We start from the raw sequence: 72,089 nt of genomic DNA, 5'->3' as shown, positions 1-72,089 counted from the left end.
GGGCCGGGGGAATCTGAAGAATGTAAAGGTTGCATAAGCATTAAACAGAAGGCAGCTAGGTTGCCTTTGCTCTGATTGGAGCAGGTACAGCCCCCTGCTATAGAAAACCACCTCCGGTTTTTATCTTGGGGGTCGTTTATTAAGTCTCTGCTTACGAAACACAGATTGCATTATGCTGATAACAGTTTCCCTTTTTTAAAATCTTGTTGCTTGACTTTCTTGTTATAAAGAGCAGGTGATAAAGGCGTAAGGGCACTCTGAGGTGACAGTAAAATGAAGTCTCTGGCTGGTGAGAGCTGAATGTAATCGGACACAGGGATTTGCTTTAGGGAGGCGATCTGAAGGCTATAAATGTAGGATTGTGAAAAGACCTTTATTACTGATATTCCTGCAGGAAAACCAACTTTATCTGCTGAAACTCTCACAGAAACGATCACTTGTAGAACATGATTTCTTTTTTTTTGACTTTTGAAACTAGTGGGGTTTTTTTAAATTGAAGTATAGTTGACTTACAATGTTGTGTTAATTTCTGCTGTACAGCAAAGTGATTCAGTTATATATATATATATATATATATATATATACATTCTTTTTCCTATTCTTTTCCATGATGGTTTATTCCAGGATATTGAATAGAGTTCCCCGTGCTACACAGTAGGACCTTGCTGTTTATCCACTCTATATATAAAAGTTTGCATCTGCTAATCCCGAACTCCCCATCCATCCCTCCCCCACCCCACCCCCCTGACAACCACAAGTTTCTAGAACATGATTTCTGAGATTTCATATGAATGGTGTGCTCATGCTTTAGCAGAGATGGGCTCCTTGGAGCCCCTACCGGGTGCTAAGCCCATTATCTTATTTGATCTTTTCAACAGTCCCGTGAGATGGGTACCATCTCCATTCTCCAGCCAGGAAAACTGAGGTCCAGAGAGAAGTAACTTAGCTCGGGTTGCAGAGTTAGTAGCAGAGAAGGAATTTGAAGACAGGACTGTGGTCCTCCAAAGTCCTGTCTTCTGCTGCAATACCCAGACCACCTTCCTCAGTGTAAAAGCTTCCCTACATGGCTCCACCCCATAAACACCAGATGACTCGAACTAGCAGAGGTGAGAGCCTCCTGTAAACTGTGAAGTCCTCCATACAGGTCAGAACTTTTTTTTTTTTTTTTTTTGCGGTCCGCGGGCCTCTCACTGTTGTGGCCTCTCCCACTGCGGAGCACAGGCTCCGGATGCGCGGGCTCAGCGGCCATGGCTCACGGGCCCAGCCGCTCCGCGGCATGTGGGATCTTCCCGGACCGGGGCACGAACCCGCGTCCCCTGCATCGGCAGGCGGACTCTCAACCACTGCGCCACCAGGGAAGCCCCAGGTCAGAACTTTTTACATCAAAGCTCTAATTTATTACAAGTAATTTAGAGCTTGTTATTTCCTCCACCAACAAAGCCTGGCTTTTCCAGAAGGAACCACCGCAGGGTTCCTTGAATAATGAGCGTTTAAAATATTACTAAACACAACTTTCCAGGATTACAATCTGCTGAAGGGAAGTGAGGGGCAGTTCGGGCTGGGAAGGGAAATCTCTGGAACTGGAGGAATTTGCAAGAGCAAGAGGTGCTCTGTGAAGCCTCCTGATGAGAACGAACGCTTTGGGTCACCCCAACCTGTTCACAGCCCTGGAGCAAACAACTAAATTTTTTTAACCTACATTATTATGTATCATCACTATGCCTGTGGTGACTTACATTTATGGCAGGGCCTGAGAGAGTTATTATTTCCAGTGAGGTTCAAAAAAGTTTAGTAACCTTTTTTTTGAGTCCAAGGCTATATATACAAGTATCACTTAATAGTGATGTACAACCATATGGCCCAGTAAATCCACAAAAGAATTGAAAGCAGGGACTTGAACACCACTGTTCATAGCAGCATCATTCATAACACCCAAAAGGTAGAAACAACCTAAATAGCTATAGAGGGATGAATGGATAAACAAAGTGTGGCATGTACATGTATGTCATATCGTTCAGCCTTAAGACAGGGAAGAAATTCTCACACATGCTACAACTTGGATAAACCTAAGTGAAATAAGGCAGGCACTAAAAGATTCATATTGTATGATTGCACTTACTTCAGGTACCTGAAGTAGTCAAATTCATAGTGACAGAAAGTAGAATGGTTGTTGCCAGGGACAGGGGGCAGGGGGTAGGGGGTAGAAATGGGGAATTAATGTTTCATGGGTATGAACTTTCTGTTCATGATCATGAAGAAGTTCTGGAGATGGATGGTGGTGATGGTGGCACAACAAAGTAAATGCACTTAATGCCACTGAACTGTACACTTAAAAATGGTTCAAATCGGGCTTCCCCGGTGGCGCAGTGGTTGAGAGTCCGCCTGCCGATGCAGGGGACGCGGGTTCGCGCCCCGGTCCGGGAAGATCCCACATGCCGCGGAGCGGCTGGGCCCGTGAGCCATGGCCGCTGAGCCTGCGCGTCTGGAGCCTGTGCTCCGCAACGGGAGAGGCCACAACAGTGAGAGGCCCGTGTACCGCAAAAAAAAAAAAATGTTAAAATCGTAAGTTACATTTACGTTTCATGTTATGTATACTTTACCACAATTAAAAAACAAAGTCAATGTACAACCTGAATAATAATGATGGTTAACATTTTTTGAATAGCTAATAGGTACTCAGTACAACTGTATGAAGTAGTTATTATCCTTCCAATTTTATAGATGAAGAAACCGAGGTTCAGGGTAGTTCTGTGAGTGCCCCCAAAATCATAAAGCCAGAAATAAAGGTGGGATTTAAAGCCAGATCTTTCTGGCAGGTCTTTATTTCTGTGTGCTGCCTTCTATCCTATGAATGCCTTAGCGCCCTCTGCATGGCCTTAACTAAAAGGATTTTGTTGGGACAAATTACAAGTCCTAAACTCTAAAACAAAAACAAAACAAAAAAAAAACTATTGGGACTTCCCTGGTGGCACAGTGGTTAAGAATCCGCCTGCCAATGCAGGGGACACGGGCTCGAGCCCTGGTCTGGGAAGATCCCACATGCCACGGAGCAACTAAGCCCATGCGCCACAACTACTGAGCCTGGGCTCTGGAGCCCGCCAGCCACAACTACTGAGCCTGCGCTCCACAACTACTGAAGCCCGCGTGCCTAGAGCCCATGCTCCGCAACAAGAGAAGCCACCGCGATGAGAAGCCCGCATACAGCAACGAAGACCCAACGTAGCCAAAACTAAATAAATAAATAAAATGGTTAAATTTATAAAAAAATAAAAGGCAGAGAAAGCTATCAGCAAAAGGCATTTAGCCTTGGATCATTAGTTAGGAGCTGCCTCTGACCTGGGGTTAGTTCCTCCTCATTCTGTACCTCAGCTTCCCCATCAGACAATCTGGTGGTGGGCTTCCAAGGGCACATCCAAGTCCCACATTCCAATACTCTCCACCCCGAATAGACCCTCAAAGAGAACAGTCTAAAAAGAAGCTAAATTCATAGGCTGACCATAAGTCCCATTTTGCCCCAAACCGTCCCAGTTTCTGCCTTTTGCCCCATGTAATGACAGTTGCACCCCTTAAACTTTTTTAATTTTTTAAAAGTTTTTGGCCACATGGCATGTGGGATCTTAGTTCCCTGACCAGGGCTCGAACCCACGCATTGGAAGCATGGAGTCTTAACCACTGGACCACCAGGGATGTCCCATACCCCTTAAACTTTCAAAAGTGTCCTGGGTTGGGTGATAGCTCATCCTACAAACGCACTAACCAGGTTTTGTTTTGACAACAGTTGACTTCAGACCTCACAGTCAGAGCTGCCTCTTGTAAATTCTTGTTACTGTTTGGTTTGAAACCTACAAGGTAAAATCATCCGAAGATTGTCAGGATTGATAAGGCAGGCTTTGTTCTGAAGTCACTCAATGCCGACAGTTATAAGCATCTTTGCTTAAAATTTGCAAGCCAAGATACCTAATGATTTGTTTGTTTCTGTTTCAAAGCTTTAAAAAGCCCTTTTATCTATTGTCTGATAGGGATTATTCTGTGATTTTAAAAAAACCAACAATTCAGTTCAGTAATTAAAAAAAAAAAATTCTAAGTATAGGACCAAATGCAAAATGGCTGACCCGGCAGGATGGGTAAAAGGAGTAATTATTATGGGGTATTTATGAGTTGATCCTTAGAAGAACCACACTTTTACCCAAGCAGAGTAAGTTAAAAATTGTCTTGTTCTACTCTTTGGTAATTTATTGTCACTCTGAAAAAGCTTAGGTTTTTAAAAAATTTCATTGAAAACTAATAGATTAGTTTTAACAAATGTTAAACAAAACTAATACATTCTAGAAAATGTAAAAAATATAAAACAATACAAAAAGACAATAATTCCATTCCCAACAGACCTACTGCTAAAATTTGATATATACTTCTAGTTATTTTGTATTCATGTATATGTTATTTACCCCAAAAGAGTAGTCATGCTATATTTTCTTCTATAACACTTTTTGTCCATTTATAGGCCAAAGCTTTTATCTGTTTCATCAAATACAGTCTATAAAACCACTTTCATAGCTATATGGTAGTCCTTCATATGAATGTGTAAAAATGTACTTAACTGTGCCCCTACTGTGGGATGTTTCTTTCCAATTTTTTGCTTTACGAAATCAAAAAGGATTGAGATAATCATTCCTTTGGCCAAAACTTGGTGCATATCAAAATTATTTTTGGAGACGAAATTTCTGGAAATGCATTTGTTCGGTTAAAGGATATACAGTTTTAAGGCTCTCGATACATACTCTGATCACAGTTGCTGTGAAAATCCTAAACCTTCCAGAATAAACACAAAGCAAGAGAAATTGAAGGGACAATCTTACAGTTCTCGATTTCTTCCCCATGATCCACTTCCTCTGTGTCTCACGGTGATGGGTTCCAGAAGAACACAGGCCAAGCCTGTTTGAATTATCTGCAGTGAGACCATTAAACTGTAGCGGGGAAGGACACAGGACTGGGAGATCGGATTTAAGGCTTCTAATCCTGATTCAGCCCTCACCCATTTTGTCCATAAACAAGACATCTGACCTCTGGACCTAAATCCCTCCATTCGTGAAACTGGGGGGGGGGGGGGGGGGTCAGCCAGATAATTATGAAAGGCCCTTCCTGTTCTTACATAGGAAATGAAAGAAAGCAGATGGAAATGCAGGTAAAATATTAACAAGTTTCTTCTAACTACTTGTAGCTCTCAGTGCCTTTCTTCCCCCTCATTTCCACTTCCCTGGGCTTGGCTGTGTTTCATCTTTCTTTCACTAAAAAACTCACTCTTGAACAGGCTTCAGCTGGGTGGTCAGCGATGACCAAGCCTTTCTTCGGTCTTTAGGAATTAGAAGTAATCTCTCGCTGATGTGCTCTTTTGCAGTTTATCTGGAGCCTTTGAAATGCAAATCACTCCAACCTACAGCCAGGGAAACTGGATTCTATAGGGCCTCCAACTGACCCCCACAGCCTGCTGCAAGCTAGGAGCAGGCGGGAGTCTGTGGCCTGCTTCCGAAGATCAAAGGACCATTGTTCACCTAGAGTCACCACGAGAAAACCCAGATTAGCGGGTACTTCCACCACCATCGGTCTTAATATCAAACCTCTACTAACACGGACAGGACGCAGAGGCTTTGGCCACTGGGCTTCAAGCTGCTCAAGGGGAGAAGCTACTGGGACATCTCAACAGAGGGATAGGTATCAGGTAAAGTTGCTTCTCTGATCTCTCTTGGTCTAGAGCAAATCAAAGGGGTCTAGAGCAGGGGCTCTGGAGTCAGCTGGCCTGGACTTACATGAAGGAGCTGCCAATGCAGGCGTTTGGAATAAACTGAATGAATCTCTACAGCTATGTCTAGGTGACGTATGATCCAGCTGTTTCAGTGGTACATTTGAGGTCCCTACCTTGCTTCTCCTGGAACGAGTCCTGACTGGTCCATGGAGGTCGGCAAGCCCTGGCGAGCGGGGAGTGGATTCTGATCTGCCCAGTCACCACTGGTTTCCACAGTCTGCTGTTTGATTGCCTGAACCCGTGCCTTCTCTTTCGAGTGAATGCCCCATGGACACACACGTTATCTCCACTCCCTCCTGGAATCCCACTAAAATGATAGTAAAGGAATGCAAAAGGCATGAGCCACAAGGACAAAGGGGAGAGGGGAGGAGACGGCAGCAGAGTTAGCCACAAAATTCAGAAGCTGGAAAACAGATGGATTTGTGGTAACTAACTTGGCAGAGAGAAGAATCATCTAACTTTCTTCAGTAGGTTGAGTAAACTAGAGAGGAGACAGTAGCAAACAAGAGCTGTCGACGGAGTTCTAAAAGCACAAAAACAGATGGATTAATGGCATCTGACTGAAAAGGGAGAGGAGAAGGGAATCTAACTTTTTTCAGTAGACCCGACTAGAAATAAGCGGATATGAGCCCTAGAACTATGGAAAAGCCCCATCTGGGGAGCCCCAGATTTCTCTGGAGGTGAGGATTCAGAATAGGGCTAAAAAGTGGAGAATTAGCTAAAAGTCTTCATAAGGAGCAGTTAAACCTCCAGATGCCCTCCCATACCCCATGCACCCACTTTGGTAGAATGCGGGAAGTTTACTCCCTAAACCAGTTAAACTGCAGAGGATATCATCTCAGAGACACTGGGCACAGCTGAGGACAGGATGATGTTTGGTCTTGAAAGCAAGAGGACAAAGTAAAAGTAAGCACAAATGCGGAGTGGCACCATCCCTGCTCCTGGCTCCTTTCTCTGCCTACCCTCCAAATGGTGACATTCAGCTTAACAATCACCCCAGGCACATTTTGGCAAGAAAATGGAGACATTCTCACTGCAGACATCGATTGTCCAAAACAAGAAAAAAAAAATCTGTGAATACTGACGTTTCAAAGTTCACCCAGAGAGCCAGTCAGGTCCCCACCTGAACATATTATAACAAAGCCTACCAGTCAGCAACCTCCACACGCGCACACAAAGCCATTAAGGGCCTTGTTTTAAAATATGGTTATACAGCCAAAGGGCACCCAATTTTTAAAAAAAGCCTTTAGTATGGGCCTTCCCTGGTGGAGCAGTGGTTAAGAGTCCGCCTGCCGATGCAGGGGACACGGGTTCGTGCCCCGGTCCGGGAAGATCCCACATGCCGCAGAGCAGCTGGGCCCGTGAGCCATGGCCGCTGAGCCTGCGCGTCCGGAGCCTGTGCTCCGCAACGGGAGAGGCCACAACAGTGAGAGGCCCGCGTACCGCAAAAAAAAAAAAAAAAGCCTCTAGTATGATGGAAAAGTCAAAACAATTTCTAAAAGGGAACCCAAACCAATCAGAAGACCCTTATCTCAATTTTAGAAAATCCAAAGTAAAGTTTCAGAGAAACTACACAGGAAAATTTCCCGGAGCTAAGGGACATGTTTATTGTTTTTGTTTTTTTTAATAGAAAGTATCCTCCAAGCATAAAAAAAAAAGTAATGAAATTTAATAATAGTAGGTATAAAAAGGATATTCTAAAAGTTTTTGGGAAAAAAACCAACCAGAAAACCAGAAAATAAAAACACATGAAAGCAGGGTCTTAAAAATTCTGAGGGAAAATATTTTCCAAATATAAAACATTATACTCATCCAAAATATCAATCAAATGTAAGTTGAGACTTAACAATTCAGACTTGAAAGATCTCAAAAACTTATCTCCCACAAATCCTTCCTTGGGAAATTACTGCAAAATATACTCCACCAAAATGAGAGAATTAAGAAAGTAAAAGATGTGGAACATGGCAAAGATGGAGTCATGGGGACCGCCTGAAACAAGTAAAGAACTAGACAAAATATATGAAACAATGGCTCTCAAGACATTGGACACCAGGGAACAAAGGCCAGTAAGCTCTTAGGGATGGGAGATAAAGTGAGCCCTGTAGTGTAGGGAAGGTCAATAAGACAGAACCCAGAGGTTTCCTTAAGGAGATGGAGTGGGATGTCTGGGGAAACCAGGGCAGCTGGCATCTATAGGATGGAATACTTGAGTAAAGAGAGCTACACAGAAAAAGAACCTCAGAGATCTGAAAAGGATTGATGCCTCAAGTATTCAACTGAGTACCTATCAGTTCACATGGGTGAGAAAAGTACCCACAGAGAAAGAACCATTAAAATGATTAGAGGAAACACTGCTGGGACTACTGCCTGTTCCCAACAGTCAAGCTGCAAAATCTCATAATTCAAGAAGCACCAGCTAAATATGAAAAAGGGTTTTGTCTCAGATTTGGGGGGAAAATTAGCCTTAGACTAACCATTGCTTTGTTCCAGGCCACCAAAGATTAAAAACAAAACCCAAAAAGATTATTTCCATGTAATTTTACCTCAACCCAGAACAAAATTCAAGGATATTTTTAGGAATGGAAAACTATCCAGCACCTAACATAAATAAAATTCATGGATAAATATACAGACTATTATAATTATTATCATGGAAATTTCTTTAAATAATAAAACCAATTACAGTAAAAATATTAACAATGTGTTGTGAAGTTGATAACATATATAGAAGTAAAATGCATGAGAATAATATCACAAAGGCTTAGAGGGAAGACATAGACATATATTGTTCTAAGATTCTTATACATGGAGTAGTATATCACTTGGAGGTAGCCATAGAAAGTTAAAGATGTATACATAGACTATAAAGCAACTGCTAAAATAACACAACAAAGAATTATACCTAATGAACCAACAAAGGGTTTAAAATGGAATCATAAAAAAATACCTCATGAATTCAGAAGAATGTGGAAAAGGGGCAAATGTAGCACAAAGAACACATGGCAGAAATAGAAAGTAAATAGTAAGATGATAGATTTGAATCCAAACACATCATAACCACATTAAATATAAATGGCCTAAATACCTTGAGACGTTTAGACAATCTCCAAGATGGCCACCATTGAGACATACTTTCTGGTACTCATATCATCATAAGCCTTTCCCACTGAATGGGCTGGGCTTAGTGACTTACTAAAGACAAGGTAAGGCTTATATCTTGGTGTATGATTGGAGACTAGTGTATAAAAGGCTGGCTGGTATTGCATTCTCTCTCTCTCTCTCTCTCTCCAGGAGCAGTTGCTATGAGGAAAGCCATGATGTGAGCAGTCCTGTGGTTGAGCCCACATGCTGACGAACTGCAGCCTCCTGCAATCAGCCTCCTGAGTGAGCTTGAAAGTGGAGTCTTTAGTCTCAATCTTCAGAGATGGAAGCCTTGACTGCTGCCTCCTGAGAGATGCTAAGCCAGAACCACTGCAGGATTTCCGACCCTCAGAAACTCGTGAGATAGAAAATGTTTGGTACTTTAAACTGTTGAGTTTGGGGATAATTTGTTACACAGTGGTAGATAACTAATATAGATTTTAATTAAAAAACAGATTTTGTCAGGTTGGATAAAAAAGCAAGAGCCACCAGTTCACACCCATTAGGATGACTAATATTTTAAAAACAACAACAATAGCAAACAGAAAATAACAAGTGTTGGCAAAGATAGAGAGACATTGGAACTCTAGTGCATTGCTGGTGGGAATATAAAATGGTATAGCTTCTGTGAAAACAGTACGGTGCTTCCTCAAAAAGATAAAAGTAGAATTACTGTGTGATCCAGTAATCCCATTCCTAGGTGTATACCTGAGAGAACTGAGAGCAGGGACTCAGATTCTTACACACCAATGTTCATAGCAGCGTTATTCACAATAGCCAAAAGATGGAAACAACCCAAATATTCACTGATGGATGAATGGATTAACAAAATTCGGTATATACACACAGTGAAATATTATTCAGCCTTAAAAAGGAATGAAATTCTGATACATGCTGCAGCATGGATAAACCTTGAGGATATGCTAAATAAAATAAGTTAGACACAAAAGGACAAAAACTGTGTGATCCCACTTATATGAGTTACCTCAAGTACACAGATTCATACAAACAGAAAGTAGAATAGAGGTTACCAGGGGCTGGGGATGGGAGGTATTGTTTAAACAGGTACAGAATTTCTGTTTAGAATCATGAAAATGTTCCGGAAATGGACAGCAGTGATGATTGCACAACATTGTAAATGTACTTGATGCCCTGAACTGTACACTTTAAAATGGCTAAAATGATAAGATAAGCAACAAGGATTTACTGTATAGCACAGGAAACTATATTCAATATCTTACAATAAACTATAATGGAAAGGAATATAGATATATACATATATATGTAAAACTGAATCAGTTTGCTGTACACCTGAAGCTAACACAACATTGTAAATCAACTAAACTTCAACAAAAAAAGAAAGAAAAGAAAGAAAGAAAAAACTACTTATATAATGGAAAAAATGGCTAAAATGATAAATTTTATCCTATGTATATTTCGCCACAATTAAAAAAGTGGGAAAAAAAGCAAGACCAAATGATATGCTGTCTACAAGAAACCTACCCTAAATATATAGATACAAACAGGTTAAAAGCAAAAAGAGGGAAATAGATATGCTATGCTAATATAATCAAAAGAAAGCTAGAATGGCTATATTAATATCAGACTATGTCTATTTCAGGCAAAGAACATTACCAGGGATAAAGCAAATCAATGCATAAAAAAAAAACCACAACATCTTAAACATCATATGCTTAATGACTGAGCTTTAAAATAAATGAAGCAAATATTAATGAAACTGCAAGGAGAAACAGACAAAACCACAATTATAGTCTGAGATTTCAACAACCCTCTCTCAATAACTATAAAACAAGAAAACATAACACTAATAAGGATACAGAAGACTTGAAAAACACTATCAACCCACTTAACTTAATAGACATTTATAGAACACTGCCAACAGCAGAATATACATTCTTCTCAAGGACACACAAAACATTTACCAAGATAGACTATAGCTTAGGCCATAAGACAAGGAAGTCTTTATAAATTTAAAAAGATTCAAGTCTTACAAAGTATGTTCTTTGACCACAGTGAAATGAAGTTAGAAATCAATAGTAGAAAGAGATCTAGAAAGTCCAAAATATTTGGATCCTAAATAACACAAGTCTGAATAATCTGTGGTTCAAAGAAAAAGTCTCAAGGTAAGCCTAAAAATACTTTCCACTAAAAGGAAATGAAAACACAACATATCATCCAAGATAGTACTTGGAAATCTACAGTGCTAAAAGATTATATTAGATAACAGAGGAAATGTCTCAAGGACATTACCTTAAGAAGCTAAAAAGAAAAGAGAAAATAAAGCAAAGAAAGTAGAAGAAAGGGAGATAAAAGAGTAAATAAATAAAAGAGAAAAATACATAAATAATAGGGAAAAATCAGTGAAATCAATTGCTGTCTCTTTGAGAAGATCAATTAAATTGATAAATTTCAAGTCAGACTGATCAGAAAAAAATAGATAAAACAGAAACAGCCAATTTCAGCAATGAGTGAGGTAGTGAGAGAATCATTTCGATTCTCTAGCTATGAGAGGGACAATGAATATTATGAACAACCCTAGACAATAAATTTGACAAATTGATGAATGGACAAATTCCTAGAAAGACAAACTACCAGAGTTTCTTTGAGAAGAAATAGATAACCTGAATAACCCTATGTCTTTTAAATAAATGACAAACTTTCCCACAAAGGAAATTCCAGGCCCAGATGGCTTTAATGATGAATTCGAATACACATTTAAGGAAGAAACTATTCTGATTCTATGCTGAAGAGGAAATAGTATTTCTCAACAGATTCTATGAGACTAGTATTATACTGATATCTAAACCAAAGGTGTTACAAGAAAACTAGACCCATATCCCTCATTAGCATAAATGCAACAATTGTTAGTAAAATTTTGGCAAATTGAATTCAACAATGTATAAAAAAGAATAATATATCAAGACTCAGTGTAGTTTATCCCAGAAATGCAAAGTTGGTTTTACATTGGAAAATCAAGTAACATAATTTACCATATTAACAGACTAAATCCAAAATCAGACCAAAAAAGGGATATGATCATCTCTAATAAATGGCAAAAAAAAAAAAGCATTTGACAAAACCCAACGTCTATTCCTGAAAAGAACTCTCAGCAAACTAGCAATAGAGGGGAACTTCTTCAATCAGATAAGGGGCATTTACAAACTCCTAAAATTAACATCATACAACGCCTGAATGTTTCCTTCCTAAGATCAGGTTCAAAGCAACGATGCAGTCTCTCACCATTTCTATGCAGCATTGCACTGGAGGTGGTAGCTACTTCATAAAGGCAAGAAAAAGAATTAAAGGGCATCTGGATTGAAAGGAAGAAGTAAAACTGTCTCCAGTTATGGATGACATGAAAATTCTTTCTACATAGAAAATTCTTTTGAATACACAAAAAAGTTACTACAACTATTAAATGAGACTAGCAAAGTTGCAGGACACAAGATTAATATACAAAAATCAATTGTATTTCTATAGACTAGCAATAAAGAATCAGAAATTTAAATTTAAATTATAATTTACAGGGACTTCCCTGGAAGTCCAGTGGTTAAGACTCCATGCTCCCACTGCAAGGGGCACAGGTCTGATCCCTGGTTGGGGAACTAAGATTCCCCACAAGCCATGCAGCATGGCCAAAAAAATAAAATTAATTAAATAAATATATGTGTGTGTGTGTGCATATATATATATAAAATTCACAGTAGCGTCAGAAATATTAACTACTTAGGGACAAATCTGACAAAAGGTGTACAAGACATTTAAACTGAAAATATAAAACATTGCTGAGAAAAATTAAAAACCTAAATGTGTGGAGAGATACATAGGTTCGTGGATCCAATGACTCTATATTCCTAAGAGACCTCTTAAGACTCTCCACTAAATTTACCACTAAACCTCACTAAACCTCTCCAGACTCAACACACTTCCAATAAAAATCCCAGCGAGGTTTTTGTGTAAAAATTGACATGCAGATTCTAAAATTGGTATGTAAATGAAAAGGATCAAAACCCAGATCTACAAAAAGAAAGAGTATTATCAAAGAAGTAATAAGTGAAGGTGAAATAAAAATGTTATTTTTCTTATTATTAATTGATTTAGCAGATAACAGTTTATTCATAATAATAATAGCAACAATGTATTTGATTATGTTTGCTTATGTATATACGTACGCTTATGCGTGCTTATATATAAATGGAATGAGTGACAGCAATGATACAAGGACTGGAGAGAAGAATTAAGATTATTTGGTTATTATAAAATAATAACACTACCTATGAAGTAGTCTAGTGTTATTTGAAAGGAGACTTGGATTACTTGTAAATGTGTATTGAAAATTCTAGGGCAATGACAAAAAAGTAAAAAGAAGTATAACAGGTATCCTATAAAAGGAGAGAAAATGCAATCATATAAAATGCTTGGTTAAAGCTACAAAAGACAGAAAAATAGTGGAAGACAGAAAAAAAAAAAGAAACAAAGAAGGTGGGTAACAAATAGAAAATAGTAGCAAATATGGCTCCAGCTGTATTATAGCTTATATATCCAAGACATTAATCCAACTATATCAATAATCACTTTGAACAGCAATGGTCTAAATGTACCAATTAAAGACAGAGATTGTCAGAGTGAATTAAAAAAAACAAAAAGACCCACTTATAGGTTGTCTACAAGAAATTAAAACCACAATGAGATACCAGTAAACATCCAATAGAATGTCTACAATTAAAAAGACTGATTCTACCAGGCATTGGCCAGAATGTGGAGCAATTAGAACTCTCATACACAGCTGATGGGAAGGTAATGTGATACCAACATTTTAGAAAATAGTTTGGCAACAATAACAGCAACAAACACACCTCTCTTATGACCCAGTCATTCCTCTCCTAGCTATTTACCCAAGAGAAAAGAGAGCTCATGTCCATACAGTGATTTGTACATGAATGTTCACAGGAGTTTTATTTTTAATAACAGAAGAACAAAAACACCCCATATGTCCTCGACAGGAGAATGGATGAGCAATCTGGGGACATCTATATAATGGAATACTACTCAGCAAAAAAAAAAGAAAAAAGTAATGAACTATTGATACAGATAACAGCAGAGATAAATCTCAAAATAATTATGCTGAGCAAATGAAGCCAGATAAAAACAAGTACATACTAGATGAATCCAACTATATAAAATTCTAGAAAATGCCAACCACTCTGTAGTGACAGAAAGCAGGTCAGTGGTTGCCTGTGGATGGGGTAGGGACAGAAGAGAAGGATTACCAAGAGACACAGGGACATTTTAGAGGGTGATGGATATGTGATATGTTCATTATCTTGATTGTGGTGATGGTTTCGTAAATGCATACGTATGAAAAAATGTATCAGATTGTACATTTTAACATGTGAAGTTTACTGTTTGTTAATTACACCTCATAAAGCTGTTAAAAATTTTTTTTAAAAAAGACATATAGGACTTAGGGATCCAACACAAGAGATAGGGGATGGGAATGACCATGAATTTGTTAAGAGAAGGCCTAGGACACAGTTGAACATGAAAGAACTATCAATCCAGATGGGAACAGGAAGAAGGAATGCTCCAGAAAGGATGTTTCCAAGGAACGAAAATGAAAGACATAGCTTACTTTGTGCGTTTGAATGCATCAATTAAAATACTAAGGAAATACAGTTCTACTAGAGAGTTTGGAATGTGCTAGAGATAGATACATAGAAAGCTAAGTAAACAAAATTAGGCAATTATGAATTCCAAAGAATGGGAAAAAGTCATACAAGACAGGAAATGTATTGACAGTACACAAAAATATCTGTGTCCCAAACATATTTACAGTGGCATAAACGTGGAAGTAAAGATTATTTCTTTAGCTAAATTCATATACTATATTGGGAAAAGTGGAGGGAGACGGGTAAGAATTGGTGTATAGCTGAGTGGTGGTGGAGAGAGCAGGAGGGCTAGAATCCCAACTCCCATACCAAGAAGTCAAGAGACAAAAAATCTAAAAGCATCAACAGAGAATGTAACTCAGTGAGATGATGAAGGTGCCTATCTAGCCTTATTGTGGTAAATCATTTGCAGTACATACGTGATCAAATCATCACATTGTACACCTTAAACTTACACAGCGTTATATGTGAACTATACCTCAGTAAAGCTGGAAAGAAAAGAAATAGTAATATAAGCAGATTATGTAGACAGATGGGGGTAGATAACAGAGACCTAGCTGGGGAAAATAAAAATAATTGCCTCTAGGGAATGGGAATCGGGGTAGGGAAGGGGACTGAGGCAGTAGACTGCTGGTTGTTACCAAAACCCAACATTCTCTATCTTTTTAAACTATATATAAATATCTCTGTGACCAAATAAAATTCAAGAGAATGTATGGAAAGATTGCTGGGAGAACATCAATAACAGTGAACACAGTGGGTTTGACTCTTTGTGTCTGCCTGCTTATTTGTACTTGCCCAGAGTTTTTCCAAGTCTATTTATTACTGTCATGAAAGAAGAAAACAAATGAGTCAATAAATGCAAGTGAACAAAAAGCCCATCCTGTTTACAATGCTCAATAAGGTAAAGGAAAAGACTTTGAAAAGAAAGTAGAAACCGAGATGGAAAATCCCAGAATCAGAGCAGCTGGCAGTACTCCTGATTGGCAGTGCCCAGGAGCAGCCTTCCCGGGGAAATCACCATGGGATCATTCCAGGATGCAAGCCAGGCTTCCTGAGAGCCGATGCTCACACACTGCACCACGCACACACACACACCACCACCAGCACATACACACACACTACCACACATACACACCACCACCAACACATACACACATACCCCCCACACACACACACACCACACACACACACACACGCACCATCAAAGGTTGATGTAAGATTCCTGCCATCGCTAATGGGCTGCCTTCCCATACCTGCAACTTAACTTCAACAACATCTCCCATTTGGAACTTCAATGTCCAGACCTCTCTCCTTTAGAAGGGAGCTGAGAGGTTAGAGTGGGACGTGAGTGAGAAAGGAAGTGAGAAGCAGTTGACTGCTATTCTAAAGAGAACTTCCTAAAGTTTCCAGGGGAAAAAGCTACAAAAATGGGTCCTTTGCACAAATGATCTCACTGAATTCCAAAAAATAATTCATATCCCCTTTTGACAGGAAAGGAATCAAAAGCCGAGAGAGGTCAAAGAATCTTTCCAAGTTCACCAAAGTCTGAATTTGAATGCTGACGCCTCCATGCTTTCTTGCCCCATTTCTCCCTTCCATCCTTCCTTCATCATTTTTTTTTTTCCATCCAAAAATATTTATACAGCACCCAGGCATGACACTACACACGGGTCTGGGTCTTCATGGAACTTACACTCTAGTGGGAGATCTGGAATAAATAAATGAAAGGAGCAATTTCAGATACTTGTTAGGGCTGTGACACAAATAAAACATGGTGAAGTAATAGTAACTGGGTGAGGGCAGGTGTGGGTGCATCAAAGTGGTCAGGGAAGGCCTCTGAGGAAGCAGTGTTTGGGCCGAGCCCTGAATAACAGGCTGTGGAAAGACCTAGGAGCAGAGTGTTTCAGGTTCAGAGAAAAGGAAGGGCAAAGACCATGAGATGAGAGTGAAAAAAAGTCATCAACTCCAAATACCACGGCAAACCCCACTAGCGGGGATCTGAACACTCCTTATTTATTTATTTATTAATAAGTTTATTTATTTATTTTTGGCTGCATTGGGTCTTTGCTGCTGTGCGCGGGCTTTCTCTAGTTGCAGCGAGCAGGGCCTACTCTTCGTTGCAGTGTGTGGGCTTCTCTTGTTGCAGAGCACAGGCTCTAGGCACGCAGGCTTCAGTAGTTGCAGCACATGGGCTCAGTAGTTGTGGCTCACGGGCTCTAGAGCACAGGCAGTAGTTGTGGCACACAGGCTTAGTTGCTCCGCAGCATGTGTGATCTTCCCGGACCAGGGCTCGAACCCGTGTCCCCTGCAATTCGCAGGCGGATTCTTAACCACTGTGCCACCAGGGAAGTCCCTATTTATTTTTTTTTAACATCTTTATTGGAGTATAATTGCTTTACAATGGTGTGTTAGTTTCTGCTGTATAACAGAGTGAATCAGCTATACATATACATATATCCCCATATCTCCTCCCTCTTGCGTCTCTCTCCCACCCTCCCTATCCCACCCCTCTAGGTGGTCACAAAGCACCAAGCTGATCTCCCTGTGCTATGCGGCTGCTTCCCACTGGCTATCTATTTTACTTTTGGTAGTGTATATATAAGTCCATGCCACTCTCACTTCATCCCAGCTTACCCTTCCCCCTCCCCGTGTCCTCAAGTCCATCTTCTACGTCTGCATCTTTATTCCTGCCCTGCTCCTAGTGAATACTCCTTATTGATATGCCCTGTCTGGTGTGGGCTTTCCTGGGAAGCTGACTCTGAAAGTGAGATTAAAGTCCAGGAAGATGATTGGGGAAGACTCTTGAGAATTACTCGTGTGAAATGTGAAAGCAGAGGGACTGGGCAGAGGGAGGAATTAAACTGTGTTGCAGCCTCAAGGCACTCTGCACAGTCTGACCTTGGCGTAGCGGAGCGCTAGGGTTGAGAATTCAACCATCTCTGGAGCTCCACCACTCTGCTAATTAAGTTCCAGAACTAACGCTCAGCCTCTTCTGCCTGCAGGTTGCAGGTTGTCTCTTCATATGCCACCAGAAAGGTTCTCTGGCTTTCATACTTGACCTTATTGATCAATCACCCTCAGCTTTTCCAATGTCCTTGTCAAATGCATCAGTAGTTCTCAGTAACAGCCACCCTACTCCATTGTTCTACCCTCCTGCCAGCCTCTCAAATATCTGAGATACATTCTCCCCCCAGTGCATTCCTCTCCATGGATATTCCATCCAAGTTCATAATAGAACTCTTAACAAAGTTCACAGCATGCCTGAGGCAATCAGCGCTCCACTGCAAGTGATGGAGTCCTCATGGCCAACTGGCCGGTGAGAGATCAAACTCCAAAATCCCAAGGAGAATCGGCTTCCTCAAACCATTCCTGGTACCAGCATCTCTGAGCAAGAGACTTGTGTGCAGTAAGTATGTTGGTGGCTGCTCTCTGAATCAACCCCAGTGGGGCAGTGAGGGAAATACAATGAACAAGAAGGAGTTGAACTCCAGTGTCTTGGCCACAAAGCTCAGCCAATCTCACAGGGAGATCTGGAGCTGGGGTGACTCTTCAGAGTTGTCCCAGATTGAAGCAGGGGGCTGGCCTCTTGTACCTTCCCATCAGCCAATCTGACTGAGCTGCCTCATGGGAGGGGGCCATAACTTTGTGAGTGGCAATGGCCTTCAGCCAAGGGTAGCGTCCAGGAGGGACTCAGCTGGGAGCCATCAGTAGAGACAACACTGCCGGTAGCTGGGGGGATGAGGGCTTGGGTTCTGGGGAGTATGTGGGGACAGCCACACCAGCCCAGTTTGGGCACATCTAATGCAAAGAACAATTAGCTTCCTTTCCTGAGGCCTCCGTGGAATCAGCATCTGGAGGCTGAGAGTCTGAGGCCCCTTACAAGTAGCAAAAGAATTTGGACAGGATGCATTTAATCTTGAGCTAATGGTGCAATGCTCCGCCAAGATAAACTTCTCAACCTCAACAGATTTTATTTTGAAAAAAAATGTTATTGTCAGGTACAAGGGAAATTCCTCCTCACTTAGGCTGCCGGGCCAGATGACATAATCCCTGGCTGGGGCCACTTGTGTGGTGTGTTATCTTTTTCATCTGAGCAGATCTCTTCCCGACAGACCCACCTCCCCAAAAGCTGGCCACGGTTCCTAAGTAATTCTAGCCTCTGACAGCTGCAGGAAAGAAAGAAATGTGACTTGCAAACAGACATTTTTTGGATGTCACGTTTCTAAACACTAGATACGTTGGATTTCTCCCCACCCCCTGGCTCTGGGTGGAGTTCAGATGGGAATTGAAGGGAGTATTTGGGAGTCTCTTTTTCATTCCTTACATTTTTATTGAGTGTCTGCTGTGTGGCCAGTGGGGTGGTAGCTATGAACGGTAATGACCGTCTTTCACTGCCTATTAGGGGCCAGGCACTGTGCAGACATTATACACTTGTTATGTCTGCAGGGGGTAGAAGGATGCTCAGGTCATCCCGGTTGTCTAGACAGAGAGATGGAGGCTCAACTAGATTAAGCCACTTTCCCAAGTCAGAGGTGGAACCAAGCCAGAGGTATGGGCCTTCAATTTTCACGTTCAAGGGCTTTCCATCTATCATGGAGTCTAGGAAAGCAAAGAAACTTGACACACGCATGTGGAAGAAATGACTGAGTCACTAGGAGAACAACAGGGTGGAGTGGAGTCAGCCGTTCTACAGTGTGACACCCAGATCAGCTTCTCAGGCAGGTCCTGGCACTCTCCGAGAACTCTAGAACTCTCTAGAGCTGCCACAGCAGTCCAGACGCAGGCAGGACCTCTACAGGCAGGACAGGCAGTTCAAGCCCAGAAAGGGGCTGCCTCTTGGCGCTGAGCCTTCTGTTCTCCGCTCCAGGGAAGCTGTGTGCGGCTGGCGCGGTTTCCCATTCTCTCAGAAGCAGCCCTGAGTTCCTCCAGCCCTGCCTCAGGGGATTTCCTATAGGGCTGGAAGGAAGCCAAGGATAGGATAGGATGGGGGCAGAAGGGAGGGTCCTAGAGCCACCTGCATCACAGGATCTCAAAACATACAAAGAAGTGCAGGGAATAAACACCATCTTTATTTTGGGCATAGTTTGATGTCAGATCCTGGATGTATTCGCTTAGTCTTCAAAGATTTTCAGAGGCATTTTTCCTCCCAGTGAAGCTGGCAGGGCTGGGATCACCAGTCCCATCTTAGATAAAACAAGTGAGACTCAGAAAAGCTACCTGACTTGCCCAGGATCACCCTCAAGCACCAAAGTGAAGGTTTCCTTCAAGTTCATTGCTCTTTTTGTCCCCCATCCCCATGGCGTCGTCGGAGCCAGAAATCTTGGAGGGGGCAGTGTATTCTTGTAGGAAGAAGACAAACGTTGGAGTCAGAAGATCTGAGTTTGAATCCTGGGCCACTAACTGGGTGATCTTGGGGGGAGTTACTTAGCTCCTCCTGGCCTCGGTTTTCCCATCTGTAAAATGGAGCGAGTAATCCTTGCATCAGAGAGATTGTTCTGAGGATTAAAGTCTATCACAGCTCTAAAGAAGCTGGCCCTTGCTGCTGAAATAAATCTTACATCTCTTTTCCCCTTCTCGAAGATGTACAATTATTCCTACACGGATGTGTGATGATTATTATACATTTATATTTACCTGTCTTATTCAAAGAATAATTTGAGGCAGCTATTGCAACGGTAAGCCCAAAGCAGAAGGATTTTGTCCCCTTTAATCTTGATCTCCAAGTGTCAGCGGAGGTGGGTATGTCATCCCGAAGATGCAGGAAATAGAAGTACGAGGCGTTCCTTTAACAGGCGCCACCGTCCCAGGCTGAGGATAAAGCCGTGCCTGGCCTACAGCAGCCCTGCTTTTCTCTCCAGGACCCTTTCTCACTCTTTCCCTCCTTTTCCCTCCAACTTTGTCTTGACTGTGCAGTCCTATCTCTGAGCATTTTCAATGCTCTTCCCTCTGCCAGGACCGCTCTCCATCTGGCTGACTCACCTGGAATGTCACTTCGTTCAGTCATTCATTCATTCAGTGCTGACTGAGTGCTCACTACACCCTAAACAGTGTGCTGTGACATTCCAGTGGGGAGACAGTGAAGAAACAAGCACATGTATACAGAATTGCTGTTACTGAAAACTGCTAAGAAGAACAGGAGAGAGCAGGGCAAAGAATTGAGAGCGGCCATGGGCTGTTTCAGATATGATGCTACAGGATTACATGCCTTCCTTGGAGCAGAGTCCGGACAGAAGTGTGAGATGGGAGTGCGGGGCATCAGGTTGGGAGGAACTCAAGTGCAAAACTCTAGTGGGAGTAAACTTGGCATGTGTGCAGAGAGAAGGGAAAAGGGGTCCAGGTGCCCCCACCCCTTGCTGGGCCTGGAATCTGGGTTGCCAGTGAGGGGGTGAACTTGATTGCCTTTATGAACTTCCTCAGGCTCTGACCTTCTAGGAATCAAAGATCCCTGAGCCCGTAGCCAGCTGGACAGAGAGGGGAGGCGTGAGGACACAGATGCTGCAGTCAGCTCAGAGGAGCCTGTGCCCCACTCCCCAGTGCAGGCCACCTGTCCAGAACTAGATGGACACGCTGTGGGACTCTGGGTGAGATCAGGCGAACCCATCACTGCCAGCCTGGCTCAGAGACGGAAGGAAGGGCAGCTAGTCCACTCTGAGGGAGGCCCCGGGGACCATCGGTCGCGCTCCTGTGCACACCCACGGCACAGTTCCTTCTGTCTGAGTTTCCTAGGCTGCCATCACAAAGCACCACAAAGCAGGTGGCTTTAAACAACAGCAATGGATAGTTTCGCCGTTCTGGAGTCTAAAGTCTGAAATCACGCTGCTGGCAGGGCTCCCCGTGAGAGCGGTAGGGGAGAAGGCTTCTTGCCTCTTCTAGCTTCTGGTGCTTTTCTGGCAACTTTGGGGATCCCTTGGCTTGCAGCCACGTAATTCCAACCTTTGCCTTTGACGTCACATGACATTCTCATGTGACTCTGTCTTCACGTGGCTGTCTTCTTAGAAGGGCACCAGTCCTATTGGATTGGGGCCCAGCTACTCCAGCATAACCTCGTCTTAACTCGTGACATCTGCAACGACCCCAACTCTAAATAAGGTCGCACTCTGGGGGTTAGAACTTCAACATACCCTCTTTTTTGGGGGGGAGGGGGCAAATTCAGCCTATAACACCTTCCATGCCATCCTAACAAAGGGCCTTTCAGCCTCTGATGGTCACTCCCACCGACGGAGGTGCACGGCCCTCAACGCAGTAAGCTCTCTTGCTGGAAATTTCCCTCTCTCCCACAAATATTTATCAAGGGATTCCTACAGTCCAGGAGCATTGCCAAGTCCTGAGTGCCCAGCAGTAAACAAAACAGATGGTGGGAAGGCTGACATGACATCATCTTTGCCCATGGGTCCCAGGTTCCCCCTGGGGCTACAAACAGCACCCTGGCCCACCCCGAAGGTGGCCCTTCAGAGAGCTGAGGACAGCGGTGGGTTCCCCCAAGTCTCCCTCAGATTGAACACCTGTGGTTTCTTTACTTATTCCTCGAATAGAGTGAATATAGATTTTATGGACCAAACTAGTATGGTTCTGGGGGTGAGAGTGGGTGCCAGTAATAATGACACAGAGATGACGGGCTTAACCAGGCGTGTCCCAGGCCGACTGCTCTGTACAGTCACCGCACGGAGCACAGGTTTCCAGATCCTTCCTCACCCCGGCTACTCTCTTCTGGACGTTTTGTAGTCTGTCTCCTTTTAAATCATTGCTCCCAGAATTAACTATCATGAGTGTCTGGCATAGTGGAAAAAGCCAAATAGGCAAGGAGATCATTTTAATAAATGTGCCAAACTACTTAATAGAGATGAAAGGGAGGTATTATGGCAACCCCAAGGAAGAAACAATGAACTCTTTCTGAGAAAGTTGGGGATGGCTGCAGAGAGGAGCTGATACCTGCAGTGGATCTTCCAGGGAGTAGAAATTGCCCATCAGGAAAGTGAAGGGCATCTTGCGAAAGGGCATCTTTGGCATGCCGTGAGGGAGGAGCGAGCGGGGTTCCCAGCTCACCTGCTGCTGATGGAGACCCATGCCATTTTCCCCTAGAGCCTGTGAGGTCTCATCTCACGCTAGCTTTACTTTGGGTTAAATTATGGGATATTATGGGAAGGACACACTTGTCCTAGATGTCTGTGGTTCTATCTGAACCTACTTCTGACCAGCCCTACTTCTGATCTTCAGATTTGTTCTAAGGATGAACCACCAAAATACAGGCAGAATTTGGCAAATGAGGCATCAAGCAGCTTAATCCAGGATCCTTCGCACTTCCAGGCCCCAGTGGGAGTGAGTCGTTTACAAGCACTTGCTGAGACGAGCTTCACTGATGGGTCCGTGCTGGTCTCTGGGGAGGCGAAGATCACTCAGGGTCACTGCTCTCAAAGAGGTGTAGCTACTGAGTGAGACACACACGTGCAAAGAACTTCAAGTCGTGCCAAAGCACCTAAGGACTGTCACACCCCTTTATAAGTTTGCCATATGTTTTGGGAACACAGGGACTAGCTCCCACTGGAGGAATAAAACTGACTTTCACTGCAGAACTTCCAGGGCTTTGATGGCCAAGCGAAGCATCAGAGCTAGAGAAAGAGTGCGCGAAAAGTGTGGAAGCATGAGAAATGCCTGGCGTAGGAATAGCCTCTGGGGCTGGCCTGTGGGGGGCAGGGCAGGTCAGGGAGGTGACCTCAGAATGCAGCAACAAGGCATTGCTGGCATAGCAGGTCACCATCATGCCTGGCCAACCACCTGCATCCCTGCGTTCCCTCTGCAAGGTCTGAATGCCGGTGGGAGACTGCCTGAGGGGAGGCGAGAGCAGGAAGGAGTGAAGTGGATGACTCGGCCCCTCAGCCAAACACGCGTTACTGCCTCTGGCTCCGCGGGTCAGCGGGCTGCATCCTCTGCTCCCCTCCCCCTTGGGGACGGGCCCTTCATCAGCTGTGTGCAATCGTCCTCTGAGGTGGGTGGTGGTGGTTCTCTAGGGTGATGACTCGTCACAGAGCTGGACTCTATCCAGACCCAAACACTGTCTACAACCCCGGCCCATAAGGCACCAGCACATCCTCACCAGCCCTTTAAAAGTTCGGTCAGACTCATCTTGGACAGACGCTGGGACTGCGGGTGTGGGCCCTGGCAGAGGCTGGGAGAGAAGCTCAAGCCCCCAGATGGTCCCCGGTTCTGTGCCCTCCCGTCTGAGCTGAGAGAGAAATTCTGCGGGGATGCCTGGAGCTCAAGTATCACATCTGTCCCGACTCACTTGGGTAGAGGAGACCTCCCTCTTCTCAGAGCGCTTGGTCCCATGCAGGACCATCTCCCGGCACAGCATCCCAGCTGGTGGTCTCTGTATCTTCATCGCCTCCGGACTGTGGACAACCCAAGGGCAGGCAGTGCGGCTTCCTCATTTCCAGATGCTCACGGTACCCAGTAGGTGGTCTGCGAATGAGGAGGAAAAGAGGAAGACAGTGGATGAAGGAAGGTCCGCGGAAATACCATCATGGGCTCCTGGAGATAAGAGAGGGATGAGGAAAAGGGGAATGGGGCTGCATTCTGGGTTTGCTTTTGTTCTTGGAGGCCTCATGCATTACAAATACTGCAAAATTAAACTTTGTGACTGTGTGGTTAGAAATGTAAATCCAGGCACGATTCTTTATTAGTTAGTCATTGTGATAATATTCACTTTTGTCTTCTGATTTTAAAAGAAATTTAACTTAAGCCTTTTTTGGGGCCCCAAGGCACAGCATTTACTGTGCACTAACCAATAAGCTGGACATGGGCTGTGAACAGGGTAGTCAAATAGTAATGAATGGTTCCACTCAGGCACCAGCCAATCCAAACCAGAGCAAGGGGCTTCCTTGGTGGTACAGTGGTTAAGAATTTGCCTGCTAATACAGGGAACACGGGTTCAAGCCCTGGCCCGGGAAGATCCCACATGCCACAGAGCAACTAAGCCCGTGTGCCACAGCTACTGAGCCTGCGCTCCAGAGCCCACGAGCCACAACTAGTGAGCCCACGTGCCACAGCTACTGAAGCCCGCGTGCCTAGAGCCCGTGCTCCTCAACAAGAGAAGCCACCGTGATGAGAAGCCCGCGCACATCAACGAAGAGTAGCCCCTGCTCTCTGCAACTAGAGAAAACCTGCACGCAGCAGCACAGACCTAACGCAGCCAAAAAAATAAAGGAAAACAAAGAAAAAAAACCAGAGCAAGTTCCTGAAGGCCCCTCACTGTGCCAGACCTTACCTCTTGGTTTGCTGGATCTTGGGAAGGGTCACAGGCTCTGGAGGGAGGGGCTGAAGTGGTGAACAGAGGGGCATTTGGGGAGTGTGGCACTGTGACTCTTTACCAACTGGAATCGAAGGGTTTCAATCTTTGAAAAATGGGCATGGACATTCTGGTGCCTTCTATAAGCCCTGGATGGAGGTAGAAATAACAAAATATGGTCACTGTAAAGGAGCAAGATGACTCAGAAAGAGGAGGAGAGCCTGAATGCCAGGTTTCTGATCTGGGTAAAAGGTGGTACCATCACTGAAAGGGAATTTGGCAGGAGGTATAGCTTGAAGGGAAAGACACTGAGTTCAGTTTGGGACACGATAAATGTGAGGGATTTCTGGGAAGTGATGTCCGTAAGCATTGAATAGATGGGTATAGTTTTTTAGGAAATAAGGTGAGGATGCAAAAGGCAATCTGGAAGTTTCAATAGGCACATAGTAGGACCTCAATCAATCTGTCCAGGGCTGAATAAGAACTCCAGACACAAAGACTTCAGCCCCAGGCTCATGGACTGATTGGAAGGACCCCACGCAGACTGACTTCAAGGGGAAAACACAGAACATCCTTTGTCTGACTGTGATCGACGCAGACAACTGGAGGGCATGCTTCAGCTCCAAGTACCCAAGGTGTGGGATCTGTGAGGGCTTTACTGCTGTCAGAAGGCAGCGTGAGGGGCCGGCAAGAGCATGTCTTATTGTCTTGTACCTTGAAGATCTGGGAGGCATGAGGAAAAGAAACTGCATTTGCCAAACCCTGAAGAAATACTCATTTTCTTTTCACATCTGTTTCCTTAAGAGTCTTTTTTTCCCACTGTGTTGATAGATATTATATAATCGCATTGTTTAAATATTTGAGATGGTGATTGCACCACCATTCAGTTTTAATCGCTGCTTCTGTTAACATCGTCAGACATTCTCAAGCAAAATTAATGAGGACCAAACAATGGATTGATGGTCTTTAAAATTCAAACCTTCAGAAACTAACCAGTTTCCTAACCCAACACCATAAATGCACAGTGAATTTAGACCCTAGAACTTATCACTTCAAGGATGTTTTCCCCTAAGGCCACATGTTAGTCTTACCAACAATAAATAAAAATGTACAATGAGAATCACAAATTTTATTTTTATACAAAAATACCTTCTATCGCAAGTTTGATGCTTCACTCACCTCTCTTTGAATCCTGTGGCAGTCGACTCAGTACCTACTAAGAGAGCCCCATCCACTGTTGGCGGGTTCTAGTCCCTACCAAATTCTTTCTCCTACTGTTGAGACTGGGAACTCTACTCTCAGACAGTGCCTCCTGTCACTTGTAAAGTTCACTTGCTGGAGCAACACAGAAAAATTCCGTTTCCAATCGGAAGATTCCTTTGAGAGTTGAGTCCTCGTGAATGGGGAAACAAGCAGACTCACTAGATACCAACCTCTGCTCCCCAGTGATATATTAGGGTGAGGCTCTCGGGAGTCTGTGGTTGACTTCGTGTCCCATATGGTGGTGTCATAAGTCTACAGACTTACAGGATTTGAGAAATCTTTTTTTTTTTTTAATACCGTGCATTAAAAAAAAAGATTTTAGTTATTTTATTTTATTTATTTTTGGCTGTGTTGGGTCTTCATTGCAGTGTGCAGGCTTCTCATTGTGGTGGTTTCTCTTTGTTGCAGAGCACGGGCTTCAGGAGTTGTGGCGCATGGGCTCAGTAGTTGTGGCTCACGGGCTCTACAGTGCAGGCTCAGTAGTTGTGGTGCACAGGCTTAGTTGCTCTGGAGCATGTGGGATCTTCCCAGACCAGAGCTCGAACCCACGTCCCCTGCATTGGCCGGCAGATTCTTAACCACTGTGCCACCAGGGAAGCCCTGAGAAATCTCTGAGAAGGAGTTCTGAACGGATTCGTAAATTGCTGTGGCTTCACTTAGATGTCATTCACATAAAGGAGAGTGCGCCCTAAGATCTACCTAGGCCATTGCCATCTGGGGGAAGATGGGGGTCAGCGTTTGAAGGAGAGAGATAATATGCTATATTGACTATGTTAAAATCAGATTGTATATACAAGTATATATTGATAATAAATTTTAAAATTCTGTTTATGAGGTTTAATGCAATCTTGAAGATCGCATCAGGGAACCTGAAGAGAGGTACCTTTATAAACAAATGTGCACTTTGGTCATACTGAGTCAGATTGTGCTGGGTTAGAATTCCAGCTCTGCCACTAATTTACAGTGTGACCTTAGGCCTTAGCTTCCTAAGATGGAAAATGGGTATGAAAACAATTCACCTTGCAAGTCGAGAGTGAGGGTTAAGTGCCTGGCATTCAGCCTGGGATATAGCAGGTGCTTGATACAGGCAGTGATTAGGGCTGTAGATTCCAGTTTTACACATGAGAGAGAATGTGCATGTAACTTATTTACAAAATTAAAGAGTAAAAACAGATATAATGATCTATTAAAATATATTTCAAAGCCATGTGTTTAAAGTGTCTGCTGATGTTTAAAATTTTGTTAATTTAAAACGTAATATTAAATTTTAAAAAATTTTCATTTTTAAAAAAAAGTTTAAGTAAATAGGGCTTCCCTGGTGGTGCAGTGGTTGAGAGTCCACCTGCCAATGCAGGGGACATGGGTTCGTGCCCCAGTCCGGGAAGATCCCACATGCCACGGAGTGGCTGGGCCCGTGAGCCATGGCCGCTGAGCCTGTGCGTCCGAAGCCTGTGCTCCGCAACGGGAGAGGCCACAACAGTGAGAGGCCCGCGTACCAAAAAAAAAAAAAAAGTTTAAGTGAACAATAAACAATCATAGTTTCAAAAAATTCAAACAATAGAAAAATAAATAAAAATTTCCTCATCATCCCTCCCCTCCATCCTTAATCCCAGCCCCCAACAATTCCACTAAACAGTTTGGTGTACAACTTTCAGACGTGCATAAAGAAGCACATGTGGTGTTTTCCCTTCAGAATGAGCTCATGCTATACGTTGTTCTACAGCTTCACTTTTTCATCTAACACTATAGCTATATGTGATTCTGATGGGTTTTAAAAGAAGCTATATATTATTCTTAGCCGTATATTATTCTGATGGGGGTTTTTTGTTTTTTGTTTTTTGTTTTGCGGTACGCGGGCCTCTCGCTGTTGTGGCCTCTCCCGTTGCGGAGCACAGGCTCCGGACACGCAGGCTCAGCGGACATGGCTCACGGGCCCAGCCACTCCACAGCATATGGGATCTTCCCAGACCGGGGCACGAACCTGTGTCCCCTGCATCGGCAGGTGGACTCTCAACCACTGCGCCACCAAGGAAGCCCCCTGATGGGTTTTTAAAGAAGGGTGTTAGCAGAAATAATGCCAGTGAAATGTGATGTTTTGAGTACGTGATTCTAAAGAGTTGGATGAAAACAGAAAAACTCAGGTTAACACCTGATTATTTCATCTCTAAAATATGGCAGAAATCCAGACAACAGGTGGGGAAATAATCCAGATAAGACAATTTGGGAATTCATGAATGAGTAGGGATTAGTTTTGTAATACTGACAATCACCCCTACAGTTACATGGCACTTTATCATTTATGTCACAGTTGACTCTGACAGCAATCCTGCAAGGACAGAGGAACCAATTATCCCATTTTAAGCCTGAGAAGACTGAGGTTCAAACAGGTGTCCATGCATCTGGGAGGCCAGGTGTTGGGAGCGAGGTGGAGGAAAGGGGGTGTGTCGGGCTGCTTAATAAACCTGCTTTTCCCTGAGCTGACTCATTAAGGTCCTCGGCCAGCAGATGGACCTAAAAAGGAGCAGAGTGACCGCTTGGCATCTGACTTGATGAATTGAGCAGAACTGAGGCTACTTCCTCAGTTTTGGAGGAATGCTCTTTTGGGACCTCTGGCTTAAGCGCTGGGGTCCTCTTCATCTAAACATAGTTGTAAATGATTCACAGTGTTTGGTGAGCACCTCCGAAGTGCTTGCCCCATGTTAGAAATCAAATGCAGAACAGTGGAACTTACACTGGGTGGGCATCGGGCTTCTGTCCCAACCTGGGCATGTCCACCTCTCTCGGGATGCTGTTGCCCCAGCTGCCTGAAGAGTGGCTTGGGCTAGGGGAGCTCTTCTTGGCTTGGAACTGGGGTCCCCAGGGTCTCCGTGAGGATGGAGAAGGGGGAGGAGACCTCACTCGTTCACAGAGTGAAAATCTCCCGTATTCATCCTCATGGTTTCAAAGGTGAACCTTTAATAAAGGAATTATCTAAGGTTGAGGGTTTGGGTTTTAATGGAGCAGAATGAAGACGAAAAGGACCAGAGACCCCATCTGACACTGGATGATGACGCTTAGAAAGTTTGCCCAGCTCTGCAGCCCTGTCTTCTCCGTGGAAGTTAGGTGGGAGGCTGTTGGTAGGAAACAGGCATCCTTGGCCTCTCTGACAGCATCCATGGGGCCCCTGAAAGTCTGGCTTTCCTTGGCTCCGACTAGCAATGATGGGACTGGAAGACCCAGGTTCTCTCTGGGTCGCTCTTGACTGGTAATATTGTGGGTGGAGGTTCTTTAGTGAGCCAGAGGAGGGGGGGTGGGTGGACCAGCAAAGCCTCTTCTTCTTTCTCCCCAGCCTTCCCAAAACCTTGGCCTGTGAGAAATGAGTATCAGATAGAGAGAAAGACAATCTTCCTTGGGAGCCTAAGCAGATTTTGCAGAAAAGGTGACATCTGCCTAGGCTCCCACCTTCAGGAGGCACTGGGAACCTTGCTTAGCTAATCTGTGTCTGCAGGAGTCCCAGCCCCTGGACCTGCAGGGCGAGCCTTTTGGAGGATCTTGGAGCCAGTGGCTTCTCTCAGCCCTCCACTCTCGAGAACTGACCATCTCACACTCACATCTGAACATTTCATTCCTTCCTTGTGAAACGAAATGCACCACACCCTCAAACCCCTCGTAGGAGAATGGAGATAACTGTAGATTTCAACAGCAGCAAGAGATGAAAGCCAGAAACTTCTGCTGGTTTCCTAAGAAAGTGCTGGGGTTTCTTATTTGTGGGCTTTGATTTATCTAAGTGCTCGACTTTCAATGTGGGTTTGAAAATCCTAAAGATGCCCAGAGGTTCCTTTAGAGGGAGCCAAAAGGGGGCGGAGAAAGTGGGGCTCAGGGTTCCTTATTTCCATATCAACCAGAGCCACTCCACTTCTGTCTCATGTTTTTTAAAAAATGTGGGCTTAGTGTAAAAGTTATTTAATTATTAATTTATTAATTTATTTATTTTGGCTGCGTTTGGTCCTCATTGCTGCACGCGGGCTTTCTCTAGTTGTGGTGAGCAGGGGACACTCTTCGTTGCGGTCCGCGGGTTTCTCATTGCAGTGGCTTCTCTTATTGTGGAGCATGGGCTCTAGGCTCGCGGGTTTCAGTAGTTGCAGCACGTGGGCTCAGTAGTTGCGGCTCACGGGCTTAGTTGCTCCATAGTTAGGCACGGCATGTGGGATCTTCCCGGACCAGGGATCGAACCCGTGTCCCCTGCGTTGGCATGCGGATTCTTAACCACTGCGCCACCAGGGGAGTCTCTAATTATTGTTTTTTAAATAAAGAGTTTTGGGACTGGTGGTCTAGTGGTTAACACCTGGAGCTTCCACTGCAGGGGGCTCAATCCTGCAGTGGAATTTTGATGCTAAAACCAAAACTGAAAACCACAGGTCTGTCGCCTCACTTTTCTATGGGGTGCTGGTCCTGATATTCTACATGTATATACAGCTCAGTCTTGTTTTGGGAGAACAGAGAAATTCATTCACTCATTCCGCTAACATTTATTGAGTACTTCCTTTGTGCCAGGTACAACTATGCCCTGTGAAAAATAAAAAGGTCTAATAAATGCCCCCCTTGCCCTTGAGGAGGTTGTCCAGTGCTGAATGGTACAGGTTACAGGCCATGGCAGGTGGTTCAGAGGAGCGGAAAGCATGAGGGCTGCGAGGTAGGCCTGGGTTTCCATCCTTGAGTGATCTGATTCTTAAGAGCTGTAGCCATGGACACAGCTGTCTTCAAAACATCTATCTTTCTAGACTTACTTTTAGTATCTTCAGCTTATGAGACTTCTTTGAGGAGCGGCCATGCTTTAGTTTCTTTTTCCTAAATCACTTTGTCCAACGGAGAAAGTGATTTGTCCACTTAATCCAATCAGAGGTTTTAACAAAGGGTATAACAGCTGTGCTCTTGATTTGTTTCTTGCCTTCTTCTTTTTTTCTGTGAGGGGCTGCTTCTCTAATAAGGATGATGTAACATGTAAAGAGAGCAGAAATTAAACCTTTGTTATATTGAGCCACTGAGATTTAGGGGGTCTTTGTTGCTACAGCATAACCTCATCCATCCTGACTAATACATTTATCTACTCTTATATCATGGGAAAACTCCTGTTTCCCATCCCATAGCTTAAATGTCTCCCAGTCTGTGAAGTCATGGTCCACTCCCCCAGATGGAGGTGAAGGGTCTTTCTTCTGTGCACACAATATATTATAACATATAATAAGTTTACCTGAACTTTTTTGTGTCTTTGTCTATCATCCGCACTGGCTTGTAAATACCTGAGAGCAGAAGTTATATATATGTATTTATTGATAGACTGAATGAATGCAAGTATAGAATTTGGAAATTGCTTCTTAAAGCCTAGCGTTTTTTGCTCATTTCTTAGCTGCAAAGACACAATCTGTCACTGTATAAGTGACAAGGTGCAATTGTCAACATCTGCCCGACAACTCAGGTTAGGTATGAAAGCTTGAAATCAAGGGGATTAGAAAAGAGGGTCTGTAAGGTTTCTCCAGGCACTCTAACAGCCAGTGCCCTGTGAACAATGCCATACCAGACGGAAACCCTCCTCAGCAAGCGGCAGGGAATATAGCAGTCTTCCACACTGAAACAATTTGTTAGCATTTACAAGTTCCCATTTTCTGTATTTTAACTTCTAATTGGTTTCCTCTTTTGTGCTAAGAATGCCATCTGTCCCTTTGACAGGTTTTTGGATTTGATACCACTTACCAGGAAATATGACCATCACTGTAAGATGATTCTAAAGTGTCCATCCCAAACAGCCCAGTTTTAGTAACTTCACACAGAATCCTCACTATTCCTGTGTAGAAATTTCACCATTTTCCAAGCAGTTTCACCTCCACATTTTCTAGGAGTTCATAATATAATGCAAGGTACGTGGCCTTTTGATTCCAAATCTCTTATCTGCTCCCTTGCAGTAAAACGGATATTATTATCCCTATTTGCAGACGAGAAAACTGAGGCTCTGGAAGTGGACTTGTCTAGGATATGGAAACAACATAGTACCAGGACATTAAACTTAATTTCTGAATCTAAACCCACTTCTCTACAGATATCATTTCTACCCTGTGGAATAGCAGCAGGGATGAAATCATTATTCCCATTTAATGAACCAAGTAACTGAGGCCAAGAGCAGTTAAATGACCAGTGTAAGATGTTTCAACAATTAATCCACAGCTCTAGGCTTGGAGAACTCCAATCCTCTCCCCTGTGGTCTTGTGCTCTCACTATTACTGCCTTACCCTACTTTGACTGTGCATGACCTTCCTCCAAGGCCAAAGTTACCTGGGTTTTAGACAAGCTAAGAGGGAGGGGGAGCCACCCAGGGGAAGTTCTGGTTGGAGGAAGGATTATTAACTAGTTCCAGAAAACCAGAGGACCAACATCAGAAGGCTCAACCTGGAGCCCAGGTGCTGTAGTGTGTGGGTGTAGGATTTGCTGAGCCCCTGTAAGCGGGTTGGAGCCGGGACAAGAGAGCACTGACTCCTACTGAGCACCATTATAAAGCAGGCACTTGAGGGATGCTTCCCTACTTAATCCGCAGGGAATGCTAATTTAATTTAAAGACGATGAAGTGGGAGTGGCTGCCTGGATTGGCTCATCTGGCAGAGCTCAGCTGGGCTGTCTGTGGTGGGGAAGGCTTCTTCTACTCTGGAACTGCTTTGTTAGAAGAGCCACACCTACACGTGAACCCGATAAAGAACACAGCTGGATAACGCTAGCTGGCGGTCCACAAAGAATGGAGATTTGGATGGGAGAGTGTAGTTGGGGCGAAGAACAACAGCCTTCCTTCTTGGAGAGTCTCCAGCCGATTTTTTTTTTTCTTTTTTTTTTTTTTTTTTTTTTGCGGTATGTGGGCCTTTCACTGTTGTGGCCTCTCCCGTTGCGGAGCACAGGCTCCGGACGCGCAGGCTCAGCGGCCATGGCTCATGGGCCCAGCCGCTCCGCGGCATGTGGGATCTTCCCAGACCGGGGCACGAACCCGTGTCCCCTGCATTGCCAGGCGAACTCTCAACCACTGCGCCACCAGGGAAGCCCTCCAGCCGATTTTTGAGGACAGTATTTGAAGCAGAAAAGAAAAAGACTTTCCAGGCCAGAAGTAGCAGTGGGGCCTGTTACTCACCACTATTTAAACACAAGGAAACATCCCCCCCCCCATCACACCCCACCCTCAGGCAGATATTAGGGTGGGTCTGGGCTGTAGGGGATGACTCCAGAATTAAAGGAAATAGAGATTAGCAAGGACCAATGAATGGGCAAATCAGCCATCTGTTCTGTAACCACCAGAAGAGATCTGAAAACCTCAACTGAGGAAATCTGGACACACCCAACCAAATTAAATCAGTGAGACTGGAAAGTAGTCCCAGAAAGGGAAGATGGGATGTAGGAAGTTCTGCTCGTTCTAAGGGGCAGTGCCAAACGGACTTGAAGACCTGACCTGGAGTCAGAATTCCTTGTGGCTCTTACTGGCTCCCGCTAAGACTGGGCTCCCCTCCGTGCATACTCTCTGATGTAGATGATTCAAGTTTAAGGTCTACAAAGTGGAGGCTTCTTTGCCTCCCCCACCCCTCAGAGCCTGGTCCTGAGCAACTTGCCTGTCTCCCAGGACAGTTTTCCCATCTTGCCTTTTAGCATCAAGAAAAGCAGGTAAATGGAAATTCGAACTCGAAGGCAACAACCACCCACGGCACTCTTTGCAGTTGGCAAGAGCCATTTTTACTCAGCCCCACCTTTGTGCTTTCCCCAAGTCTCTGTAACATACTAAGCCTGAAAGAAGGTTTCCCATGGAGGGGGGTACCTGAGCTGCCTCAAAGGATGTGAAATCAGTTGAGAGGAGTACAGAGCCTGTGGGACACTTCTCATTTTCTAGATCTGTAATTAAATTACTGGCACTCAATGAGGATAATTTTTGTTTTAAACATAATTGTGGACTTCTCTGGTGGCGCAGTGGTTAAGAATCCGCCTGCCAACGCAGGAGACACGGGTTTGATCCCTGGTCCAGGAAGATCCCACATGCCGCGGAGCAACTAAGTCTATGCGCCACAACTACTGAGCCTGTGCTCTAGAGCCCGCGAGCCACAACTGCGGAGCCCATGTACCTAGATCCCGTGCTCCACAAGAGATACCACCGCAGGGAGAAGCCCACGCACCGAAATGAAAGGTAGCCCCCGCTCGCCGCAACTGGAGAAAGTCCACGGGCAGCAACGAAGACCCAATGCAGCCAAAAATAAATAAATAAAACATAATTGTGCCAGTACCAATAAAACTCCCCACCCCCAAAACTCTCAATGCTGGATCTCAAATTTTCCTCCAGCCTCAGAAGTCAAAAAAATACATGTCGTGCTTTGGGCACATCCAACATCATATACTCAAATGGTTTTGGTTGGCTTGATTCTAATCCTAATTAAACCAGTGCCATTTTGTCTCTAATAACCCACTCAGATGACTCAGTTCAGCACTAGTTTGGTTTGAAAGAATGCCAACCAGCCTGGGAGACAAAAAAGAACTTGGGGGGATGATTTTAGGCTTTGCAAAAGGATCCTTTACTGCCCCCAAATGATCCGCTTAATGATGAGCTTTCCCGGGGAGTAACAAAAATATTGTTTTGAAAAATAACCAAAACAAAAAATTAAATTTGCTCATAATTCCACTGGTTCAAAAATATTTCATCAAGAGGAAAGTTTCTCCCTTCACCTGATTCCTTTCTTCAAAGTAAACCACTAGGGCTTCCCTGGTGGCGCAGTGGTTGAGAGTCTGCCTGCCGATGCAGGGGACGCGGGTTCGTGCCCCAGTCCGGGAAGATCCCACATGCCGCGGAGCGGCTGGGCCCGTGCGTGAGCCATGGCCGCTGAGCCTGCGCGTCCGGAGTCTGTGCTCAGCAACGGGAGAGGCCACAACAGCGAGAGACACGCGTACCGCAAAAAAACAAAAAACCGAAAAAAACCCAGTAAACCACTAATGAAAAATTGTTGCATATTACACCCAATTCGTTGTTGGGTTTACGCAGACATATCTAAGTGCACATATATCCAAAATGGCAGACCACTGCCCTAGACCTTGCTTATTTCCCTTCATACTCATGGATGTTTCCAAGTCAGTACATGTACATATAACATACTGTTTTTAGAGGTTGCATGTTATTCCACTGCATGAACACCTTATAATAGATGCAACCATTTTCCTATGGATGGGCATTTAGATTATTTATAATATTTTTGTTATTGAGGACAATGCTACAATACAGGTTCTTGTTTATGTATTTTGACGTATTTATTTTATTATTTCTTGTAGGATGGAATTTGAAGACTGGGATGGCCTTTACTCTTGGGCCTGGAACGCCAGTGGTGTAGGAGAGGGTCGTGTCCCCCTGCCCCCCTCCCCCTCCCCCCCCACCCCGGGCCTTGCCAACACTTGGGCCAATCTGCTAGACCAAAAAATGCTAATCTCCTTGAGATTTAATTTGCATTTCCCTGCCTACTAGTGAAGCTGAGCATCTTTTCATATGTTTATGGACAATTTGCATTTCCTATTCAGTAAATTACCTAGTCTTATCCTGGACCCATATTTCTATCGGGTTGTTTTTCTATTCAATGTGTAGGAGCTCTTTGTGTACGTGGGATTTACTCTTTGTCTCTTAGGGATGAGGAAAGTATTTTTCTATCACACTGTTGTCTTTTGACTTTGTTTAGGATATGTTTTAAGTGTAATTAAAAATTTTTATTATTGTCAAATATGTTAAAATTTTTCTTTCATGTTTCTGGGCTCTCTGTCTTAGAAAGAATTCCACTCTCTAATTTCTTTGCTTGTATAACCTTACTTTTTGCAATTTAAAACTTCAATTTAGGTTTTTTAAATTAATTATTTAGTTGCTTAATTAATTCATTAGTAATTGGGTAAGTCAGGCAGCTAGCTTTACTTTATTCTAAATGAAGAGTCAGGAATTTTAAAAGCATTTAATCAGCAAAAATGTACACTTTGGAGGGAGGCAGGGAGGGACCCAGTAAAGTTCCTAGGAGAAACCGTGGTCCTTGAAGCTGGACCCAGAAGATCTTTAACTCACCATCTGGGAAAAGCATCTAGAGGTTTTTGATCTCCCAGGCCAGTCATGGGTTGGACCCCTCTGAATGTGTGTGTGTATGCGTGTGTGTGTGTGCGTGTGTGCACGCCTGTGTGCGTATGCGTGTGTGCGTGTGTGTGAGAGAGAGAGAGACCTGGTTTTGTTTTATAAAGAAAGGATTTGTAGACGAAAACATTGTCCTCCCTCAAAAATCTCCCCATTTATAAACCAAATTCTGTGTACAACTCTCTCCTGTCTGTTGGTCCATTTTAGGTGTGTCTCCCTCAGCCCATGATGAGCTCATTCAGGCTGTGCCTTTACTCGTCTCTGTTCTGAATCGGGACAGTGGATGCCGGCTGAACTTGTCTTCCAAGTCTTCTCAAGATGTATTTCGTGTGTGTCCGCATAGTCTAAGAGTGTTTCAACATTTTTAAGAGGAATTTGCAGGCTTCTCTACAAGCAAACAAGGAACCTGCAGTAGCAAGATTTCTCCACGGACCAAGTCTTTTATCTTTCCATTTGCAAATGAAAGTACCAATAAATACTTGTAAAATTTTATCATTCTGTTGAACTTCAAATTCAGACTTGTCAGTAATTGCTGGTTTGCATTAAGAGCATGAGATTAGAGATTGAGGTCCAGGAAGAATACAAGATTTGCTTGGAGGCACACAGAGTAACCGGGTCTCTCGTCTTCTCATTTTCTGCTCCACTTTGTCCCTTGACAAAGGACGACTGGCGTGGTGAAGGGCACAGGTCGGGTCAAAGAGGACAAGGTAGGACTTTTAAATGTAGCGACTAGGGTCATCCTGGCCTATTGTAACAGTCCCCCTGCCCTTTCGGTAAAAAGGTGGGGCAGGCAATTCTGAGAGCACTTCCTGGGGCTGCTGCTGAGGACCTGAAGGTCCTGGCGTGGCATTCATTCCTCTTTCCCTCTACTGCTGATAAACAGAAACTCTCTTCAAAGAGCTGGCTTTGCTTCAGAAGGACTCATTCAGGCCTCTCTGCCTTGAACAATATCGTTGAGTACGTAGGTACACAGGTATCTGCTTTGCTCCAAGGATGCCCCCTGGAGCAAAACAGACATAGATGGAGTGAGGAAGACAGAGCCTGTTTCCACTCGGTGTCTCGGGAGAAGCGGGCATTAAACAAACTCTCCCAGGCATATATCATTACAAATGAAACTAAGTGTTCTGAAGGAAAATCCAGGATGCTTGGGGAGAATACAGCGGGAGGACATGGTTTAGATTAGGGGGTTAGGGAAAAGCAGAAGTGGGAGTGTGAAAGGCTTTTGCAAAGGTTTAGAGCTTTACATACGGGAAGGAAATAATAATAATAAAGGTGTTTGGAAGGGCAGCTCATCCTCATTCATGGGCCACTTCCTAGGACTCTGGGAACCTGCCTCTCTCCCCCGAATTATGTAGGCATCCAGGGTAAGGCCTGGAAGAGCCTTCACAAATGCTAATAGGTGAGCGTTTTACAGGCTGCCCCCTGACCCTCTGCATCTTCATCCGTAACTAGCTTGAATGAGGAGGTGAATGGCGAGGATGACTGGCATTTCCAGTTTGGGAAAAAGGAGGTGGAGAAGCTTTCCCACCCCAGTGAGGGCGCGGGGGAGGGGGCAGGTTTCTCTACCCCAAACCATCCGAAGAGGAACGTTTTTCCCGAGGAACTCCCACTTCATCGTGTATCTGGTTGTGAAGGGGGCTGAGATTCGGGTTGTTCCCGGGGAGTTTTGGTTCTGGAATCTCTGACCCTGTCACCCCTCCGCCCCCCAACACACCTGCAGGAAAGCTTGACCAGAGTTAAGTTAGGATCTGAAAGCGGCGGTGGGATGGGAGAGGGGGTGGGGTGTTAATTTCCCCGGAAGAATCGATCAGGATCTGGTAATAACAATAGCTGACGCTCAAGCACCCTGTGCTGGGCACCGTCCCGAACGCTTTCAAAATATCTTAAAACAACCCTGTGAGGTAAGCACCGTCACTAACTCCATTTCACAATTGAAGAAACCGAGGCACATCGAGGCTGAGCAGAGATAGCAGCTTGCCCCTTTGCCTGCAACAGTCTGAAGCCAAGGTTTCTGAGCCAGGGTTTGGGCTGCAGGAGGTGTGGACCGCCGACTCCAACGAGGACCTGATCCGCCTCCCCATAATTCGGGAAATAGCTGGTTTTGAGAGGCTAACTTGGGAGTCCGTGGGAACGGCTTCGGGAGCCTCACGCCCATCCCCTTCGGAAGCCGAGGCGAGGCGGCACCCCCAGCGCGGCGGGAGGGCTGCCCGTGGCCCCGGTTGGACCCCCGAGACCAGGCCCCGCGGCTCCGCTTTCTGCGCGGCCTCCGCGAGGTGTCGCCTTCGGCCGAAGAAACCACAGCGGCGCCACCCTCGTAGCCCGCAGTTATTTATTTATTTTCAAACAAGGGGGCGCCCCTCTCCTTTCAATTTAAAACTAGAAACCTCCCGCGGTTTCGTTCTTAAATGGGCGCGTCCTCTCCCTCCCACTGTGCACCCCGGGTCCAGCTTCCCTTCCGAGATCACACACGAGCAACACCCCTCCCTCGCCCCCCGCACGGCCCGGCTGGACGTCGGCCTCGCGCTCAGCAGCACATACACGCAGTCGAGGCGGGGGCTGGGTTAGGAGACTCTGAACACCCCCGGAGCCCTCCGGAAATTTTTCTTTTTTACGCCGAGCAATTGCCAGGCCCGCAGGGTGGGTGTTACACTGCACCGCTCGGCGCGCAGCTGGTCCGCAGAGTGCACAGGGGGCAAGCCCGGGGGTCTAAAAGGGCGGGAGGAGCACGCCCCGGGCTTCCCAGCTTTGCAGCCTCCTCTCTGCAAAGAAGAAAAGCAAGTGGCTTTTGGCGCGAAAGCCTTGGCGCCTCCCCTGATTTTTATGGAAATCAAGAGGGCGGGGTAAAGCCGCTTTCCTCTGCCTTTCTCCCTCCCCCTTGTCTGTGCCGCAGCCCCCTTCTCTCCCCGCCCCCCGGGTGTGTCAGATTTTTCAGTTAATAATATCCCCCGAGCTTCAAAGCGCAGCCAGTGACAGTCATCTGTCTGGACGCGCTGGGTGGATGCGGGGGGCTCCTGGGAACTGGGTTGGAGCCGAGCTAGCGCTAGCCAGGCGCAAGCGCGCACAGACTGCAGCCACCCGAGGACCACCCCCCGCCCCTGGCCACCCGGGGACCCCGGCCCAAAATCGCCTCCGGATCCCCGGCCGTCGGCGGGAGGTAAGGAGCGGGGGGCGCAAAGCGCCCGGCGCCCCGGGAGCGGCGAACGCGGCGGGAAGGCAAGCCCTGGACGGGATCGCGGCTGGCGCACAGGGCGCCCGACTGTGCCCGGGGGGACTGTTTCTGCTTCCGAAACAAAACCCTCTCGGGGTTTTCCCTGAAAAGCCAGTTCCAGTCCCCAAGGCTCCCGGACTGGGAGAGACCCGCCCTAATCCATCTAGTGCCCTTGCCTGGGGTTGTAATGGCTTCATCGAAAAGAAATTCACCCTTCTCTAGAACATTTGTCTGCATTTGAGCTGACGGGGAGCCGGTGCGTCCCCACCCCGAAGCTGGGTTCTCCTCCAAAGGGTGCCCCCAGAGGAAGAAGAAGGGGGTTAAGCAGGGCGAGGCCGTCGCGGTGGTAATCTGGGTCACTGCCGCCCCGGCTCAGAGGAGACGTGGCTCTCCCTGCGACCCTCCCCGCGCTGGTGTTCCTGAACCATTCCCGGGGACTGGGGTACAGGCTCTCCCAGGAAGAGGATGTCGTTGGGGGCTTTGGAAGAGCGGGGTTGGGGGTAGAGAGGTTCAAAATCAGCTATTGACAGTACTTTCCCTGCAGCGGGTGAAGGCTGGGGGCGTCGGATCAAAATTTGGGGGAGGGGGTTCTGGATTTGGGTGCCTGTTGTTGGTCTCGGTCTAGAGAAAGGGTTTTTCCATTTGCAAAGTTTCCTAAACCCCCCGCTATCGCTTGCGCTCCCGAGGTTGCAATTTTACAAAGGAGGGGGGTGGTTTGAGGGCTCTCCAGAATCCTAGATCCGGTAGCTGGGTTGGAGTCCTGGGCGCTTCCTGGGAGCAGCGGGCCCTCCTTGGGTGCAACCGCGGGTGTCGGTGAGCTGGTGGGAGCTAGAATTCTGCAGCCTTGGGCAGCCCCCTCCCCCAGGCAGTGCCTTGTGTGAATGAAACGGCAGTTTACAAAGTTGCAGAGCTACGCCGCCACCCCCCGCATCTGCATGCCCCCTCCCACCCCCTGTCGTAGACAGCATGTACACAAAAGAAGGGAGGGAGAGAGCGAGAGACACAACTTCCTCCACCTTCGGGAGCCCTGGGCGGAGTGGGGGGCTTGGAGGGGTGATTGAGGAAGCGGGTGAGAGGGGGTGACCGCTGCCCGTCCCCACCCCTCGCGCCCCCCATCCGGCTCCGCTTGCCAACCCTCTCCTGGTGTGTCTGTCGGTTGCAGTGTCGGAGGTTGGCGCGGGCCCCCGCCCTCCGCGCCCCCCACGGGAAGGAAGCACCCCCCGAACTAAAAAGAGCGGAGCGGAAAGAAGCCCTCATTCGGCGGCCAGGAGGCGAGCCGATGCCGAGCTGCACCGCGTCCACCATGCCGGGGATGATCTGCAAGAACCCGGACCTCGAGTTTGACTCTCTGCAGCCCTGCTTCTACCCGGACGAAGATGACTTCTACTTCGGCGGCCCCGACTCGACCCCCCCGGGGGAGGACATCTGGAAGAAGTTTGAGCTGTTGCCCACGCCCCCGCTGTCGCCCAGCCGTGCCTTCCCGGAGCACAGCCCGGAGCCCCCGAACTGGGCCACCGAGATGCTGCTGCCCGAGGCCGACCTGTGGGGCAACCCGGCCGAGGAGGACGCGTTCGGCCTGGGGGGCCTGGGCGGCCTCACGCCCAACCCGGTCATCCTCCAGGACTGCATGTGGAGCGGCTTCTCGGCCCGCGAGAAGCTGGAGCGCGCGGTGAGCGAGAAGCTGCAGCACGGCCGGCCGCCCGCCGCGGGGCCCGCGGTCCCGGCCCCGGGCGCGGGCGCCACCGGCCCCGCGGGCCGCGGGCACAGCGCAGTGGCTGCGGGGCCGGGCCGCGCCGGGGCCGCCCTGCCCGCCGAGCTCGCCCACACGGCCGCCGAGTGCGTGGATCCCGCCGTGGTCTTCCCGTTCCCGGTGAACAAGCGCGAGCCCGCGGCGGCGCCCGCCGCCCCGGCCGGTGCCCCAGCGGCGGGGGCCGCGGTCGCCTCGGGGGCGAGCGCCGCAGCCCCGGCGGGCGCCCCGGTGGCCGCTCTTCCACGCACCGGCGGCCGCCTGGCCAGCGGCGGTGACCACAAGGCCCTCAGCACCTCCGGAGAGGACACCCTGAGCGACTCAGGTAAAGAGCGAGCCAGGGTCCGGCTGCCCTCCTGGGGTACTGGGGCTGGGGGTGGCGCCGGGTTTGTCGTTCGTGGGTTAGGGTGCTGGGGGAGAGTCGTCTGGAGGTAGTGCTGGTGGCTGAGAAGTGGTTTTTCCCGGGCCGATCTCTAGGGTACGGAGGAGAGGGTGGGTGAAAGCTGTGATCTCCAGCCTCACCTTCCCTAAAGTTCCCTCATCCCCCGTCGGGAGCCCGACTCCATCACTGGCCCCCACCCCGTACCCCGTCTCTCTCTGCAGCGCCCTCCGAGAAAGAAAATGAGAAAAAGTTGAGTGGTAAAGCCGAGTTGGGGTTCGGGGGGCCGCTGGCAGAAGCCTGTTAGCCCAGGGGTGGAAAGGGACTCTGCGGCCCGGGTCAGGGGTGGGGGAGACGGCCCGAAAAGCACAAACCTGTGCAAAGTCCTATTTAGGGTGCAGGAAGTTAGGGAGGGATTGCACAGGTGGTAAGCACCGATTGTATTTTATTTTTTCGAACCTCGGTACTTTTTTTTTTTTTCCCCTCCCTCGGTGGGTGGTGGGTTATTTGCTCCTGGTCCGTCGCCAGCAGGCGGCGATATGCTGGCCGGCAGGCGGGCGAGGATCTGAGAGGCTGGGGGTGGTAGGGCCATCCCTCCCTCCCTCCCTCCCTTCACTCAGCAGCTGGCGGCCAGTACCACAGCGGTTGTGTACATTCTCAAGGGGCCGCCTCTTTACAGTGTGCAGTGAGAACCGCCCGGTTTTATCTTCTAGCCAGAGTTCCAGGACTAATTTCAGATCCGAGCTGTGTTCTGTAACCCAGTGTCCTTCAAGGTGAGGGCGGGCACTTAGCAGGCCCTCCAGGAATGCACACACCCTGAAGCACTCATTGATTAGTTCTATTGTGTGCCTCCTGGTGAAACTGAAGAGCAGGGTTAAAACCAAGACGTTGCCTGAAGGTGAAGAACCCTACCCAAATCCTGGAATAGCCCTTGTCCTTGGAGCTGGGAGACTTGGACCTTGAAAACCACTGTTTTCAGAACGCAGATGGATAAAAAGCCGACATTTCCTTCAGGGCTGAGGACAGATTCATCTGAGGCTCCTGAAAGGAAACTTGGGGATAAGCCTTCAGTTTGAACGGGTCTCTGTCCCTTTAATGTCTGTGCCTTGACAGCTTTTGGTGAGGAAGCACTTCCTTCCAACAGCTGTCTTCTTGGCAGAAAACCAAAACATTGGCTTAAAGGGACCCACCGACTGGAACAGCCTCACATTTCGGCTTTAGCACAAATCCCACAATTGTTCAGCTTTCCGGTCCCCTTCAGATCAAGCAGAAGATGTGTTTTGATTTTCGTGCTTGCATTTTAAACAATAATTTTCTATCCGAGCATGGTAGTAAATGAGGAGAGAGTGGGAAAACGCACACATGATGCTACACGTTTTTCTGGCTGCTGCGGGCAGTGGTGACTTTGAGAAGAGGTGCCCCGAATCTGGGTTTAGAGCTCCAGTGGATTACGGCTCTGTAGTTAAGGTTTGATCTTTGTTGAGATGAAAAACTGCTTACTGTATAGAAGTCACGTTCATGGAAGATGAAGTATTTTTCTTCCTTAGTGAATTAAATTGTTCTTTAGTTTGTTTCACTTAAAATCAGACTCCACCATGTGTAAGTGGCTAACTGAGGCTCCTAAAATGAGGAGGCCTCAGTTCTTAAGTGTGGAGAGGGAAATATAAATAAGTCTATGGGGCAGACTAGCGATGATGGGAAAGGGTTACCGTTTACTGAGACTCTTGTCTACGAATTATCTGTCCAACTCAACCTATGGCATTATCCCGCATTTAATAGCTGGGGAAACTGAGGCTTAGAAAATACCTTGCCCAGGGTCGTGCAGCTAGTGTGTGTGATGGAGCCGGGATTCTGTCTAACTCCAAAGCCGAGGTTCTTTCTATTTCTGCCACCTGCTCAAGCTTGAATGGAAGATGAAATGCTAGGAGTATGGGGAGGGAAAAAGCATGTACAGCTCTCTTCAGAGACCTGTGCTGATGGATCACAGTAAGAGCAAACCACGGGCCAGGGCCTGCTCTACGAGACTGTATGTATATTTGATTCATACGTGCCTCATCATGAGAATAACCCTCACCTTGTTCTCAAAGATGATGAAGATGACGAGGAGGAAGACGAAGAGGAGGAAATCGACGTAGTGACTGTGGAGAAGCGGCGGTCCTCCTCCAACAGCAAGGCCGTCACCACCTTCACCATCACCGTGCGTCCCAAGAGCGCGGCCCTGGGACCTGGGAGGGCCCCGTCGGGTGAGCTGATCCTCAAGCGCTGCGTCCCCATCCACCAGCAACACAACTACGCCGCCCCGTCTCCCTTCGTGGAGAGCGAGGATGCGCCGCCCCAGAAGAAGATAAAGAGCGAAGCATCCCCGCGTCCCCTCAAGAGCGTCATCCCCCCAAAGGCCAAGAGCTTGAGCCCGCGCAACTCTGACTCGGAGGACAGCGAGCGCCGTCGGAACCACAACATCTTGGAGCGCCAGCGCCGCAACGACCTGCGGTCCAGCTTCCTCACGCTCAGGGACCACGTGCCAGAGCTGGTGAAGAACGAGAAGGCCGCCAAGGTGGTCATCTTGAAAAAGGCCACCGAGTACGTCCACTCCCTCCAGGCCGAGGAGCACGAGCTTTTGCTGGAGAAGGAGAAGCTGCAGGCGAGACAGCAGCAGTTGCTAAAGAAAATCGAACACGCTCGGACTTGCTAAACGTGTCTCCGAACTGGACAGTCACTGCCACTTTGCACATTTTGATTTTTTTTTTTTTTAAACAAACCTTGTGTTGACATTAAGAATGTTGGTTTACTTTCAAATCGGTCCCCCGTCGAGTTTGGATCTGGGTGGGGAGCAGGACATGAGGGGTTCTGCCAGGACCTCGGGAGAGGGCCTGCAGGATGGGATGCAGGTGGCCCTGGCGGTTTTCCTCCACGTCACCTCTGAGACGGCGGTCGAAGTCCGTGACCGTTGGGAGCCTTCTGGGGCTGTTGAAGTCACCTTGTTTGTTACAAGTTTCCAGACGACAGAAAGTCATTCCTTCTTTTTAACATGGTGCTTAAGTTCCAGCCGATGCCACGTGGGGGTTTGCCATTGATACCCCTGGGGAACATTTCTGTAAATACCATGGACACACCTGCCTTTTGTATACGTCCTGGGTAATGAGAGGTGGCTTTTGCGGCCAGTATTAGACTGGAAGTTCATACCTAAGTACTGTAATGCCTCAATGTTTGAGGAGCATGTTTTGTATACAAATACATTGTTAATCTCTGTTACGTACTTACTAATTCTTACACCGCCTGTATGATGCTGATACATAACTAAATTTGATACTTATATTTTCGTATGAAAATGAGTTGTGAAAGTTTTGAGTAGATATTACTTTATCACTTTTTGAACTAAGAAACTTTTGTAAAGAAATTTACTATATATATATGCCTTTTTCCTAGCCTGTTTCTTCCGTTAATGTATTTGTTCATGTTTGGTGCATAGAACTGGGTAAATGCAAAGTTCTGTGTTTAATTTCTTCAAAATGTATATATTTAGTGCTGCATCTTATAGCACTTTGAAATACCTCATGTTTATGAAAATAAATAGCAATTAAATGATGCAACCTTTTTTGTTTTTTGTTTTTTTTTTTTTTTTTCGTAACAGCAACGGTTAAACTCTGTCCTTTAAGCAGCAACTGTAAAGAGTGCATAACCTGGACAGGGAACTTGTTTTCCACAGACCAGTCATTTTACACCTGTACGGTCCTGACTGGGGAGGGGCCATTGTCCCCACTTGAGGTGGAGGGAACTGAGCTTAGGAAGGTTACGAGATTTCTCCCAAGTTAAACAGCATAGATATGTTATTAGTGATGGTGCATTGCTAGCAATAGCACCCCATAGTTTACAAAACACTTCCCTATGTGTTGGCCATTTAACCAGACTAAGCTGGGGCATAAGACCCTTGAGAAGGAGAATTAAAATTAAGACACTGAGTTCTGCAACTTGGCAGTGTTTGGTGTTGGTAACCTTCATCCCGTTAGCTGATGGCTTTATATTTCACCATAGAGCGCGGGGCATCTCTAAGAAGAAAGCATTCATCAAAATTTACTAGGACCTGTGCAAGGTTCTATGCTAGGCATTGTAGCTGAATAAAGATGGAGTTGGTCCCTCCCCTCAAAAAGCTAACAGTCTGATTCACCAGAGTAATTCCTGGAGTGACAGCTGTGTGGCCCAGCTCAAGCACCTTGTCCCTTCAGGAGAGGCTCTGGGGTGTTAGTGTAGCTCTGTCCGCTTGGCACTCCTGTTATTTTGGGTGCGTGGACTGTTCTGTGGAAGCCAGATTCACCTTTGCAGGTTCTGGAGGACAGCCAGGGCCAACAGGTTGGGGGAGGGGGTCCCAGCAGAGCTAGGAGGCAGTTTCAGAGTTTCCCCGATGGGAGATGATACCCTTGCTGGGGAGGCATTCAGCATCTCAGAACTGAGAGCCTACGAATACATCTCTTCGGTGAAAGGTGGTACTCAAAGCAATTTCTCTTAAGGTTTCATTCATCTCAGATTTTAGCTTTCAACTGAAAAGACCTTTGCTTTGCTCAGAAGAAAACATCCAGGGATGAGAAATGGCTTTGCTTGCCTAGGCCACCAGGGTCCCTGTCTGCATTTTCCAAAGACCAGTGGAGTTTAGAATTTGAGGTCCTCGCCTGGTTTACAGCCACATTTCCTGAGCTCTGAGGTTGGTGGTATTGCCATGGACATCACCAATGGTCAGATCATGTTGAAATTCCGATAAAATTCTCTTTACTCCTTAATCTCCCTCCTTGCCCCCATCCCCACACTAAAAAATAACCCTCTTTGAGAGTCCTTTTCGAACTGTCGTTCAGAAAGACTTCCTGTCCATTTGCATTTTACAGGCCCCAAACCTTCCCTGCAGCCTCTGCACCTTGTCCTGTGCCCATGAGCCAAAAGAAAATTGAGAGACCTCAAAGTTACTGAGATTCTTGAAACCCAACTCAATCATCCCAATTCCTTTTCTTTTGTGATCCCCATATGGGGCCTACCTAGGTGTTTCAGATGAGATAGAACTCTAGTCCTGGAGGAGGTTAAACTGTTGAGATGAACAAGGCTCTAAACTAATTCCTACCAAGCTCCATTTTTGCTCTGGCTGCTGGGAAGCTCAGAGCTAAATTCAATGCTCTCATTCCACATACTGAGTGCCCATTCTCTCTTCTAAATGTGTATGATATTTTGTTTTTCATTGTTATTTAACGACCTTTTTAAAAATGTTCTTTATGCTACTTTAAAGAGAACTTTTTGCTTTAGGTGGATCAAAAATATGTATTAAAATGTTAAAACTAAGATAAAATATCTCTTATTTGCCTTTCCTGCTCCAGTCGAGGGAAAGTGTCACTCAATTTAGATCTGCAATAATCTGTAAAGTAATTGCTATAGTCACTGAAGAATTGAACCACTCCTTTCAGTAACATGAGAGCCCTTCTCTGCATTCCAAGAGCAGTTTCATTTTTAAAAATTTTTTATTTTATTTTGTTTTGGCCATGCCGTGCAGCATGCGGGATCTTAGTTCCCTGGCCAGGGATTGAACCTGTGCCCCCTGCAGTGGAAGTGCGGAGTCTTAACCACTGGACCGCCAGGGAAGTCCCCAAGAACAGTTTTGAGACTATTTGAGAGAGAGACTGCTCTATATCAGTTAGATCAGTAAATCAAGGACTTGGAGGGAGCGTAGGGATCACCTCATTGAATTACTTCATTTTATAGAATGGGGTCATGGGATCCCAGATCGAATTAGTGGCCGAACTGGGACTAGAGTTTGCTGATGACCGGCCTGTGCTCTTTCCATGGTATTGGCTTTCCCCACCCTCACACGGTAGCCTCCCTACCTCCTGGCTCACCCATCCACCCACAGGGTGCTTCCATATTAGTCCTTCTAAATAGCCCACTCTGCATACAGACTTCTAACAGTTCCCCACCACTTACAGGATAGAGTCCAAATCCTTCAGTCCGGCCTGTGAGGCTGCTTTCACCCTGGCCCACCAGCTCCATCACCCCTGCCCCTCCACAGACACCCCTCTTTCCAGCCACGCCAGACACGCTCTCTCACCTCTACTTGTCCCGCTGTATTCCCTCCTCCTGGGTTACCCAGTTTCCATTTACTGAAATCCTTTTCAACCTGGAATGACAAACCCAATGTCATCTCTTTCAAGAAGCCTTTCTCATACCCGCGGGGGTGCCTTTTCCAGTCCCTAATCCCACATCGGCCCTGGAGAGAGAAGAGCTGTCCCCATCACCCACCTGGACCTCCTTGACCGTGGAGTCCGGCCTGGTGACTGACAGATGACAGGGCCTTGGCTGAGGCGGGCAGAAGGCTGGCAGCTGAGTAGGCAGCGGAGGAAGGAACGCGGCGAGGACCATTACATGTCTGCCTCCTGCCAACCAGCTTCCCGAGCTCTCAGGCTAATCCAACTGGGGAAACACATCCTCTGGGCATCCGCGGGCATTGGGAGCTGACGGCTGGAGGTGAAGATAAAACACACATGGAGACCTGTCTTTACGGAGCCCACTGGCGGGATGGGTTGGGGGCAGGGCGATGATTGAGCCAAAGCCTACGAGGGGTCCCGCGGCTGAATCCGGCTCCTCCGGTTTCCCGCTTCCAAGCTCACTTTTGGAGGAAGCTGGTTTACCGGTCTATCACAGGCCTAAGGAGGCTTGTACGCTTGTCTGAGGCCACAGGTCACCTGCACTGTGGTGACAGTGGTTACAATCCTCCCACCTCTGTGTGGCACCGGACAGATCACTCGGGTTTTTACACCTGACTCTCACAATCCTCCAGGAGAGCTGGCCAGTTCGTCCTATATCCATTTGGGGAACTGGGTCTTCTGGGTTTGACTTTCATTCATCCCCATGATGGCTATCTTTTGAAAATCCTAATTTGGGTTGTTTTCCGAATCAGAGGTTATTAGGTTTGGAAGAGGCCATCGAACTCACTGCCCCATTTCAAGAGGTAGAACACCAGAAAGGAGAGGAACAGGAACGTCAGCCGGTCTGCTCCCTTTTCTTTTTCCTTTCTACCTTTCTCTCCCTCTTTTCCTCCCTCCCAGCCTCCTCCCTTCCTTCCTCTCCTCTCTCTCTCATAACAAACATTAACGTCACACCTACCGTTTCAAGCTCAGTTCCAGGTGCTTGGGAGACATCAGTGAACAAAAGAGATGAAACTCCCTCAAATCCGTGCTTTAGGGAGTTTACGGTCTAGGAGAGAGTGACAAAAATAAAAGAAATACAATAAGCAACTAAATTAAATAGCATTTAATAAGGTGGTGAATGCTATGAAAGATAAGTAGGACAGGATGGAGAAACTCTGGGGTGCCACAGCAGGAGGGAGGCGGGTTGCAGTTTTGAGTAGAAAGATCTGGAAGTTTCTCTGGAGCTGAGGGGCAGGGCTGGTGGAGGGCAACCCGGGCACTATTGTGGCCTCAGTCTTCCTAGTTCAAGGCTCTTCCTCCTTTAACTCCCTTTGGACCTTGGCAAAGGTCCCCCACCAACTCATTCTTCACTCTCTCAAAGGGAAGTACAAGGATGTCACAGAGTGTGGATCTAAAGTTAGACCACCTGGTTTGAATCTGATCCCCACACCCACAAGCTCTGGGTTGTGCAGTTTCCCTACCGGTACCTCGGGGCTGGCACTACCCACTTCACCTGGGCTTCTGGGAGATTTCAGAAATTAACTAACACACGGCACGTGGAATAGTGCCTGGTGTATGATGGGTACGATTTAAGTCTGTTAAACCATCTGATTTCTTGTTGACAGAATCCTTCCTCTCTCCTTCTCCCTAGGATGTTACTAGGGCAAAGAATCTTTAAAAAACCTTTAGTGGCAGAACAAACTCACAAGCCTGCGCTTAACAAGAACTTTGCAGACTTTTGTTCCTCAAAAGAGGCCTTACAAAACCTGAAAACGGGTACCTTGGAAACAAATGAATGTGAGCTTTGAAGCCTATTTTAAGACGAAGCCTAGGAATTTGAGTGTGGCAGAACATCGACGCCTTCTACAAGGGTTTATTAGTTTTCCTTACTTGTAAAGGAAATCTCTTCATAGGCCACTGACCAGGGTTACCTGATCTCTTTTGATATGGGCATATCATGCTGCAAGACATTCATCCTGAAGCCTTTGACCAGGAGAAGTAACAGAGCCTTTTTATGGTTGAAGCAGACAAACCTATGGTACAATGCATATTGGGAGAACACACACAGCACGTACTCCTGTGATAAATACAGATGAGTTGCTGTGAGATGTGCTCTAAAGAGGCAAGGCAAAATCGACTTTCTTCTGTCTTTCAGCAGCCCTAAGAATTTCAGCAGGCTTTTGGGAAGTGGTGTGCAGGAGGTGAGTCTGTTTCTTCACAAATCTGCAGCTTGTTACCAGTTGAATTTTCCGTCTTAGGCTACCGTCCACCATTTTCCTGAAGGAGACCATAAAAGCAGTCCGTCCGGCCTACAAAATGATGTTTCTGGTTGACTGGGAGGCAGGTCTGGGAAATACAAACACTCGTCTTGGGCTTGGATCTTAGCTCAGTTATTCGCTATTTGCCTTGGCACGGGAGGTAAGCGCCTGGTGCTCAACGGACTCAACTGGAAGTGGGATGGATTGGAGATGGTGACCTCCAAGGTCCCCTTTCAATTCTAAGGCTCGAGAGTGATTGACCCTTGGGGATGGCTGGAGTCTTGAATGCTAAAATACCTGCAGTGCTTGGGAACATTCTCCAGTCTCCAGGAAGCTCTGGGTGTGACACATATCTGGGCTCTGACATTCACTAGAGTCTGTGGCTGAGGGCAAGTCACCTCCCTCTGAATCTCACTTTCTTCAGCTCTCAAACAGCAAGAGTAATCACCACCCCGCAAGGTTCTTACAGGGATAGAATGCCGTAAAGTATAAGAGGGATGGGACATCACTGTGGAAGTTGGGGAGTCTTCTATGAGGTCTTATTTTCACAGGCAGCCCTCGTTCGGCATGTGCTTCCCTGGTGTACTTCGCTGTTTGCTTTCTGATTCATCTCTAAGTGGGTTCCCCCCAGGTAGGACACACATTTAAGGTCAGTAAGCACATCTCTGATTGCTCAACGGTACCTAGAACAGGTAGCTACCCCATAACGTTAAATAATTATTGCCAGTGAGAAGACTTGACGCATTGTTCACAGCCAGCTAGAGGTTCTCAATTTGTGCAACTGGATACCCAGGTTTGTCTCATCTGAAACTAGAGAAAACAATGATACGTCCAATTCTTAATTGGATTACTCAAAGGAAAACAGAATATGATAACAGATAGCTGACACCTTGAGTTTTCGCTTGGGTTGGTGTAATCACTTTTCTTTGGCATAAAGCCAAGAAGAACAGGAAATTTATACTGAGACTAGGGATTTGAAGATGCTCAAGCTATAGTTAAGAGACATTTTTCGTTGGTGAAGAGGGCAGGGTTGAGACCAGGGTTCGCTATTGTAAATGGTATGTTTGCATCTGGGCGTGAAAGTAAATCTTTCTTATCCTAAGTTGGTCCTTTTTCTGAATTCCCTGAACTAATATTTTATAGTTTGTCTTGAGGGAAAAGCATCTTTCTACCAGAAACCCTGTTCCCCAAACATGTCATTAAAATAATGAGGTTGGAGGTTTCCTTGGTTGTCTGTAACCGTGAACTTCCAGTATGGCTGTGAACGCATTTCGTTTGACACCTCTGGGAGGTTGCTTCTCCCAGAGAGTCACCTCCCTTGAAAATTCCTCTGGGTAATATAAGTGCGCGCATCCTTCTGTCACTGCAGTCCGAGCCTCCATTACCTTTGGCTGCCCGCGTGTGAAGGCTGCTGTGTTGCGCGTGGCCTCGGGTTCTGCTGGCTGGGTAGCCCCAGGAGGACTTTTTTCTTGCCCACGGTGACGGACCACAACACGAACATGTTGGAGCCAAGAAACAGCCTTTAGCTCAAGTGCAAATGAAGCCCCAGCTTCACTGGAGGCATGGATGCTGAGGGCGGGGTAACTGGAGTAGAAACCACCATGAAATGCTTGTGATGCCCACTGCCATTCAAGTGCTCTCTCCACAGTGCTTTCATTTGAGGAGGGCAAGTCCTTTTGCAGGGATGTGGTTTCTTTTTCCCCTCTTGTCCTGTGACCGTCCCAGTTTTAAAACCGAAAGTCCTGCGTCTCTGTAAACAGTCCATCTCTGGGCACATGGGGCTGGAGCGTCCCTCATGCTTCCCTCCCGTTAGCACTGGCTTTTTCTCACTGCAGGGTGACCAGCCGGACAGGGCTACTCTGTAAGCCTAGAGGCCGAGGTTGGGACCACCACCGCACACACCTCCAAGGGCTCAACTGGCCATGTAGAGTTCAAGGGCCTGGCAAACGAGGAGGGGCTGGAAAGAACATTGCCTTGGTGTCGGAGCACCTGGATTTGAGCTCTGGAACCACTGCTAAGTGACTCGAAATGAGTCATTCTCAGGCTGTACCAGGAGGAGAAATCTCTTGTTTTCCTTCTGGGATGCCGTTGACCGTGAGTGTGAAGGTGGTGGGTTCCACGCAACGGCTGACTTGCCCACTCTACTTCTCTCAGGCTCTGGGGCTCCTTCTACTTAATGATAATAATACTACTAATAATAGTAATAATAATAGTAGTGCTTTGGAGGCGTGACCATGACGCTGGCTTCTGTCTTCTAGCCTGGGCTTTTTTTTTTTTTTAACAAATTTATTTATTTATGGCTGCGTTGGGTCTTCGCTGCGGTGCGCGGGCTTCTCATTGCGGTGGCTTTTCTTGTTGCGGAGCACGGGCTCTAGGTGCAGGGGCTTCGGTAGCTGTGGCTTGAAGGCTCTAGAGCGCAGGTTCAGTGGTTGTGGCATACAGGCTTAGTTGCTCCACGGCACGTGGGATCTTCCCAGATCAGGGCTTGAACCCGTGTCCCCTGTATCGGCAGGTGGACTCTTAACCACTGTGCCACCAAGGAAGTCCCTAGTCTGGCCTTCTTGAGTCTCCTTCATTCCTCAGGTCTTTGCAAGGAGCCAAAAGGAGCAATTTTTAACTTACCAAATAATCCCAGGCTGTGAGGGGATGGCCTTCCTGAAGCTATCGGGGGATGGGCTGGTCCCGGAGACAGCAGGGAACACATGGCATTAAATCCTCCCTGAGACTCTTCTGTGGGGAGGCGGGTTCTGCTTCATCAGAGAAGCTGCAAGTTCAGGCATCTGAAACTGGCTTTGGACCTTCGTTCCCCGGGTCGAGGACCCTGAGGTGATATTGCCGTTAACGCGACCTGTGAGATTCACAACTCCTGGTGGTGGAGTTTCCCTTTTATTGGCGGTTGTGAAAGCATTTTGGCCAAGGCCTTTAGGGCTAGAGGGATGACATCCCTCAGGATTTGAAGGTGGGTTCTTTCACAAAAGGAACTAGAGGGCAAGTCAAGTAGAACTTTTAGGGACCTTTAAAAGAGGTGTTTACATATATTTGGCTTTTGGGGGTCACCCCCAGTTAACTCCCAGGGAGCAACAGCTTCCATATTCTGAAAATCCTTATTCAAGGGGCACAAGTGCCTGGCTGAAGATCCTCCCCTGTCCCAGGCCCCCTGAAGGGGAGAGGGTCTGTCATGTTAATGACATGTGCATATTATTAAGAGAAGGGACAAAGGGCCTGCAGCTTGGGAATGAGAGTGGATCTGGGGACTCTTCAATATGCAGATGGTACCCTTATTATAAATCCCATGAGGGGAGGGCCCTGGGAGAGTCAGCCCTTAAAGCTATCCTGATGGAGAATGGCTTCCGTTTGGGGGTCCCCTCCCCGCTGATTCGGAGCTCCGAGCTCACTCTGCTCTCCACCTCTCCCACACCCCCATAAAATGGTAATGCGCTACGTGATCACAGAATGCACCCTGAAGTCTCAATGCAACTTTGTTTTGATTTCTTGGAATTATGGAATTACGGAATGCCGGGCTCCCCCAAATCTCCTGAGCCATGTGACGCTTGCCCTTCCTCTACTAGGACTCAACAGCAAAATATAACATTCAATGGCATTCCATTCAACCCTTCCCGGGGCGGGGAGTGAGTGCGGGTGAAGGAGATGGAGCGCAGGCGGGGAGAAGAGTCACGGCCGCGGAGGGCTCTGACCACCACATAGGAAGGAAGGTGAGATGTGAACACATTAATTTTCAGAGACGGGGTGGTGGGAAGTATAGGAGAGCCCTCCCACAAAGGAGATGGTGTGCAAGGTGGCCGTAATGGACGGTGATTGGCCTGGTGGGGAAAGACAGGAGGAGTACTGCAAGTTGAGGGGCAGCCTGAGTGGGGCTGCATGGAGGTATGTACGGAGTGTGTTTAGGGCACAGGTGCATCCCGGGGCTGCAGGCGAGATGGATGGGTTGGGTCTAAGGACTGCCTCCAGGCACTGGGAACCCACCACGGGGTCTGAGGAGAGGGACGTGATTGGGTCCCATGTGACTTTGGAAGAATTTGCTATTATGGGAACATATTTAACCCATACAAAGTTGTTCTCGCCAGTCTCAGTAACTAGTAACCATTATGACTGCTTCCCATGGCGGCCCCCCTAGCACTCCTGGCCTTGGTGGGGGGAGCCCAGACCTGGGCCTTTGAGAGCCTTGGTCTTGACTCAGCGAGGCCGCCACTTGGTGTTTCTTCCACCTCAAGCCTTGTTGATTCTGTGTTTTCTCTCTTTTCTCTGCTCATTACCCCACATCCAAAGCCCATGGACCAGCTTAAAGGTATCTCCTTCACAAAACCTTCACATTCTCCTCTGCAGAGCTTTCTTTCCTGCCTCTAACCTCACCCAGTGTCTTTCCCATACTCTTTTGGGCTTTGAGAAATGAAGATAACTCCCTCCCTCCCGACCATGGTCACTATGAAAAAAATTAGACAATAAAGTATAAAAAAGAAAGAAAAATATCGCTAGTGACCCACCCTTCAGAGAGAACAGCTATTAAAATGCTGGTGTACCTCTTCCTCGATTTTTCCACATACGCATAAATATGTACGAATATGCCTGTTTGTTTTGTATCTTTGTTAGGTGACACATTACTTTTCATTGTGTATTATAAGCCATTGTATTTGGGTCTTATCTCTCTTACATGGAGTAAGGGGCTGTCTTGTCTTGTGTGTTCTGTACCTTCTAGAACGGGTTTTGCACAGAGCAGGCAGGGAGCAAGTGATGAATGAATGATTGAATGGGTTTCTCTATACTGTATCTCTCTGTAAAATGAGAATTTTTGATTGTGTTATGTCTGAGGTCTTTCTTAGTTCCCATAATCTGTAGACCTCTGGTCATTCATGTTTCTGCCGTGGGTAGAAGAATCTTCCTACAAATCTGGTGACTGGGTATGTTCTTTGTAGCACTAACGTTGTTATGTCCCCAGACTAAAAGGACATCAAACAATGATTTCAGGCACTCACACTGGGTCCCTACAAAACCTAAGAATCACCTGGTTCGGTGGGGCCAGTTATGTTTTTTTGTCTTACCCAAAACGGGCCACTCTTGGGATATAAGCTGTCACTTAGATTCTGAGAAAAACAAACTGTTTTCAATGCTGTGGATTCCTCATTTCTTCTGATCTGCAGCGCTACCTTCAAATAACCTATATGACACCTTTGCATGAATTAGAGATAGGCTTCCTCTCTTCTGCAGGCAGATGTAGTCCACTGGTAGGGTTGGCTTGGTGCACAGAATGCAGTTGGAAATCAGCTCCCTCTTCCCCCAACCCCAGTAGGGCACCTCTTGGGCAGGACACACCCTGAACAATTGTACTGGCAGCCCTGGTACCTCAAAGAACTGAAAATGCCAGTTAAATGTTTGATATCTCAGTTCAACATTCTTCCCTAAACAAGTAAGAATAGGTTATAAGTAGCCTAGCGTTTGTGAGCTCACGTAACAATACAGTTCTATAGGAGGGTGCAGACACTCCCAGCCTCTGTGCTTTTCCTCCTGCTGATGCCTCTACCTGGAAGCTACCCCGTCCCCACCTTTCTCAATACTACCCATTTTTCATGGCTCCGCTCATCAGCTGTCTCTTTCGCAAAGCCTTCCGTGACCCATCTTGTTGGAATTTATTGAAGCCTCTCCCGTGCCCCCTTAGTACTACTCTACCCTCCTGCCCTGCACATCTCATGTTTCACTTTGGGTGTTTGGTGATTCGTTTACATACTGTCCAGGCACCCCCCTGAGTCTCAAGTTCATCATCATTAAAATAGAGATGGGGACTTCCCCGGTAGCCCAGTGATAAAGAATCTGCCTTCCAATGCAGGGGATGCAGGTTCGATCCCTGGTCGGGGAACTAAGATCCCACATGCCGCGGGGCAACTAAGCCCACGTGCCGCAAACTACAGAGCTCACACGCCCTGCGCCACAACTAGAGAGAAGCCCGAGCGCCACAACGAAGAGCCCACGCTGCAGTGAAAGATCCTGCGTGCCGCAACTAAGAGCTGACTCAGCCAAAAAAAAAAGAAAGAAAATAAATCAATAAAATGAATAAATATTAAAAAAAATAGAGATGATAGGCTAGATCTTCCAGGTTCCTCAATAAGTGCTATGAATGTTCCAATGACAATACATATCTTTCACTATCTGTGAAACTCCTAGAGAAGAGTCACACTCTTCTTTGATCTCTGGATTCACTAAATCCACATGATTTAGTGAATTGCTGAAGATTTATATATATATATATATATATATTTTTTTTTTTTTTTTTTTTTTTTTTTGGTTACTCCTTGCAGCTCGCGGGATGTTAGTTCCCTGACCAGGGATCAAACCTGCACCCTCGGCAGTGAAAGCGCGGAGTCCTAACCACTGGACTGCCAGGGAATTCCCAATGCTGAAGATTTTTTTTGTGTGTGTGGTACGCGGTCCTCTCCCGTTGCGGAGCAACAGGCTCCGGACGCGCAGGCTCAGCGGCCATGGCTCACGGGCACAGACGCTCCGCGGCAACTGGGATCTTCCCGGACCGGGGCACAAACCCGTGTCCCCTGCATCGGCAGGCGGACTCGCAACCACTGCGCCACGAGGGAAGCCCCCAGTGCTGAAGATTTTTAAAGGCTTCCCAGATGTTTCTAATGTCCAGCAAGGGATGAGACCACTGTAAGATAACAGAGCTCAGGCTTCATGGGCAGCAACCACCAGCCTGTTCACTACAGCAGAGTTGAGGACACAGATGTGGGTATCACATGCAGAGCAGACCAGAGCCTTAAGGCTGAACCCGTTAGAGAATCCAGGGAATGTGTGGTAGCTGACAGTGGCTTTGGCGACTGCTGAGGGCATAGTGTAGGAACCCTCTCCTTCCATTTCACATCTAGAAACACACACAGACTGAAAGTGAGGAGATGGCGAAAGGTATTCCAGGCAAATGGAAATCAGAAGAAGGCTGGAGTAGGGGAACTCCCTGGTGGTCCAGTGGTTAGGACTCAGCGCTTTCACTGCGGGGCCCAGGTTCAATCCGTGGTTGGGAACTAGGATTCTGCAAGCTGCTCGGCATGGCCAAAAAAAAAGGCTGGAATAGCAAAACTCATTTCGAACAAAATAGACTTTAAAATAAAGACTGTTACAAGAGACAGAGAAGGACACTCCATAATGATCAAGGGATCAATCCAAGAAGATACAACAATTGTAAATATATATGCACCCAACACAGGAGCGCCTCAACACATAAGGCAAATGCTAACAGATGTAAAAGGAGAAATTGAGAGAGACCTGGGCCATGCCCTTGGGAAAATGAATTGCTTCTTCCTCTCTGCTCGTGTATGTTGCAGTGCTGTCAGGGAAAGGCAGGCCACCCTGGCACGTGTGGATCTGGCCGGCCAAGAGCCCCAATGGGGGCCCCCACCTTAGTTTGCCCTTTTTTCCTTCCATCACCAGCTTCCTCCTGCATCTAGTGGGCACGGCCCCTTGGCCCCTGTGAGGAGGTGCATGACTGGGGGAGGGCTTAGTGCCCGGACCTAAAACGGGTACCAGGTGGAGGTGTTTCTGGCCAAGTGCACAGGAAGCTTGAATCAGCTCTCTGGTCTCTCACACGGAGCCCGCAGATGGCTACTGCTTCCAAGGCGTGGCTGGTCATCCCGTCCATGACCAAGTGCTCCAGGGAGGTGCCATCGCCTCTCTGTGGAGCCCCTTCTCCATCTCCATCCCCCACCCAACTCTGCTTGTCACGCCCTTTGCCCTGCACTGTGCTCACTCAGGCCCCCAACAGAGGATGTCTGTTAACATGCAGCTGTATCATTCTGTTCACACTGTCTCTTTCCCAATGGACTGTGAGCTTCTTGAGCTCAGGAAACATGCGGCAGTGATGGTTATTTGCTGGACTGAAATGAATTCTTGTTCCTTCCAAGTTTCACCCAGGTTCCCCCTGCCATGTGGCTCTGGGTGCAATGGCCTTTCCAGCTATAATTAGAGGATGTGACTGCGGCACGCCGCTCCGGCCACACGAGCGCCAGTCTAATGTCGTGGGTTGAGAGAGCGCAGGCCCTTGGGTGAGAACACCTGGGTGTGTATTCCAGAGTCCCCTCGTAGCGCTGAGCCTGGTTTTCATCTCTGCAGGCTTCAGTGTCCACACCGGGAAAATAGAAATAAAAATCGTGTCTAGCACTTCTGTGTGTCGTGAGGAGTTAATACAGTGACAAGGCCCGTAGTAAGTATTTAATGAATGTGAGGGATGATTTTTATAATTTTTCAAAGAAGGTAGTCAGCTTAGGTAAGAGACCCCTGAGCAGACATGGCCGGCGCTTCAGCATCCACTCCCGCCCCTGGTCCTCAGCTGGTCCAGGTCTGCCCGCCATCCTGGCAGAGCGTGCTGAGCGGCCCAGGGAGCACGGAGCTTGGAGCCTCTGGGGCGGGTGTATGTGTGGGGAGGGTCGGGGTGCGTGTGGCTCACTCGTCCTCTCCCCTGAGCCGTGGCTGCCTTTGAGCTCTCGGGAGCCATGACCTCATCTGTAACAGGCGGTGATCATTCTAACCTCACGAGTTGCAAGGAGGATTACATGAAATAAAGGACCACAGGGTGATGCAAACCGTAAAGCACGACACGAATAGATGGGGTTATTGTTACCCAGTGGCTCACTCGATTTACCTCTTCACCCCTGACATGGGTGGAGGTGATTCCCATTTGACATATGGAGAAACTGAGGTCAGGCCCCGTAAAGGCGCTGGCAGAGCTGGGGAGAGGACGCAGGTCTGCGGCCCCCTGGCTATCACTGAGCCCTGTTCCTCCAGGGTTTGAGGGGAAGCCTGGCCTCTGTGCTCCAGAAGCCTGGTTTGTTAGAAGCAGCCACAGGTGCTCGCCGTCTGGGGAACCTCAAGTGCGCCCCTTCCCAGGGACTCGGGGGTGGTGGGATTGGGGCCTTCTGGTCCTGGGAGCTGCGGGCAGGTCCGTTCAGTCTGTGGAGCTGAGGCAGTGGGGCTGGGCCGGTGTCGCTCTCTGCCTCGCCATGGGGGCCAGGCCCTAATCACTTTCTTTAGAGGGCTTCGTGCAGCCCGTTCTTTCATTCCGGGCCCACACAATGCAGGGGTGAGCTGAGGTCAGATTTTCAACCTTCAGCTCTGGATTTCCTGTCTTCCATGGGGTGGAGGACAGATTCTGCCACCCAGCTTCCTGTCATCTCAGCGCTGGGGGTTCTGGCTCCCTGGCGCCAACGTGCCCTGGGAGACCGGGAAAGACTCCTGGGAGGTGAAGAGGGGGTGTCTGGCCCCCAGCTCCTAGTCACGCAGACACAGGCCCTGGCTGCTGCTGGACCCCAAATATTTCTCTAGGTCTTTGGAAACGGCTTCCTGTGGGTTCAAATCCCAAGAGCATCCTCGAGGCCATTTGAAATACTGTAGGTTAAAAAAAAAAAAAATCACTCTTCCCCAGAAACAGCACTCAGTGGGTGCCAACCTCCGTTACCTTTTTCTCAGCCCAGAATAGGCAGCAAGAGAGAATGAGGGATAGGCCCCAAGTAGCAGAAAGGAGTTAAGAAATGAAGTCTTTCTGAGACACTGCTGTGCTTCAGGGGAAGAACTGGGGTTTGGAGAGGAGGTGGATGGAGGAAGTGTAACCGGTTCCTAGGACTGACACACGAAGTACCACCGGCCGGGTGGCCGAAAGCAGCAGAAACTTACTTCTCACACTTCCGGAGACCAGAAGTCTGATATCGAGGTGTCAGGACAGCCACGCTCTTTCAAAGTCTCTCTGGGAGGACTGTCCCAGGCCTCTCTCCCAGCTTCCGCTGATAGCTGGCAATCCTTAGAGGTCCTTGGCCTGTAGATGTGCCCCTGTCCTCACCTTTACTGGGTTTTCTCTTTGAATCTCTGCATCTCCACATGGCCATCTCCCCTCTGTGACTGTGTCCAAATTTCCCTCCTTTTTTTTTGGCTGCCCGGCATTTCATGCGGGATCTTAGTTCCCTGACCAGGAATTGATCCTGCACCCCCTGCAGTGGGAACGCCTAGTCCTATAACCACTGGACAACCAGGGAAGTCCCAATGTCCCTCTACTTGCAAGGATACCAGTCATATCGGATTAGGGATCCACTCTACTTTAGTTTGGCCTTATCTTAACTAATCACCTCTGCAATAATCCTATTTGCAAATAAGGTCACATTCTGAGGTACTGGTGCTTAAGAGTTCAACATACATTTTAGGGGGCACACATCGACCCCATAACAGGCGGGCTCAGGTCAGTCAACTTTTATTTGCCGTCTGCTCTGTGCTAAGCCCTGTACTTGCTCTTTGGATACAGAGATGCACAAAACAGTCTTTGCCCTCAGGGAACTTACAGCCTAGTGGGGAGAGGCAAGGGTGGCATAGCTGTTATAATACAGCATGAGCACTGCTGGTGGGAATGTAAACAGGTGCAGCCACTGTACAAATCAGTACGGAGGTTTCTTAAAAAACTAAAAATAAAACTACCATATGATCCAGCGACTCCACTCCTGGGTATATATCTGAAAAAAACCAAAACGTTAATTCGAAAAGACTCATGCAGTCCAGTGTTCACAACAACATTATTTACAATTGGCAAGGTACGGGAGCAACCTAAGTGTCTATCAACAGATGAATGGATAAAGAAGATGTGATATATATATAAACAGAATACTGCTCAGCCATAAAAGAGAGTGACATTTTGCCATTTGAAGCAATGTGGATGGTCTTGGAGGGCATTATGTTAAGTGAAATAAGTCAGACAGAGAAAGACAAGTACTGTATGATATCACTTATACGTGGAATCTAAAAAATACAACAAACTAGTGAACATACAAAAAAGAATCAGACTCACAGATAGAGAGAACAGACTAGTGGTTACCAGCGGGGGAGGAGGGGCAATAAAGGGCTGGGGGATTAAGAGGTACGAAGTATTATGTATATAATAAGCTGCAAGGATATATTGTACAACACCGGGAATATAGCCAACATGTTACAATAAATATAGAGTATAACCTTTAAAAATTGGGAATCACTATGTTTTGCACCTGTAACATATAATATTCATATTGTACAGCAACTATACTTCCATTAAGAAAATTGAAGCAATGCCAGGAATGGACTGAAAACAGGGTGATGAGGGCTCTCGTAAAGGCGCCCACTATCCTACCTGGTGAGGAGGGAAGGGAGCCTTTCTGGAGGGAGGGACACAACCTACAGAGGAAAGCCGGGGACTCAAGAGGGACAAGGGTGGCAAAGACGAGTTTTTCAGATTCCAAGAATACTGTGTGAGATCAAATCTGCCAACAGACTCAGGAAAACCTCAGAACTCCTGGGGGCGAGGGAGGTTTCTAACAGCCGATGTGGGTCAGGGAACATCTCCCTCGAACATCTCCTTTCTTTTTTTTTTTTTTTTTTGCGGTACGTGGGCCTCTCACTGCTGTGGCCTCTCCCGTTGTGGAGCGCAGGCTCCGGACGCGCAGGCTCAGCGGCCACGGCTCACGGGCCCAGCCGCTCCACGGCATGTGGGATCCTCCCGGACCGGGGCACGAACCCGTGTCCCCTGCATCGGCAGGCGGACTCTCAACCACTGCGCCACCGGGGAAGCCCTCCTTTCTCTTTTAACTGCCCCAACTGCCTGGCCTCCAGTCCAGGGCCCAGGAAGAATGGCCAATGGGCACATGAGTGGTGCTTTCCTTGCCCCTCAGTACCTGGATCTGCAGGTGAAAGAGAAAAACCAACGCTCCAGTGGCTGGATGTGATGTTTTTAACTGTTTTCATGAATCCTTTTGATTCTGTTATTGGAGTTGTGGATTATGATTCATACTGTGTGAAATGAAGTGGTATAGGTGCCTTGAAATAGAGCGTGAACTTGGAGGGGTAGTGGCGATGGGATACCCAGGGACGAGGGTGGGGCAGCCCAAGGCCTGGGAGCAGAGCAATCCACGGCTAGTGCTCTGACCTGCTCACCTTTGGCATCTTCCGACAAAGAAACCAGGCGAGTTCGGGCTTGGCTTGGCCTTTTCCAGGAGTTGTTCGATGAGGCTGCAAATCTGCCCCTGCAGAATCGGAAACACAAACCATTTTACCCAGAAACGTGTTTAACTGAAGTAGCCATCAAATGCCCCAGGGAGTGTCTTTTGGCTAAAATTCCATGTCTTCATTTTTTTTCTCCCTATTTGAACAACCCCTCTGCTTTCCCCACCTTTGCAAAGACCTTTCAAACGTGGCATGGCGTGGATTCTCACCTAGGCACTTCCTGGCTGGCAGGATGAAACTTTGTCCCCATTTTCCAGGTGAGGAAGCTGAGGTAAGTCATGTGACTTTCAGCCCAGATTCACAATGAGACTTCCACCTCCACACCTGGGGATCTTTCACCTGCGTTGCTGAAGTCTCCTCAAGGAATCAACTTCCACGTCCCACCCTCCTTTCACCTAATCTGGCCGCCCAGGGACTGATGCTCACGAACTCTGCTCTGGGTGGAGATAGCTCAGCAAGGCTTCTCTAGGTTAGAGTTAGCACGTAGCCTGGGTGGATCACAGGCGCTGGATCCAGGCGGCCTGGATGGGGCCCACTCTGCCTCTCCCTGGCTCTGTGATCACAGCCGAGTTCTCTAATCTCTCCATGTTTCTGTTTCTCCATCATCTATAAGGAGGACTAATACCACCCACCTCTAGGATTATTATGAGGATCACGTTAGTTAATCTACATAGGTTTCTTGGGGGTGATTCCTGGCACCTAGGAAGTCCCATATAATGGTTGTTAAATGTTTTAAAGTCCCGAATGTAGCGAAGAACTGAAGATCTAGCAGTGGCAAGTGTGATGACGGCCCATAACCACCCTTCTCTACCTCAGTAGGAAGCTAGCAGGTAACTAGGTTGCCCTTTGATGAGTTTTTCATTGTGAACACTTCACGGTCTTGGGTCTAGAGGCAGAAGATCTGGATTCTAAAGCCCTTATCTCGTGGTGCTAGAGCTACTGACCTTCTCACAAGACTGTTTGCCTGGCTAGAATGTGTGCTTCCCCAGGGTAGGGCCATGCTTTATTCTTTTCTGAATTTTTAGCAGCTGATCCAAGGCCTGGAAGGCAGAAGTGCCCATTCTATACTTTTTTTTTTTAATGTGTGTGTGTGTGTGTGTGTGTGTGTGTGTGTGTGTTTTATTTGGCTGTGCCTCATGGCTTGTGGAATCTTAGTTCCGCAACCAGGGATTGAACCCGGGCCCTCATCTGTGAAAGCTTGGAGTCCTAAAGACTGCACCCCCAGGGAATTCCCTATACAATTTTTTTTTAAAGCATTTTATTTCATTTCTTTGATTTACAATGTTGTGTTTAATTTCTGCTGTACAGCAAAGTGATTCCGTTATACATATACATACATTCTTTTTCATATTCTTTTCCGTTATGGTTTATCACAGGATATTGAATATATATAGTTCCCTGTGCTATACAGTAGGACCTTGTTGTTTATCCATCCTATGTATAAATAGTTTGCATCTGCTAATCCCAAACTCCCAATCCCCCCCCCCCCGCCCCCAGTTCTATACATTTTGGGTGGAAACTTCTGGATTCTAGTCCCTGTTCTGTGCCTCAATTCCCCAATCCGTCCTCTAAGTAATGAGCCTATAGCTAAGGTCAATAGCTCTGTCAGCCTACACTTCTGAGAACTTGACCTCCTTAGAAGGTGTTTCTGGAGTGGCTATTTGGAACCAGGCCCTAGAAAATTCAGCGGAGTGCTGTTAGAAACACTGTAATGTATGTAACTCTCTTGAGTCTGTCTGCTTTGGCTAATGAACCCCACGGTCAGTTTTGAGAAGAAAGGGAGCCTGGGGCTGAATCCTCACAACCGGATCAGCGTGGTCCCTGGCAGAGGGTGGGGACAGGAAAGGGCTTGGTGGATGCAGTTTGTGGGCCCTGAAACTTACGCAATGGGGGATCCTCTTTACAAAACCATAAAAACAAAATCAGATATGAAAGGAAATATTTACTCAGGATAAAAGAACTTTAAAAAATCCCATATGAAAACACTGAGCACGGTAATCATCCCAAACCCCAGAAAACCCATGACAGGTTTGTTAACGAATCACCTGGGACACTGCTTCTGGAATACTGCTTCCTATGTGTTTTGGGTTGTCTCTTCACCTGACAACAGTTTTTTAGCAGCATTCTCTATAGAGAGAATGGAAAGATAATCCAGTCTTTACTCTAGCATGGAATGGCTAATCATTCTTAAAAAATTATTTGTACTTTAGAAAAGCATCTATCTCATAATTGTTAATTTTGTTTTGTTTTCTTTTTTTTTTTTTTTTTTGCGGTACGCGGGCTTCTTACTGCTGTGGCCTCTCCCGTTGCAGAGCACTGGCTCCGGATGCGCAGGCTCAGCGGCCATGGCTCACGGGCCCAGCCGCTCCGCGGCATGTGGGATCCTCCCGGACCGGGGCACGAACCCGCGTCCCCTGCATCTGCAGGCGGACCCTCAACCACTGCGCCACCAGGGAAGCCCTCATAATTGTTAATTTTGAAAAGACCTCTATCAAGTATCTTTCACAGAAGAGCTGTAAGATTTCAAGGTAGTCCTATGCAGGGATGAATCTTAAATATTCTTTGAATTGACAAGTTTCATGAACAAGTTTCTCATCAACAACCTCGTGTGATGTTGTGTGGTAAGTTTTAGGCTATATTTGTGAAGTCGGTATTTCATACCAGTTTCCCCTTAGCTGGATGGCAAAAATGCCCGTGACGACTGCACTGCCACGAGAATCAAAGATAACCCCGGGGAAGCTGGAGTGAGAGAGACAGGGTTCTAAATCACTCACCTCTAAAAGAGCTTACTTTTGGAAGTTTTATAAAACCTGGTGAGTCCATTGCTAAGCTTCTGGAAGAAGTCAGTGGGCTGAGGGTCCTGAAGCTTCAGTTTCATTAACTTTACAGAAAATCTGCTTCTGTTTGAGGAAGAGAGGGACCAACGGCCAATCAGCGACTGCCTTTCCCACCCTTGCTGTTGCACTTTGTGGGACAAAGGAGAGGACAGAAGGCTGTCTTTCTATTCTCACTCACTAACCTTGAAGCCTTTCCCTCTCCCTTTCCCCAGCTCCTTCCTTCAGGTTTCTCCCTCATTGTTTCCACTGAGTCTTTTCAAGGTTCTCGGCCCCATTCCAGGTCCCATCCAGCTCTGCCACATCTCAGCACATCTCAGGGAACAGATGCTCTCGCCCTGAGCTCTTCTCTTTAATCTTCGTTGGACCAAGTTTAATCTAAGTTCAAGGTTTCCCTCCAACGCTGATTCCTTCAGTCCAAATGGTTATTTCTCCTGTTGGTGTCCTTTCAATAATAACTCACTTGTGTTCCTCTAACTACACTCATCTTGTGTTCCCTTCTCCACTCTGAGCTCATAGCAGGAGCGGGGGTCATCCATCAGCCATCCTCCATCCCATGACTGCCGTCCTCCCCACATACGTGTGTGGGACACGCATTGTGAGTGGCTCAAAGAACATCACTACATCATGACTTGGCCAAAATGATTTTTACTTCAAGTCCCAGGAACCAATTAGGATTTGCCAGACAAATATTTACAAGACAATTACTTTCAAGTGCATCAGCGTGGATTATAATATTACCTGTGGCTAAATAAACACAGTGAAGGGATCGGAGGCTTTTAAAACATCCACTTCAACTTAAAACTGAGATCAGAAATAATTCGAAAAGCCCTGCAACTTTAGGACAGGACACTGGAAGAGCTATGGGGAATGAGGAAGGAAACGAATAAAACCCAAGCCTGGGATGAAAGCGTACCCGAGACATCCTTCGTGACCTTTCCCTGCACAATTAGAAACTGATACAGCAGGAAAGACACGGTCACTTAGGACCTTGCAGATTCCTTTAAGCCTGTTCCTCTGATGAGCAGAGAGGAGAGGAAACACGACCCTGTGTGCTGAGGACCCCACCACAGAGGGGGCTGCAAGAGGCCTCAGGACCCGGCAGGGTCAAGGGGAAAGCAGGATTCCCTGTGCAGAGCCCTCCAGTTGCAGGAAAGACCAGACCTGGCTTCTGAATGGCCACCTTCTGTTCTCTGGGCAGAAGCCGCTCAGTTGCTGCCTTGGGCTGGGAGTCAGATCTATGGGTCTTAATCCAAATTCTGGCAGATTCACCTTCTGAGGCCAAGCAGATGATCAAACCTCTTGATCTCACTGTCCTCAGCATCCCGTGGGGGGCCTGTTCCATGGCGACCCCTGGGCCAGGAGTGGGGATGCAGACATGAGTCCAGTGGAATCCTTACCCTGAAAACCTGGGTGTCTGGACCTGGAGGAAGCAGCACTTATCTTACAGATAAGAAGGAGATCCTCAGGGAAAAACAATACTGAAGGAAGACATTCCAGAAAGCAAGAAAAGAACAAACAGAGGTTTGGAGATACTAAGCAACTCAGTTTGCTATGGAAACTGCAGGTTATATGAAGGCAGGGAAGGATGGGAAGCGGAACTAATTTGGGGTTGAGCTTTAAAAAAAAAAATAAAAAGAAATATTAGAAGTCCCATGGATATCGATGCATTTTATGGAACACATCATAGAATGGATATGAAGATGCTTTAAAATTTCTGAAATACCACGTAGATGCAATTCGTGATTGCCAACACAGACACACACACACAAACACCCACAAAACTGTGGTCTACTGGTGGTGTTAGCAGAGTGTTGTTATTCTTGGGAACTGCTTTATTTGTTCATTTCCCCATACTCTTTCTGGGTTAATTTCGGGAATATACTGCTTTTCAGCGAGCGCGTGGCCTGCCATCACAGCCCCGAGTCAGGGCTGAGATCTCACGTTGTTTTCCCAACATCAAGCCAAGGATGTCCGGGAAACGAGAGTGAAGGGTAAGTGTTTGTTTCCTGGAGGAACCCTTGTGATGCTCTGACTTAACGTAATCACGCCTTTGAAAGATCGGCTAACGCAGAGACACCAGGGGCGGTTCCCACCAGCGGTAAAGAGGGAAAAACTTACCTCTGCCTCTTCCTGTGGCTGAGAGAAGAGTGTGGAGGTGGGAATTGTGTCCCTGTCTTGCCGGCGACTTGCTGAGTCACCTCCTATCTCTGAGCCTCAGTTTCCACACCTTCAAAATAACTGGTTGATACGGTCTCCAGGGTCCCCTAGAAATAGTCAAAACTTTACAGTAGCCCTTTCTTGCTGAGACTGATGAATTGGTACCTTCCTGAGGCCCCGAGTCTCTCCTGTACCTGCCCTTACTCAGCTACTGAGTGTCCCCTGTCGCAAGTGGTGGCAGAGTAAGGCGTGGCAGAGTGAAGCCGACATTTCTTCTGCTCGATTCACAGGGGATTCATCTGCGTCCTGGTTGCTGGTCTATCTACTAACTCTCTCTACATCATCTTAGGAGAAACTAGAATTTCTCTGAGACTCAGTGTCCACATTTAGCAAGTGGAGGTAATAAGAATAGAAGATTTCTCTCTGTGGATCTGCACCCTGAATCTTCCTGCCACCTGGGTACAATTCAGATCGTGTTTCTGGGCTTGTATTCTCCTTGCTTTGCGTGGCCTGAATATTCCTCACCCTCGCACATCTGAGAAGGAAGTTCTAAGAAGCAGACAGCTCGTGGAATGGAAGCCCCCCTCTGGGGGCTTAGAACAGAGACCCTGCGGCCCCCGCCCCTGAAGATTCAGTGAGGCAATACGACTTTGACCCAGGTCTCTTATTTTTTTCTACCGTTAAGTCACATCCTATAAAATGTCCTGATTTCTGACATTTTGCCTGTTTTGGTCTGAATTTGGTTGTTTTGTAAACAATAGAGTCTCAAAGACTCCCACTTTCTCTACCCCCTCCCACTTTTTGTGTTCCTACAATCTTCTAGATGTTGGGCGAGGTACTTCCCCTACAGACCTGCAAGATTGCTATGAATTTCTCTGTTGGACAGATGAGGAAACCACATTTTTGATAAGTTCGCTTTCCTGAGGAAGATATCATGGACTTGAAGACCTGAGTTCTTTCCACTTCTTCTTGCTATTTCCATCAATCTGGAAAAAAACAGACCTAAACCTGCGTTTTAGCCCCTAAAAGGAGCAATGCTTCTGAAGGGGGGCTTTGCTTCGTGCTGTCAACATGAACCCGGAAACCTTGTAAGTGCATTTTTTAGCAAATCAAATCCTATTTTCAGCGACTTAAGGCAGCACATTTTACAAAGGAAGTCTCCAGTGAATGCCTTTGTGAAGTGAGGACGTTCTTCTGCAGCTTTAACAAATTCTGTCTAAGTTATCTGCTTTCTAGACCAGAACTTTTAGACATAGTATTTTTTCTCAAGTGGAGTCCTGCAGGTATTAGTCCAGCTTTTGATCCCGATTCTTTATAAAATAATAGGCTGATTGGAGGGATTTGAAGATGTACATAATATTGCAATTGTACAAATCAAAAGAGTTCACTGTGAGATCATTCCAAATTTTTAGCCTGGTATCCAGGGCCATTCATGCTCTGGCTCTCTTTCTAGACTTATTTTTTGCCTCTCTTATCTTACCATATGCTCCAGCCACCAGCACCTTCCTCTTTTCCAAAAGCTTTTATCTTCACATCTCTGAGCTCCTTGCTCACCGAGATTCCTTCCCTTTGAATACTCCTCATTCTAATACTACTTCTCCAGCCCGGGGTGTTCGAAAACACGTGTGAACCCACACACAGCACCTCACTCACGCATACTCCCTCCCGTATCCACAGACACGTCCAAATCCGTCAGATATGCTGTGTCCAACCTAGAAGCCACCAGCTACACGTGGCTACCTCCATTTAAATTAGTCGCATAAAATATCAGCAGATGAGCGGCTGAACAAAATGCGTTGTATACACCAATAGAATATTATTCAGCCTTAAGAAGGAAGGGGATTCTGACACAGGCTACAACACGGATGAATCTTGAGCACATGCTGAGTGAAAGAAGCCAGACACAAAAGGACATATATTGGAGGATTTCATTTATCTGAGGTACCTAAAATAGGCAATTCGTATAGAGACAGAAAGTAGAATAGAGGTTCCCAGGGGCTCCGGGTGGGGATGGAGAATGGGGAGTTACTGGAAACGGGTGGTGGTGACGGTTGCACAGTCATGTGCATATACGTAGTGTCACTGATTTGTACCCTTAAAAATGGTGAAAGTGGTCAATTTTATGTTACCTGTATTTTGCCACAATAAAAACGCAAAGAGATTTTTTAAATTAAAAAAACATGAGAGATAAAATGCAGTTCTTCAGTGACGCTGGCCACATCTCAAATAACAGCTACGTGAGCCTCGTGGCTACTGTATTGTTCAGAGCAGACAGAGAACATGCCCATCACTGCAGAAGGTTCTAGTGGGCCGTGCGGCTTCAGGTCCTTCTAGGCCCCCTTATTTTTTTTAAGACATTCCTTGAAGCTCCAAGCATCTGTGATTACTCCCTCCTTGGAATTCTCGTAGTTATTTGTCTTGACCTCTTTCAAGGTTTTATCAGATTCTTCATTGTATTTCAGGCAAATACGTAGCAGTTGATTTCCTGACAAAATTGCAAGCCGGTGGAGGGCGGGGTTGAAGTTGTGGTGGAAGGATCATGGATCTGGGTGTGCTGGCCCCTCCCTACCCTGCACGGGTCCCCCTCGGAGCTTTGCGAGCTAATCAGCCCTAACCAAATAGGTGTCTTTGAATGAATGGAGGAGACAGGAAGACAGACGGCCTTCTGTGTTATGGTCCTTGCTGGGAATGTAATTCTATCTTATATATTTCAGGAGCCATTAGAAGATGACATATTTGTCTTCCGTGAATAAATTTGTATCACAACTCTTGGGCCATAAATTAGATGTCTTCTGTGTCTTCCTCTGGGAATGAAGAGAGTGTTCTCTGGGAATTTTTGTAAATGAGATTGAAATTTGTCCTATGGACGTGTGAAGTCACTTCTCAGCTAGCCATTGAAGGGAGCTGCGGAGTCTTTCTTCCTAAAACAAATGGCAAAGTCACTTTGTTTTCTGTAACACAAATCCTTTCACAGCAAATAGAGTCGTCTTCTGCTCATTATCTTGTCATTAAAACCTCTGGCTTGATGTATTTCTCTATAAAATAAACCTGAGACCTTATTCATAAAGGGGAAAATGCAAACACGAGCTTTAACCACGTATGAAAGGGACCCCGTGTAAAAAGAGCTTTCTTTTGCCTCTTGAGTTCAATGATGAGATCTCGTGGACAGACAACATTTTTTGACTGGTAAGAGCAGAAACGACCCTCTTGAGTTACTGTTTCGTGAATGAGGGCCTTTGTTTCCCACCGAAGAATTAAAAACCTACGGGCCTCCCCCATGCAAACAGGAATACGTTTCACACAGCACACAGCGGTGTTGGGATTAAATGACTGCATCATGAAAAAAGCCAGAACAATGCCCACTCACGTTTTAATCATTTACCTGGCATTCCAGTTGAGACCGTTTCACCGAAAACTAGAAGATTAGGGAAAGACTTTCGTTTCCTCCAAGTCCTCTTTCTCTGCATCTCTGTTCCTTTCTGTGTCACTTCAAGGTGGAGAGTCAAAGAAAACTGTACATTTTCTACTAGCCAGTTCTGAATTTAGGAACATAGGCTCTGGAACCTGGGAGGGGCCTCCAAAGTGTGCGGTCCAACCCCATCATTTTGCAGTGAAGAAAGCGAGGCTTGGTGGGAAGAGGTCACACACGGAGTAAAGAGCAAAACCGAGTGTCCACTCGTGACTCTTGGTCACCATTTTTTCCTCCTGTGACAGTGGCTGATTTGACATCTCTGAAGCTCAGAAGATCTTCTCCTTCTTTAAAATGATTCACAATACACATTTAAGGAAAACACAATTCATGGCAAGAAAGGAATGTATTTGGTAATGTTGAGCGAAAGAGTGTAGAGCTGGAAAGTTACTAGGTTCTGTCCTCATCGTGCCATCCATTCCTGGGTGACCTGGAAGCAGACACTCGTTTCCCTGTGCCCCCTTATCTGCATTTGTGCATAGGGAGAAAGTTGTCAGTCTCATGGGTTTATTAGGATAAAACAAGATAATAGATGGGAAAGTGCTGTGGGGAGCTGAAAGGGCTAAGCCAATGCAAAGTGTAATTATCCATGTGAAAACTGCTGTTTGGTTCCAAGTAAAACAGGGAAGAATGGTGGAAAGTGTGAAGAAGTGCCTCTGAAGGAAAAATTCCGTTTACAGACAGAGCAGTTTCTTCGAGATGGAACTCATCCTGGAGATAGAAGCATTGTCCAAGAGTAGACACCCTGGAACTGAGATGCTTGGCCAAAGGGAACAGCAATGACAAGGAGGATGGGATCAGAGGTGAGCTGTGTGCATGGGGTGAGGGAGAGAGGGCGCTGGCTGGGTGCGGTGCAGTGACAGGAGCGTTGAATCCCAGTTCTACTGCGTGCTGCCTACGCAGCTGTGGCCAGGGCACTTTACCTCTGTCTGTACCTTGGTTTACTCCTTTGTAAAGTGAGTCCGGTGATACCTGCCCTGGGGCAGATCAGAATCATCCACTTAAAAGCCCTTTGCAAACTGTGGAGCAGCTCACGGAGGTGACCGAGGTTAGGGAGGATGGGAACCTGGTTTACCTGCAGCTCTGCCAGTGACTAGTTGTATATGGTGTGGGGCAAGGTACCAGGCCTCAGTTTCCTAATCTTTAAGTGAAGGTGCATGAAAAGATGATGTTGAGAGAGAGAAACGAAAACTTTCTATTTTTGACCCCTTCCTTATTAAAGCGAAACGCTACATCGCAAGGTCCAGAGCCTCCGAGTCATAGGAAGTGTTATCCCAGGAGGGTTATGGGATAACTTGGAGGACCCCTCTGGCAGGATGTGTCAGGGAGCATCTCAGCCACTGTACTTCTACTTCTTTTTTCATGGCTTGGGGAACATTGGGAGAAGACACCTCTGCATGTGACAGAGGAACACTGCAGAATTTCAGGGCTAGAAGGGACCTCAGAGGTCATCTAGTCCAATCACCAGTGTGCTCGGCATCCCTTGGTGGTGTCCCTGTCAATCAAAGCATGGATGCACGTTCCCGAGATGGTCC

The 72,089-nt window shown here is 46.8% G+C and overlaps 1 protein-coding gene across 1 annotated transcript; it reads left to right on the top strand.

Moving 5' to 3' along the window:
• Nucleotides 1-40,810: 40,810 nt before the first annotated feature.
• Nucleotides 40,811-44,349, top strand: MYCN (MYCN proto-oncogene, bHLH transcription factor). Its single transcript, XM_065891547.1, has 2 exons — nt 40,811-41,603; nt 43,745-44,349. Exons 1-2 carry the CDS (start codon nt 40,811-40,813, stop codon nt 44,347-44,349), a joined length of 1,398 nt encoding a protein of 465 aa, XP_065747619.1.
• The last annotated feature ends 27,740 nt before the right edge of the window (nt 44,350-72,089 follow it).

Source organism: Phocoena phocoena, chromosome 14 (assembly GCF_963924675.1).
Source record: "Phocoena phocoena chromosome 14, mPhoPho1.1, whole genome shotgun sequence".
Taxonomy (NCBI): domain Eukaryota; kingdom Metazoa; phylum Chordata; class Mammalia; order Artiodactyla; family Phocoenidae; genus Phocoena; species Phocoena phocoena.
Note: the sequence above shows the minus strand (reverse complement) of the source record. Positions and strands in the feature narration are given on the sequence as shown.

What these genes read in the sequence shown, in the direction of transcription:
- MYCN (XM_065891547.1), top strand. Translation starts at nt 40,811, where the DNA reads ATGCCGAGCTGCACCGCGTCCACCATGCCGGGGATGATCTGCAAGAAC. An exon ending in GGACACCCTGAGCGACTCAG is followed by an intron (nt 41,604 to 43,744) that starts GTAAAGAGCGAG and finishes TTGTTCTCAAAG; the next exon opens with ATGATGAAGATGACGAGGAG.